The following is a 70,163-nucleotide window of genomic DNA, read 5'->3' as shown; positions in this document are numbered from 1 at the left end:
TCATTATCAACCTTACTTCTTTTGGTACTCACATTATGAATATGTGTAGCATCACGTTCGAGATTCATAAGGAATAAACCATTCACCATAGGAGCATGACCATAAAACATATCTCTCATAAAAATGGAACAACCATTATTCTCAGATTTAAAAGAGTAGCCATCTCGAATTAAACGAGATCCCGATACAATGTTCATGCTCAAAGCTGGCACTAAATAACAATTATTAAGGTTTAAAACTAATCCCGAAGGGAGATGCAGAGGTAGCGTGCCGACGGCGATCACATTGACCTTGGAACCATTCCCGACGCGCATCGTCACCTCGTCCTTTGCCAGTTTCCGCTTATTCCGCAGCCCCTGCTTTGAGTTACAAATGTGAGCGACTGCACCGGTATCAAATACCCAGGAGCTACTACGGGCACTGGTAAGGTACACATCAATTACATGTATATCACATATACCTTTTGTTTTGCCGGCCTTCTTATCCGCTAAGTACTTAGGGCAGTTCCGCTTCCAGTGACCGCTTCCCTTGCAATAAAAGCACTCAGTCTCGGGCTTGGGTCCATTCTTTGGCTTCTTCCCAGCAGCTTGCTTGCCGGGCGCGGCAACCTCCTTGCCGTCCTTCTTGAAGTTCTTTTTACCCTTGCCTTTCTTGAACTTAGTGGTTTTATTGACCATCAACACTTGATGTTCCTTTCTGACTTCTACCTCTGCTGATTTCAGCATAGCAAATACTTCAGGAATGGTCTTTTCCATCCCCTGCATATTGAAGTTCATCACAAAGCTCTTGTAGCTTGGTGGAAGCGACTGGAGGATTCTGTCAATGACCGCATCATCCGGGAGATTAACTCCCAGCTGAGTCAAGTGGTTATGCAACCCAGACATAGTGAGTATGTGCTCACTGACAGAACTATTTTCCTCCATCTTACAGCTAAAGAATTTGTCGGAGACTTCATATCTCTCGACCCGGGCATGAGCTTGGAAAACCATTTTCATCTCTTCGAACATCTCATATGCTCCATGTCTCTCAAAACGCTTTTGGAGCCCCGGCTCTAGGCTGTAAAGCATGCCGCACTGAACGAGGGAGTAGTCATCGAAACGTGCCTGCCAAGCATTCATAACATCTTGTTCTGCAGGGAGAATGGGTGCGTCACCAAGCGGTGCTTGTAGGACATAATCTTTCTTGGCAGCTATGAGGATGATCCTCAGGTTCCGGACCCAGTCCGTATAGTTGCTGCCATCGTCTTTCAGCTTAGTTTTCTCTAGGAACGCGTTGAAGTTGAGGACTACGTTGGCCATTTGATCTACAAGACATATTGCAAAGATTTTAGACTAAGTTCATGATAATTAAGTTCAACTAATCAAATTATTAGTGAACTCCCACTTAGATTAGACATCCCTCTGGTCATCTAAGTATTACATGATCCGAGTTAAACTAGACCGTGTCCGATCATCACGTGAGACGGACTAGTCAACATCGGTGAACATCTTCATGTTGATCGTATCTTCTATACGACACATGCTCGACCTTTCGGTCTTCTGTGTTCCGAGGCCATGTCTGTACATGCTAGGCTCGTCAAGTCAACCTAAGTGTTTGCATGTGTAAATCTGTCTTACACCCGTTGTATGTGAACGTCTGAATAAAACACCCGATCATCACGTGGTGTTTTGAAACAGCGAACTGTCACAACGGTGCACAGTTAGGGGGAACACTTCTTGAAATTATTGTGAGGGATCATCTTATTTACTACCGTCGTTCTAAGTAAACAAGATGCAAAACATGATAAACATCACATGCAATCAAATAATAAACGTGACATGATATGGCCAATATCACATAGCTCCTTTGATCTCCATCTTGGGGCTCCATGATCATCTTGTCACCGGCTTGACACCATGATCTCCATCATCATGATCTCCATCATCGTGTCTCCATGAAGTTGCTCGCCAACTATTACTTCTACTACTATGGCTAACGCGTTTAGCAATAAAGTAAAGTAATTTACATGGCGTTTCTTGATGACACGCAGGTCATATAAAAGAATAAAGACAACTCCTATGGCTCCTGCCGGTTGTCATACTCATCGACATGCAAGTCGTGAATCCTATTACAATAGCATGAACATCTCATACATCACATATAGATCATTCATCATTCATCACAACTTTGGCCATATCATATCACAAACTACTTGCTGCAAAAACAAGTTAGACGTCCTCTAATTGTTGTTGCAAGTTTTACGTGGCTGAATTAGGGTTCTAGCAAGAACGTTTTCTTACCTACGTTAAAGCCACAACGTGATTTGTCAACTTCTATTTACCCTTCATAAGGACCCTGTTCATCGATTCCGCTCCAACTAAAGTAGGAGAGACAGACACCCGCCAGCCACCTTATGCAACTAGTGCATGTTAGTCGGTGGAACCGGTCTCACGTAAGCGTACGTGTAAGGTTGGTCCGGGCCGCTTCATCCCACAATACCGCTGAAGCAAGAAAGGACTAGTAACGGCAAGAAAGTTGACAAATCTACGCCCACAACAAATTGTGTTCTACTCGCGCAAGAAGAACTACGCATAGACCTAGCTCATGATGCCACTGTTGGGGAACGTTGCAGAAAACAAAAAATTTCCTACTCGTTTCACCAAGATCATCTAGGAGTTCATCTAGCAACGAGTGATTAGATGCATCTACATACCTTTGTAGATTGCGAGCGGAAGCGTTCAAAAGAACGGTGATGATGTAGTCGTACTCGACATGATCCAAATCACCGATGACCAGCGCCGAACGGACGGCACCTCCGCGTTCAACACACGTACGGAACAGCCACATCTCCTCCTTCTTGATCCAGCAAGGGAGGGAGGAGAGGTTGAGGGAGATGGCACCAGCAGCAGCACGACGGCGTGGTGTTGATGGAGCTGCAGTACTCCGGCAGAGCTTCGCTAAGCACTATGGAGGTTGAGGAGGTGTTGGGGAGGAAGAAGGAGGCAACCAAAGGCCAAGGCGTTCAGGTATGAAGTCCCTCCTCTCCCCCACTATATATAGGGGTGCCAAGGGGGGGTGGCCGGCCCTAGGAGATCCAATCTCCTAGGGGGTGCGGCGGCCAAGGGGGGTTTCCCTCCCCCCCAAGGCACCTAGGAGGTGCCTTACCCTCCTAGGACTCTTTCCCCCTTAAACCCTAGGCGCATGGGCCTATGTGGGGCTGGTGCCCTTGGCCCATTAGGCCAAGGCGCACCCCCTACAGCCCATGTGGCCCCCCGGGACAGGTGGACCCACCTGGTGGACCCCCGGGACCCTTCCGGTGGTCCCGGTACAATACCGATAACCCCGAAACTTGTCCCGATGCCCGAAACAGGACTTCCCATATATAAATCTTTACCTCCGGACCATTCCGGAACTCCTCGTGACGTCCGGGATCTCATCCGGGACTCCGAACAACATTCGGGTTACTGCATATACATATCCCTACAACCCTAGCGTAACTGAACCTTAAGTGTGTAGACCCTACGGGTTCGAGAGACAAGCAGACATGACCGAGACGACTCTCTGGTCAATAACCAACAGCAGGATCTGGATACCCATGTTGGCTCCCACATGCTCCACGATGATCTCATCGGATGAACCACGATGTCGAGGATTCTATCAACCCCGTACGCTATTCCCTTTGTCTATCGATATGTTACTTGCCCGAGATTCGATCGTCGGTATCCCAATACCTCGTTCAATCTTGTTACCGGCAAGTCACTTTACTCGTACCGTAATGCATGATCCCGTGACCAGACACTTGGTCACTCTGAGCTCATTATGATGATGCATTACCGAGTGGGCCCAGTGATACCTCTCCGTCATACGGAGTGACAAATCCCAGTCTTGATCCATGTCACCCAACAGACACTTTCGGAGGTACCCGTAGTCTACCTTTATAGTCACCCAGTTACGTTGTGACGTTTGGCATACCCAAAGCACTCCTACGGTATCCGGGAGTTACACGATCTCATGGTCTAAGGAAAAGATACTTGACATTGGAAAACTCTAGCAAATGAACTATACGATCTTGTGCTATGTTTAGGATTGGGTCTTGTCCATCACATCATTCTCCCAATGATGTGATCTCGTTATCAATGACATCCAGTGTCCATAGTCAGGAAACCATGACTATCTGTTGATCAACGAGCTAGTCAACTAGAGGCTCACTAGGGACATGTCGGTGTCTGTTATTCACACATGTATTACGATTTCCGGATAACACAATTATAGCATGAATAAAGACAATTATCATGAACAAGGAAATATAATAATAATGCTTTTATTATTGCCTCTAGGGCATATTTCCAACAATTGTTTCACAATTAATACTGCCTGGAACACCATAGTGTGATGGTGTGAACATCATAGTTGCATCCTATTGGATATGGTGCGTACCATGATGTCTCTTATCGAATTACCACTATCGTTCATGGGTTAGGCATTAGAGACAACCGCACTCACTTTAATAGGGCACCACGTAACTCCGTTGAGACGACACTGTTTGAACTATGGTTTGGGGAAATCTAAGTTGGCGTTTCTTAAAAGTTTGGGGCTGCAACGCTTATGTGAAAAAGTTTCAGGTTGATAAGCTTGAACCCAAAGCGGATAAAATGCATCTTCATAGGACACCCAAAACAGTTGGGTATACCTCCTAATTCAGATCCGAAAGCAATAGGGATTGTTTCTGGAAACGGGTCCTTTCTCGAGGAAAAGTTTCTCTTGAAAAATTGAGTGGGAGGATGGTAGAGATTTGATATGGTTATTGAACCGTCACTACAATTAGTGTGTAGCAGGGCACAGGAAGTTGTTCCTGTGGCACCTACACCAATTGAAGTAGAAGTTTATGATAGTGATCATGAAACTTTGGATCAAGTCACTACCATACCTCGTAGGGTGACGAGGATGCGTACTACTTCAGAGTGGTATAGTAATCCTGTCTTGAAAGTCATGTTGCTAGACAACAATGAACCTACGAGCTACGGAGAAGCAATGGTGGGCCCATATTCCAACAAATGGTTAGAAGCCATGAATTCCGAGATAGGATCCATGTATCAGAACAAAGCATGGACTTTGGTGGACTTGCCCATTGATCGGCAAGCCATTGAGATAAATGGATCTTTAAGAAGAAGACGGACATGAACGGTAATGTCACCGTCTGTGAAGCTCGACTTGTGGCGAAGAGTTTTTCACAAGTTCAAGAAGTTGACTACGATGAGATTTTCTCATCCGTAGCGATGCTTAAGTCCGTCGGAATCATGTTAGCATTAGCTGCATTTATGAAATCTACCAATTGGATGTCAAAACGAGTTTCCTTACCAGTTTTCATAAGGAAAGGTTGTATGTGATACAATCAGAAAGGTTTGTCGATCCTAAGGATGCTAAAAGGTATGCTAGCTCCAGCGATCCTTCTAAGGACTGGAGTAAGCATCTCGGAGTTGGAATGTACGCTTTGATGGAATGATCAAAGATTTTGGGTTTGTACAAAGTTTATGAGAGACTTGTATTTCCAAAGAAGTGAGTGGGAGCACTATAGAATTTCTGATGAGTATATGTTGTTGACATATTGTTGATCAGAAATGATGTAGAATTTCCGAAAGCATATAGGGTTATTTGAAAAATGTTTTTCAATAGAAAACCTGGATTAAGCTGCTTGAACATTGAGCATCAAGATCTATGAGGATAGATCAAAAACCGCTCAATGGTACTTTCAAATGAGCACATACCTTGACATGATCTTGAAGGTGTTCAAGATGGATTAGTCAAAGAAGGAGTTCTTGCCTGAGTAGTAAGGTATGAAGTTAAGAGTTAAAGCTCGACCCCGGCGGAAGAGAGAAAAAGGACGAAGGTCGTCCCCTATGCTTCAGACGTAGGCTCTATAGTATGCTATGTTGTGTACCGCACCGGAAGTGTGCCTTGCCATGAGTCAGTCAAGGGGTACAAGAATGATCCAGGAACGATCATTGGACAACGGTCAAAATTATCCTTAGAGGAATAAGGAAAAGTTTCTCGATTATGGAGGTGATAAAGAGTTAGGCGTAAAGGGTTACTTTGATGCAAACTTTAACACCTATCCGAATGACTCTGAGTAGCAAACCGGATACGTATAGTGGAGTAACCATTTGGAATAGCTCCAAGTGGAGCGTCGAAGCACCATTTACAATATGACCTAGAGATTTGCGAAGTACATACGGATCTGAATGTTGCAGACCCGTTGACTAAAACCTCTCTCACAAGCAAAACATGATCAAACCCCAGAACTCATTGAGTCTTAATCACATGGTGATGTGAACTAGTTTAGTGACACTAGTAAACTCTTTGGATGTTGGTCACATGGCAATGTGACCTATCAATGTTAATCACATGGCGATGTGAACTAGATTATTGACTCTAGTGCAAGTGGGAGACTGTAGGAAATATGCCCTAGAGGCAATAATAAATTAGTTATTATTATATTCCCTTGTTCATGATAATCGTTTATTATCCATGCTATAATTGTATTGAAAGGAAACTCAGATACATGTGTGGGTACATAGACAACACCATGTCCCTAGTAAGCCTCTAGTTGACTAGCTCGTTGATCAATAGATGGTTACGGTTTCCTGACCATGGACATTAGATGTCGTTGATAACGGGATCACATCATTAGGAGAATGATGTGATGGACAAGACCCAATCCTAAGCCTAGCACAAAGATCGTAGTTCATATGCTAAAGCTTTTCTAATGTCAAGTATAATTTCCTTAGACCATGAAATTGTGCAACTCTCGGATACCGTAGGAATGCTTTGGGTGCACCAAACGTCACAACGTAACTGGGTGGCTATAAAGGTGCACTATAGGTATCTCCGAAAGTGTCTGTTAGGTTGGCACGAATCGAGACTGGGATTTGTCACTCCGTGTAAACGGAGAGGTATCTCTGGGCCCACTCGGTAGGACATCATCATAATGTGCAAAATGTGACCAAGGGGTTGATCATGGGATGATGTGTTACGGAACGAGTAAAGAGACTTGTTGGTAACGAGATTGAACAAGGTATCGGCATACCGACGATCGAATCTCGGGCAAGTACAATACCGCTAGACAAAGGGAATTGTATATGGGATTGATTGAGTCCTTGACATCGTGGTTCATCCGATGACATCATCGTGGAACATGTGGGAGCCAACATAGGTATCCAGATCCCGCTGTTGGTTATTGACCGGAGAACGTCTCGGTCATGTCTGCATGGTTCCCGAACCCGTAGGGTCTACACACTTAAGGTTCGATGACGCTAGGGTTATAAAGGAAGTTTGTATGTGGTTACCGAATGTTGTTCGGAGTCCCAGATGATATCCCGGACATCACGAGGAGTTCCGGAATGGTCCGAAGGTAAAGATTTATATATGGGAAGTCCTGTTTTGGTCACCGGAAAAGTTCCGGGTTTTATCGGTAACGTATCGGGACCACCGGGAGGGTCCCGGGGGTCCACCAAGTGGGGCCACCATCCCCGGAGGGGTGCATGGGCCAAGTGTAGGAGGGGACCAGCCCCAGGTGGGCTGGTGCGCCCCCCCCCCCCCCCACACACACACATACACACAAGGGCCCAAGGCGCCTAGGGTTTGGGGAGGGGGCGCCCCACCTTGCTTGGGGGGCAAGTTTCCCCCTCTCCCCCACTTGGCCGCCACCCTAGATGGGTTTTTGGGCTGGCCGCCGCCCCTAGGGGTGGAACCCTAGGTGGGGGTGCAGCCCTCCCTCTCCCCCTATATATACTTGAGGGTTTTGGGGCTGCCAACACATGAGTTTCACCTCTCCCTGGCGCAGCCCTACCTCTCTTTCTCCTCCTCTCCCGTGGTGCTTGGTGAAGCCCTGCAGGATTGCCATGCTCCTCCATCACCAACACGCCGTTATGCTGCTGCTGGACGGAGTCTTCCTCAACCTCTCCCTCTCTCCTTGCTGGATCAAGGCATGGGAGACGTCACCGGGCTGTACGTGTGTTGAACGCGGAGGTGCCGTCCGTTCGGCACTAGGATCTCCGGTGATTTGGATCACGACGAGTACGACTCCTTCAACCCCGTTCTCTTGAACACTTCCGCTTAGCGATCTACAAGGGTATGTATATGCACTCTCCTTCCCTTCGTTGCTGGTTTCTCCATAGATAGATCTTGGTGACACGTAGGAAATTTTTTGAATTTCTGCTACGTTCCCCAACAGTTCACATGGTCAGACACCATGTGAACTTCATTTGACGACCAAGCGCAGTGTAGGTGCTAATGCATTTGACTTATTCTGAAACGCACAAAAACATGGTACAATTCATATAGGGGGGTGAACTGTTGTAAATATTCCAGTGAGCTACATTTTTTTCTTCTTAAGCGGTTTTTTGAATAGAATAAGGTCTTAAGGGTGTTTGTAGAATAGACCCACACACTATATGGAAAAGTAGTAACATCCAAAGCATATGTGGAAACTAGAGAGATTTGAAAACAAAATAGATAGCCTGAGTGGACCAATCGAAGAGGGACTAAAAAGTGATTTGAAACACTTACGACGGTGGGATTCCAGCATTTTGTTATACCTTCCTCTTCCTAGATGATCTTCTTTGTAGGTTATTACCGTCCATGTCGATCAACCACCACTGCTGATTACAACCCCACTAATCAGTTGCAACACACCAAAAACTCGAGTAGTGAGTATGTATGGCGGCGATTGGCAACGAAAGAAACGAGAATTCATCCTTACCAGTTAAGAGAAGGTTAGCGGTGGCTCCTGGGCGGTGCAGGCAAACAAGTGGCGGCGCGTGGATGGCCAACGGTAAAGTGGCGGCTAGCATAGAATTTGAGGGGGTGTCTCGCTCCTCTCTCGGGTTTGCCCCAAATGGAAGCTGGTGACTTGCCTTATATATGAAGAATGGGTTATTGGGCTATTTGGGCTAAAATTTAGGGGGGCTTTAGGTGGGGGTGTTGGGCTGAAAGGACAGAGGGAAAATAGCAGCCCACTTTGATAGTTTTATTTCTCACTTTATTATTTATTTGTCTTAATATCGCGCCTCCAAATTAATCCGCTCGAGTATCAAATGAACTCCGGTTGACAAAAAAAATTAAGTAGCCTTCTTGTGCTATAACAAGGCCACACAAAATGTTACATGCATTCTTAGAGATGTATAATGTGTAGATCATGTTGAGTTCTCCTTTACCATATCATTCTTTATTTGCTATCGTTTCATCCACAATATTTCAAAGATAACACCCTATTATGGTAGAGTGGGCCCTTCCTACACCCCAGTTTAATAGGGTGTTACTACCCAAAAGTCTTATATTTAGGAATGGAGGTAGTAGATATCAAGATTAATCTTCTCCCCGCTGTGTCATGACAGATATGTTGCCATATGTGTTAAATCTATGAATAAACTAGAGTGTGTCCTTCTTTATTAATTCTTTTTGGATGAGTCGGGCTATAATAAACAAAATATATTCAGAGACTTGAAAAGGTCTAATGATCAGTCAATGGTGATTATTGTCTTATCCTGAAGGTGCACTCATTAAAATTAGATACTAATATGTCTATTTGTTGAGATTTAGAGAGTTGTGTCGTATATTGTGTACAAGTAGGTTACAGTTGGACTAGAAGTTTTATTGTGTTTACATAGGATGTGGAGTCGTGTCCTAGTAGGACACTTGTATTCTAGGCCTCTCTTATATAGCGGGGATAGACACACGATGTAACCTATGCCAACATAATAGCACATGCGCGCAAGGGGGAGCCGGCGGCATGTGCCGGCACCCGGGTGGCCGGTGTGCGGTATTGTGACGGTGTCACGGGGAGGAGCGCCCATAGTCAGGCCCCGGGGATGTAGCCATATCGGTGAACCTCGTTAACAAATCTCGGTGTCGTGCTCGTGTGATTGCTTGGTACTCGGATGATCGATGGTATGCCTTGAATTTATTCTAACAAGTGGTATCATGAGTTAGGTTGTTCGGGGGTCGCATTGTATTGATCTAGAGGATGAAGAAGCAATCACGTGGTTGGATGTTTGGCGGCGGCGAGTTGCAGGCTTTGAGCAGCAGGTTGTTTTCGGTGGATCAGACAAGTTCTTGGTGAGATCGGTTAATCGATTCAGGCGTGGACTCGGTGTGATGCAATTGGCAGCAGCGGCGTGTCGCGCACGGGCAGGCAGGGCAGCACGTCGATCGGGGGTGCTGGTTGCGGAGGCCCAAAGGCGTGTGCGTGGGCAGCGGCCCAGCTAGCGGAAGCCGCAAGGCTACAGGCGGCGAGTCATGGCGAAATCCCTAATTAAAGAGTACTCCTTACGGAGATCACCCCAACTTCTTTAGGTTGCGACAAGTGGCGCGCTGCATGTGCGCCACTTGTTGCAACCTGGGAGTTTTCTCTTTTTTCGTAGATCCGTTTATTCAAAATGTTTTATCTCTTAAATCGTGCGTCCAAATCTCGAACAGCTTTCGCCATTGAATTTCTCGTGTCGAGATCTTCAAAACTAGATCTCATGTTGATAGATTTTGACGAACTTTTTTTCACGAAAAAACCGGACGAAAAAAACCGACGAAAAAACCGAACCGGGAACACGGTTTTTTTTCCTTAGCGAAAGAGGCACGCCGTGCCTCTGACAAAATCACGACCGTGCCTCTCGCGGAAACAAAACCGTGCCTCTCACAAAAGAAAAAAAACAGAAAACGCGTTTTCTTCCTTTTTCGAAATAGGCACGCCCATGCCTCTCGCGAAAGCACAACGTGCCTCTGTCGGAAGCAAAACCGTGCCTCTCGCGAAAGAAAAAAAACAAAAAACGTGTTTTTCCCTTTCCGAAAGAGGCACGCCCGTGCCTCTCGCGAAAGCACAACCGTGCCTCTGGCGGAAGCAAAACCGTGCCTCTCGCGAAAGAAAAAAAAATAGAAAACACATTTTTTCCCTTTTCGAAAGAGGCACGCCCGTGCCTCTCGTGAAGGCACAACCGTGCCTCTGGCGGAAGCAAAATCGTGCCTCTCGCGAAAGAAAAAAAATTAAAAATGCGTTTTTTTTCCTTTTCGAAAGAGGCACGCCCGTGCCTCTCGCGAAAGCACAACCGTGCCTCTGTCGGAAGCAAAACCGTGCCTCTCGCGAAAGGAAAAAAACAGAAAACGCGTTTTTTTTCGTTTCCAAGAGGCACGGCCGTGCCTCTCGCGAAAGCACAACCGTGCCTCTCGCGAAAACAAAATCGTGATTCTCGCGAAAAAAATGCATTATTTTGCGCAAAAAAAAAATTCGGAATTTTTTTTTGTCGAAAAGCTAAGGAAGACCGGTAAAAAACCAAAACGGAAAAAAAACCTTTTAAAAAACCGAAAACGCATGCGTAAAAATAAAAAAAATTCAAAGAGAGCGTCTAGAACGTGACACGTGGCGAATGGCTGTGAGCGCGCCAAATGACGCTGATCGTTGCGAGCCTCCCGAAGGAGGGCTCGTTAATTAGTTGCTCCGGAGTCATGGACCAAGAGGCATATCGTGCACTGGATCCGGCTGCGTACATCAGGAAAGAGCGGTCAGACACGAGATTTTGTTTTGGACCAAAAGGAGGACCGAGTCCTTGTGCGACGCGGACGGAGGCAGCAGATCAATCGGCGTAGAGGAATATCCATTGATATGCATCCATTGGAAGGCTTTGGCAGTAAGTGCAACGCTAGCATTAGAATATTGCGCAAAGGAGCTACGGTCACGTGAAGTCCAAGATAATTCTTGGTTGGTTTTTGCAATTAGTACATGGAGTGTACCACGTCAGGTCTTGGTTTGTGTATTTGAGCATCATGTGAAGGGAGCTTGGTTTAATTTTTCAAAGTGTCAGCTGTATAAAGAGTCGTGGTGCCAACAGGTATCTGGTTTGAGGTGGAGAAGTTCATGAAAATGAAAATCTTCGGTTATGGCAGTCAAAGGTGAAAGATTTGTTGGTGCAATAGAGATGCTTGAAGGCGTTGCGGGAAGTCATGTCAGCTAAGATGGATTTATCATGTGATGGATTAGAATTCTTGGGAGATGATTTGGAAGTCTCGAGCGTGTCATGCAGTCGGATAAGTTCGACTGGGTTGGACTAGACAGTCTGACGGATCGACACAAGTTGGTTGGTACATAAGACGGTGGTGGGATCGGCGACGACGACATAAGAGCGTGATGCTGATGGTGACCGACTTCTAGGGCGTGAAAACACGTGGCACATGCCTGAGGGCTTGTGTGACTTCGACAAGACTATGGCGCGGGGTTGATTCAAGACGGCGTATGCATGAGAGCTTGAAGTCGACGAGGCGCGAGGGTGGACTGATCATCTACCATGGAGTCATGTTGAAGGTGGAGCTGAATTGAGGGGCTACGGTGTACGGATCCAGAGAATTGAAGCCTATTCAGCGAAAAAAGCGAGCGACACGTAATTTGGACTGGAGCCCAGTGGTCTAATGAAAGCGTGAAACTCGTCATCGGTCGGTGATGATCGGTGATACTCTGCAGTGGGGGTTGAGTGGTGTGGGTTTGCGACCCTTGAGACTCGACCAGGACAGCTGAGGCTCGACGCGGTAATATCGGCGAGGCGTGCGGCACGCACGGGACATGAAGACGGGCCAGGGCTCTGGTGATCATATATGTGGTGAGGCAACTGCGAATTTGACTCGGAATGACTACAAGCAATGATGAAATTCTTTCAAGTTTCAAACATGCGGTCAAGAAAGGAGCGGTGATGTTGAGTTCAGGTAACTTTTATGTGTGACACCAATATGTGAGTTGTTCACTTTCACACTGGTCAGTGATCAGTGTGTGATGGCGTTGGATTAATACTCTGAAAGTTGGGAGCACAAACTAGAGTAACAAGGAACTTAATTTTACTGGAGTGTTGACTGTGGTCAAGAAAAGGAGGGACTACAAGTTGCAGGTGGAGTCATATGGAGTCTTTGGAGTAGCAGCGGTACTCACGGGATAAACTCAAGTCCAATGTACATGGAAGTTTGACGCATGAACGAATTCAAGATGGTGGAGAATATTCGCCAAGGTGGAGTTTGTTGGAGTTGTGTCGTATATTGTGTACAAGGTAGGTTACAGTTGGACTAGGAGTTGTATTGTGTTTACATAGGATGTGGAGTCGTGTCTTAGTAGGACACTTGTATCCTAAGCCTCTCTTATATAGCGGGGGTAGACACACGATGTAACCTATGCCAACATAATAGCACAGGCGCGCAAGGGGGAACCGGCGGCATGTGCCGGCGCTCGGGTGGCCGGTGTGCGGTATTGTGATGGTGTCACGGGGAGGAGTGCCCGTAGTCAGGCCCCGAAGATGTAGCCATATCGGTGAACCTCGTTAACAAATCTCGGTGTCGTGCCTCGTGCGATTGCTTGGTCCTCGAATGATCGACGGTATGCCTCGGATTTATTCTAACAAGTTGGCTTATCTTTTCTTTTGTCAGCTTTATAGCAAGGCAGATCTTACATACGCGAATGATCTTTAGAATAACGTATGCTTTTCTGTTTATCCAAAATGGCTGATGCAATTCTATATTTAATGTCTGAACTTAAAAGCCAGTTAGACATCACAATTTAGATATATTATAACTGAGCACCCTCCCAGCCCTCTCATGCCATTAGCACTTCTAGCCGTTAGATCGCTAATTTTAGTCGTTTTCGGCCGTCGGATTGCTGTTAATGGCACCTAAATCTCGTACCCACGCGCTAACTCGCGCGTCAGGCCGCGCGGTGCTTTTTGGGCCGCTGCTCCGGTGGCTTTTTTCGCTGTCTCACGTTCAATTGGGCCTACTGGCCTATTGGGCCTGGCCTTCTCTGCCGTCCAACACAGCGCGCACAGGTGAAACGGCACGCAGCCACGCACGAGCCCTAGACCACGTTCGCAACTGCTCTGTTCCAACTGCGCCGCCTGACCGGAGTGCATTGGCGGCTGGCGCGCCGGCGCGAGCGGCGCGGCCGTCATCGACCAATTCAGCCTCGGTCCAATCCCTCATGTGCGAGTGCCTCACTGGTCGATGCGGGGCGAGCCGATGTATCCCCTCTCCCTCCGTGATGTCGTCCGTCCCTGCGTGCGCCCTCTCCCTCCAAGATCCCATCTCCATGCTATCTGCTGCATGGTAGGTCGTAGCTCAATGCTCCGTTCGTATGTCCTCACTGGGAATCCCCTTCTCCCTTCTTTCCCCCGATTTGATTTCAACATAGACAGCGGATCATAAAGACTCCAAAAATAGTGCGCCGGCCAGTACGCTGTGTGTCCTGGTGGTCCACTGTGGCGTTGGTCTCAACACCGGCATGTGGTATTTTCTTCCTTCCTGATGTTCAATTCATAAGCATGACGTGGTGTTTCACAGCATGTTCACTTGCTCTGAAGAAATAGTTGCCTGCTCATTCTCTCTTTAGATGTTCTTCTTTGTTTTGTTACTTCTAAATATCGGTGCATGTGCTACTAAGAGATTATATGGCTGCTGCTCATTTAGTTAGTTCACATGGACTACCATTATCCATGCATTAAGGATGTACGATTGCTTAGTTTGTGTTTCTGTATCATTCATGCAACGGTACTGTTTTTTGTTGTATGCAGCAGTTTACTTTCATGAAGGCGCGAGGCGACTGTGACAAAGCCCTCCTATCATGATGGTTTGAGGTGAACGGCTCAATGATGCCAAAGAGATTAATATTGGATTAAACTTTCCCCCATAATCTCTGCTAGGAAAAAAATGTGCAGGGAACTTAGGTACTGCTATCTGCCTGATCTTCCATCTTTCACACCCGATCTTCTCTGGCTTTATCTCACAAATTCACAAGGGATGTCGTGCAGGTATCAGTTTCCATATTTTTGAGTGGCCAGGGAGCAAAATTTTCACCACAGATGACTATGCATTGGCTCCTCTGTGCTTTGCACTCTTCTTCAATGAAAAATATTTACTTCATTACCAGAATTAATAGACTTTAATGACCATTGATATTAATATGTGACTGTGTTTATTCTAGGTATTGATGAAGATGGTACCTCGGAAGGATGAAGGTTAGCCTTGATGGCCAGGTGGTACCTCGGAAGGACACCTTTCGGTATTTGGGGTCAATGTTGCAGGAGGATGGGGGTATTGATGAAGATGTGAACCATCGAATCAAAGCCGGATGGATGAAGTGGCGCCAAGCTTCTGGCATTCTCTGTGACAAGAGAGTGTCACAAAAGCTAAAAGGCAAGTTCTACAGGACGGCGGTTCGACCCGCAATGTTGTATGGCGCGTAGTGTTGGCGGACTAAAAGGCGACATGTTCAACAGTTAGGTGTGGCGGAGATGCGTATGTTGAGATGGATGTGTGGCCACACGAGGAAGGATCGAGTCTGAATGATGACATACGAGATAGAGTTGGGGTAGCACCAATTGAGGAGAAGCTTGTCCAACATCGTTTGAGATGGTTTGGACATATTCAGCGCAGGCCTCCAGAAGCTCCAGTGCATAGCGGACGGGTAAAGCGTGCGGAGAATGTCAAGAGAGGGCGGGGTCGACCGAATTTGACATGGGAGGAGTCCGTTAAAAGAGACCTGAAGGATTGGAGTATCGACAAAGAGCTAGCTATGGACAGGGGTGCATGGAAGCTTGCTATCCATGTGCCAGAGCCATGAGTTGGTTGCGATATCTTATGGGTTTCACCTCTAGCCTACGCCAACTTGTTTGGGACTAAAGGCTTTGTTGCTATTTGTTGTTGTTTATTCTAGGTATGCTTTTTTCCGCCTCTCAACTCTATCTCAGTCCCGATCCATCTTTCCTTAATTTTTCTCTTGATTCTATACAGGTTAGGTCAATGAGGTTTACAGCAAGGTACAAAGCTCTGTGAGGACTCATCTTGTTGGGATGCAAAAGGGTGAAGCTAAGTTGATGTTTCTTAATTAATCAAAAAATATGTCAGGACGATTAGAACATGTGTTCTATCTATAGGTATTACTTGGGAGATGGTCAGTTACTATAAGCTCTAAAGTTTATATATTTCGATGATGGGTCTACCATGCGTAGTTAAAACTTGCCTATCGACAAACCATCAGCTGCTGCAAATGACAGATGGGTATGACGGATGGGTATTGCAGATCATGGATCACGGGTATTTTGATTATATTATGATGATTCAGTAATTCTACTATTGGTCTAATAATCTTCAGCAAGGATACACTGACTCTCATTTCTTTTTGAGTTTTGTAGACATTGCTTCATCCAAATTACGACAAAAGATCAATTGCCGAGGTTGTACTAAACCACATATTTATCACTGGGCAGTAGTAGTATAGTCTCTTAATTATCCTTTTAAAAATAAATTTAATGTCTACCTATTATTAGAGAATTAGAAAGCATAGGCTCTTTGGAAGCTTTCTTGCCAAAAAAGAAGGCCCTTCAAAAGCTAATACATGTATATGCTCACATCATATGCTTGTTTTTCTTCCTTGAATTTTCAAATGCTTATGAATCATCTGCAAAATAGTGTAGCTTGTAACTCTCTGTTGAACTAAATACCAATCCAAGTCGGAGTGTAAGGAAGACAATATAGGTTTTGATCTAGCGAGAGGTCATGCAATGCTTCTCTATTCCCATTTCAGGCCAAATTTACCTCCAAAACACTGCCGCTGCGTTTGGATGTTCGTATTGGACCGTCGAATTGGATTTGGTATTGGTCTAACCCCAATACAGGCGTTTGGATGTACTCTGAAACAACACTCTGAAACGGAAACGAATACGCGGGCGTTTTCGCTTGCACGCGCCCACCCATCGCGCCAATACAGAGGCCTGGACCTCCGATTTCTCCTGAATTGCCTCGCTCCCGCAAAACAAAACGCTTCGGGCTTTCTTTCTTCCTCCACCACGAGACAGAAGGGTTCGAGAGAGCAGAGCGGCGCCCTGGCAGATCAACGGTGGCGCCCTGGCAGATCCACCATGGCGGCGTAGGTATGGTGCCCGCCTTCCATTCCCTCTTTCCTCTGCCGCTGTCCCTTCCCCTCCTCCGGTGCTGACCCTTCCCGTTCTCTCCGCCCCTGCTCGCCGCGGCCAGATCGCATCTGATGCGAACGACGGCAGTCCCCTCCGGCGCCGACCCTTCCTTTCCTTCCCAGCCGTGCGGTGGCCCACTGCCGGTGCACATCTCCTCTCCCTCGGGCCACCTCCTGACCCGCCCCTTCTTCTCTGGCTCCAGCCAGCCCCTTCTTCCTCCACCCTTGTTCCCTAGCTCCAGGCAGCCAACTCTGTTTCTTTTTATTCCTAGTCCTTTTGTCAATGATTTGCTGACCACTGATGTATCCTCTTATTGCAGGTTGGATTTGGAACTATGTGTCGTTGAGAATTTGAGACACCTATTTAAACTAGATGTATTGCACTTTGTTGGTGTAATTTTTGTTTGTTTTTGTGTCAATATTATATGATGTCATCCTCGATTTCTAGAATATTTGATGATAATTTTTACTATATAATCATCCAATTATAGCCATACAACTACTGTTTACTGTTTTAATGCATATACTAATGTTGCTATGCAATTCCAGTGTTTGACATCCAAACACGTTTCTGTATTGAAACCTCAGGACGATTTTGTGAGCCAATTCAATATACATCCAAACAACCGAATTTGTATTCATGTCCATTACAGTTTCCTGGCTGAATTGGAATTGAAACCAATACAATACAGAGGCCTCCAATACAGACATCCAAACACAGCGTGCATGGATTCTTTCACATATTGTCCACTTTATTTCTGTAACTTCTTGCAGTTTAATTACTTGCAATTTTTGTTCTCTATTAAGTAAGTTATTTGTCTTGTGGATTGTATGAATGATTTTCGCTAATACGCTGCACACATCTAAAACCATAGACTGTTTCAAGACACACCAGAAAAATATAGATCGATCTAGACATCAGAAACCAAAGATGAATCATTTATATAGATTTCCTGAAATATAAGAATAACGATGTATGCTTTTCTTTCTATGTGGAAACTATTATGATATCATTTATTGGCGGTGCACACATTCACAATTTTCTTCTTATAAAGAAAATCACATTTAGAACTTAGATTCAGCAATCATTTGACATGGCATGTAGTGTGTACTACGCTACTCACAAAAAGTGTAGCATCCATCGAGCGGCTTTGGCAGACTTTATCCGTACGTGGATGTTTAACTGATTCCTGAAGTATAACTCTTACGATTTCCTGCTTATTATTGTTCAGGTTACTGCAATTAGTCCATTGATTGAAGGCTTAGTTGTTGCTTCTTGATCAACCCTGTTAACCTTTAGATGTGTTTTCAAGTTGTTCATAGTAGTCTGATGTTCTGTAAGTTAAGGTGAGAGCTATTACGATCAAGTTATTTTTGACCTTTTCATTTGAAAGTAGCCAAAGCTACAAATGGGTATGTAGATGGTATACAGAACTTCCATGAAACAACTTTTGTCAGACTATTGTATCCTTTTCAATATATTGTGATTCAATTATGTTCATCTTTTGTCGCCTTGCGTTTATAGAAATTCCTATCATTTTATTGCCTAAATAGACGGGCGCAGCAACGCGCGCCAATCAAGATCTAATATAATTAGAATGAGCAAACTTAACCCAAATCCTGATCAACCATACAACATATTTGGAGTGCTAGCTAGCTGCAACATATTTTAATTGCTGCGTAGGCCCATTGGCATTGCAACCAAGACCCATCATTCCTTACCAACAACGTACTAGTTCTCTTCTCACGTCAAAAAAAAAAAGAGAAACAAACAACGCATTGGTCCAGTTCAAACTGAGCTTAAGAAGGCACCATGGGACACTTGTATGTTACGATCAGGATCACATCCTGTCAATGTGAACGTCGAGAGACACCTCCTTGGACGCCCCAGAACCAACCAGATACGTAGGCGGCACCCCCAAGAAAGACGGCAGCTCCATCAGAGCGACCTCGCCGGGCCTAGTGCTGCTCGTCACCGGCTTCATGTCCAACAGAATGCTGCCTTCTATGCTGCTCGGTGGTGGCGGACAATTTGCCCGAAGCTTCACCGCGTACTGCGGCCATGATGACACTCCAGCTCTGATGCACACCACAGACACGACTGTGGCCATGCCGATGGCGCCAACGGCCAGGAGGAACACGCTGTCGTCCCCTTGCCCATGGAGCAGGCACCCCGGCTCCAACACCCGGAACCGGTGAACTTTGCCGTAGTGGACCTTGTGCACTGGCATTGCATGCAGGGCACCCATGTGGCTGAGGAGCGCCAGCGGTGCACCGAAGAAGCCACAGCCAGGCTCCATGCAGAAGCAGGGCGCGTACTGGCACGCGCTCTGGTGGTCGTCGAGCTCGTTGTAGGGGACGTCGCTCCCGCAGCCATCGTGGCCGCACATGACCGTCAAGGATGAGACGACAGCATCTATCGTGGGGCAGCGGCTAAAGCCACCGCCGTGCTCGCACGTCTGGCATTGTTCGCCGGGGAGCTCGACGAGGCATCTGCCGCAAGCTACATGCCCGGCATTGCACTGCACAAAAATGTATCGGTTACTGACAATGACATCCTCAGACCTCAGGGTGAATGGAACAAGAGATTGATCGATTGTTGTAGAAAGAAAATTCACCTGGAAGACAGGGGGCTTGATGGGGCGGGAGCAGACGCGGCAATTAAGCAAACTCATGTCCATCTTCAATGTGACTTCTCCGGCTCGCTTCACTTGCCCATTGCTGGGAGGCTCCACGTTAAACTTATTGGCACTCCGATCGTCCTTCTTCATCGTCGACGGCGAACCCCCGTTCCTTCCAATGGTGGTGTTTGGAGTAACCTGCATCCCATCCGTAATCTGCAAAGAAATCATGGAGGCAAACACATCACACCATGAACCGGAACCCACAATGACGTAGAGATATTACTTCTGCATAATTCAAAGAATACAGTCACGCAGGAGTGAAGTGAAAAGCCTCGACGAACTTGTGCAGTATACGGTTTAGAAGAAGGCCCAGCAGACTGCAATTGCTCGCCACTTGCTGGAAATATTGTGCGTTCTGTCGAGGAACCGGGCGCTGCAACTGTGAAAATTACATGAATACACGGTAGAATTTTGTCTGAATGTTAGAGATTTGTACAAGAATAACAAAGTCATGAGAATACAATACAGAGTTTATACTTTATAGCATGTTCACATGCAGTGATACAGAAGTCATGTCGATTAAGAGGTGAAAATGTTTATGCAAGTCTTAATAACCTGGCTATAGAAAATGGTTATGTACCTGCTGATTGACCTGACGTATCTAACACAACATGTACAGGCACAATGGCCGAGCTTGCCGTGTTAGGGGTTGTTGTCGCATTGCCATGCTCAGCTGATACGGGACGATGCTTGTTATTATGATCGGTGTCTATGATAGCAAACTGATCGGCGAGACCATCAGTATTTGTATCAGAATCAGCACGGCTTCCACCTTCAACAGTGTTGCCATTTGGCATCCTCTTAAGCACAGGAGCATAAACAGACTCATCTAGACGACGTGCCTATTCGAAATAGAACATGCATAAGTTATTATATAATTGTACTCTTGAAACATATATAATATGCCAGTTCAAAAAATTACTTCTGAAAAAGGTCGCTAAAATAAAATTTGGCATAGGTAATAAACTTGATTGTTCATTATATATATATATTTTTAAACAAATGCTAGGTCAACAATAAAATGGATGAATGTGTGTTACAAGTCGAGCATGACATTATACTAAAACGAGGTGTATGAACCATATAATAACGAATATTGTGTTTCAAACAAATAAGAGTATCACAAGTTGTTTGCAGAATTTAGTGCAAAAGTAATTACCATCAAGCTACCAAAGGGATGTGAAGCTACCCATTTGCTATGTTCCTTAGTGACAATGCTCAAGCATGGAAAATCAATAAACAGTGGTGTCTACATTATTCTGCAAGCACTTCTAAACCTTCAGCACAAAGCAAATGAACCGTAATGCCAACAAAAAAAACTACACACAATTTTGGTATTGTTTTCAATCCATTTTTTGAACCTTTGACAGAACAACGGGTGCGATATACCATTGGAAAGCTATGGATTAGGCTATTTTTTTTCATGTAGAACACTCTTCGAGATTCCTTACGGTTAAGAGCAGTTTCAAAAACGGTGCGACACCACACGAGTGGCAGCGAGCGTATTTTCATGAAAATTTTCAAACCACTCAACAAAACGATGTGAATGATATAATGTTGGAAAGATATCGATGAGGCGGAACTTTTTCATGTATAACACTTTCTCTAATTTATCACGTTTAAGTGGTTTTGAATTTACCGAAACGCGGACACTGTTTTTTGCGGGTCCACAAATCGACGAAGTGAACTGCATCAGACGGGCAACCGCACTAAATGTCAACAGAGAGGGCTGCACACTATTTTTTATCGTCTTCGCTGCAATTTTTGGATGCAATTCACATGGTCGGACACCAAGTGAACTTTATTCAACGACCAAGCGCATTGTAGGTGTTGATGCATTTGACTTATTCTGAAACACACGAAAACATAGAATAAGGGGTTTGAACCGTTGTACAAATTAGAGCGAGCTGCATATTTTTTTCGTCTTAAGGGGTTTTTGAATAGAATAAGTTCTTAAGGATGTTTGTGGAATAGACCCACACACTATATGAAAAAGTAGCAACATGTAAAGCAGATGTGGAAACTAGAGAGATTTGGAAACAAACTAGATATCCAGAGGGATTTAAAAAGTGAATCGAAACACTTGCGACGGTGGGATTCCAGCATTGTATTCTACCTTCCTCTTCCTAGCTGATCTTCTTGGTAGGTTATCACCATCCATGGCGATCCACCGCTTACTGCAGATTACAACCCCACTAATCAGTTGCAACACACCAAAAACTCGAGTAGTGAGGGCGTATGGTAGCGATTGGCAACGAAAGAAGCGGGAATTCATACGTACCAGTTAAGAGAAGGCTAGCGGCGGCTGCTGGGTGCCGCGGGCAAACAAGTGGCGGCGCGTGGATGGGCGACGGCGGCGTAGAATTTGAGGGGGCTGTCTCGCTCCTCTCTAGGGTTTGCCCCAAATGGAAGGGGGTGACCTGCCTATATATAGGAAGAGGGGTTATTGGGCTATTTGGGCTAGAATTTAGGGGAGTTTAGGTGGGGGTGTTGGGCTCAAAGGAGAGAGGGAAAATAGCAGCTCACTTTGATAGTTTCATTGCAAACTTTATTTATTTGTTTGTCTTACTATCGTGCCTCCATATTAATCCTTTCGAGTATCAAGCGAACTCTGGTTGACAAATATTTTTTAACAGGTTTAAAAAAATGAAGTTTAAAAAGGGGAAAACAAATTGATGAAAATAGTGAAGAAAAAATAGATAAGAAAAATGCTTAGGCCTTGGCCCAACTAAGCGGCGGCATTGCTCCTGCCGGGTGCCTGTTGAGCCGGCCCAAGTGCTCGCGGATTTGAGAAAAGTTCATCAATTTTGAAAAAAAAATCACATATTTGAACATTTTCACAGATTTTCAAAACTACAGATTTTACAAACCAACAATGCATACATTTATTATCTATTTTGTAACAATGGTCTGGCTGAAAGTACAACTCCTTTTCGTGTTGTCAATATTTGATGTGGGCGATAAATCAAGAAAACGAATCTCCCGCTGCAACGCACGGCCGTGTTTGCTAGTATATTCAACAAACATACACCACTTCAATTTGTTTCGAATAAGAATCCAATGATATACACTTTGTGGCGTGTAATTTGTATTTTATTAGCAAACTTTGACGTGGCAGTACCTTTTCGACACTTGAATCATGCATGCACGCCACCGCGCACACAACCAAACATGGTCGAGCTCCTCATCGATCGATCACGTGCATACTACGTGGCCAGGGGCAAACAGTGTCTTCCCGGCCGTCTCCTCGGTCGTCGGGTCGGGTGAAGACGAAGACGGGGGTAGTCGGCGCGCGGCGACGTGGCAATTCAACGACCATGGAAGAATTCGGCGCGACCGCTGCTGCTGTAGCGAGCTGGCCTTCTTGGGGTACGTGCCGTGCGTGCAGCTGGTGCATGCGGCCGGTGGAACGTACCTTCGTGTTCCCCGTCCACGTGCATCATCCCGCTGGCCCGCCACTTGCATGTTGCATGCCAGGAAGATCAATCAGCCGCGCGCGCGTATATATATACATTAGCTCGCTGCGATGAACCTCAGATTCAAGGTTCATATCGTTGCCACTTTCAGGAGAGTCTGTCGAGGTTCATGCATGGCGCCCATGGAGAAAATCGATGTCCGGATGAACGGCGAGCCGAGGTGCGCTCCGTCGCCGGAAGGACACGCTTTCTCGGCTGATGTCGGCGGCGGTATGACGATCAAGACACCTTTCTCTGTGTCGTTGAGCGTACCGGCCTCGCCGTCGAGTGACGCGAAGCCCGATGTCCACCACCCCGCCGTGCCGCTGAAGCAGGCTCGTCAACAGTCGCTGCCGTCCCCGACAGTAAGAGGCAGCGCCGCCGAGGTGCCGGCCATTCGGCGGAGCGACACCGCGCGGAAGCGGGACCGGCGATTCGACCGCTTGAGGACCTTCTCCGGCCGCCTCGACCGCCAGCTCTCCACCCTCCGCGGCCTGTCGCAGGAACTGCCGGCTGCTGACCTCGAGCGCGGCAGCGCCAAGATCTCCGAGGAGGACACCGACGAGGATCACGACGTCCCCACCGCCGGCCGCTACTTCGACGCCCTCGAAGGCGCCGAGCTCGACACCCTTCGCGTATGTCGCATTTTACCTTTTCCTGCAAGCAAAAACCAGAGGTAGTTCGCGTTGCTTTGTTTCTAACAGCAGGCTGAATGTGTGCAGTCGACAGAGGTGGCGGTGCTGCCCAAGGACGAGCTGTGGCCTTTCTTGCTTCGGTTCCCCATCAGCGCGTTCGGGATGTGCCTCGGCGTCAGTAGCCAGGCGATGCTATGGAAGACGCTCGAGTCAGAGCCCTCCATGGCGTTCCTCCGCGTGCGCCCCGCCGCCAACCATGCCCTCTGGTGGGTCTCTGTTGCCCTCACCGCCATCGTCTCCATCGTCTACCTCCTCAAGATCGTCTTCTACTTCGAGGCCGTCCGTCGCGAGTTTCACCATCCTGTCCGCGTCAACTTCTTCTTCGCTCCTTGGGTCGCCTGCCTCTTCCTTGTCAAGGGAGTGCCCCTCCCAGAGTGGGAGATCCATCATGTCTTCTGGTACCTTCTCATGACGCCCATCCTATGCCTCGACCTCAAGATCTATGGTCAGTGGATGTTCAGCGGCGAGCGGCGCCTCTCGAAGGTAGCCAACCCATCCAACCACCTCGCCGTTGTTGGCAACTTTGTTGGTGCGCTACTCGGCGCCAGGATGGGCCTCCGGGAGCTGTCCATCTTCTTCTTTGCTGTCGGGTTGGCCCACTATGCGGTGCTCTTTGTCACGCTCTACCAACGGCTCCCCACCAACGTGCAGCTCCCCAAGGAGCTTCACCCGGTCTTCTTTCTCTTCGTTGCCGCACCTAGTGTCGCGTCCATGGCATGGGCGAGGATTTCCGGCGAGTTCAACAATGGCGCCAAGCTCCTATACTTCGTATCGCTCTTCCTCTACGTATCGTTGGTGATGCGGGTCAACCTATTCCGGGTGTTAAGGTTCTCGTTGGCTTGGTGGGCCTACACGTTCCCAATGACAAGTGTTGCCCTAGCAACGGTGTTGTATTCGTCAGAGGTGAACAACATGTTGACACAGATGGTTGCAGTCGGGCTATCAGGAATTGCCGTTGTCACTGTCATCGGTGTGTTGGCCACCACCGTGTACCATGCCTTTGTGTGTGGGGACCTGTTCCCCAACGACATTTCCATCGCCATCACGCAGAAGAGGCCCAAGTTTAGTAACATACTTGCGCACCTCCACTTGCCCAGTCCGGCGTGAAGTAGCTCATCCTCTCCATCCCAATTTCATTTCCAAGCACAACATCTACTTTGATGAGTCTATCTCCAGTGGTGCATGGGCATGGAAGAGCAGAGTGTTAGATGGTCGGTGAACAACAGGTTGCATGCTGTGAATGCACACAAGAGCTTATATTGATTAGTACCAACTTATTTGTACAAAGTTCCTTTTCTTTGGGTTTTTTGTATTCTTTTCCCATCATTTGTCAACTGGCTACACGGTGTGGCAGGCTGGCAGAGATATCCTTGAGCAATTTGCATTGCCATGGTACGACATATAATTTGCGTCGCTCTTGTACGGGCGACTCGGGCGGAAGGAACCTAGCACCGCCGTCCGCCAAAAGACCATCCCGCCTCTCCGCCGCCTCGGGAGGAAGCTGCAGGGCGAAGCCCCTGTAGTCGATGGTGGCGGCGGGGACCTTGCTCACGTCATGGCGGCGGCGGGGACCTTGCTCGCGTCATGGTGGTGTCCTCGGGCACGGCGGAGTCTCCTTGGTGATGGTGGCGGCGATGTTTTGGGTGGTAGGTCGGGGCGGTGGCCCGCCTCCTTGTCTACGCGTCGTACTGCTGCCGCTCGAGCGCGGCGCTATTGTGCGGAGCGGGCCGGCGCGGCGTGACGGCGGGCTGGCTGATGCCGTTTTCGTCCAATCTGGCGCCTGGAGCCGCGGGATCGATGTGAGCAGCGCGGGACGGTGTCCTACGCTGTGGTGGTGATGGAGTAGGCTTGGTGGAGGCAACGGTGTGGTGGTGGTGCTTGTGCTCTTATCACATCACGGCAACATTCTGCTTGATCGGTTTTCTTGATCTGGCCGTCAACATGTTCCGGAACTACTGTTGGAGATCTTGCCGAAGGATGTCTAGATCGGATAGAATCCGGTCGTGCGTGTTCATATCATCCTACGTGGCTCCAGGAGGGCGTGGCGCGAAGCTCTGTCATTTGTTAACACTATGGGACATGTCGCCGTCTCGATTTCCATGGCACAGACAGCGGCGGAGAAAGTCTTGATGGCTGAGCACGGAGATTGGCAAGGCGGAGGGGGCCTTGAAGGCGGTGGAGTCAGTCAGATGTATGATAAATTTCAATACCAACAGCGTCAAGTGGGGGCGACAACACTGAAGGATTTCATTTTCGATGGTGCTCCTCGGATGGCGAGTCATGACTTTGAAGATGAAGACCTAAGATCTAGCCTTTATTGGTTGTGCCTGGCAATTACCTTGTTGAAGGTATTTTTTTTAGAGCTCCGTCTTTCTCCGGGGTGAGAACCTATGATCTTGGATCGGGCGACGACGGCGCTTGTGCACCGTTTCTTTCTAAAAGGCGTCACTTTTGGTGACCTTTTATGTTTTCCGGGTATTGTCTTTGGTGGTGGTTTGAGCGTTGTTGTTGAAAGGAGTTGATCACTGTTGCGAGGTCTTTGCCTTTTTCATTCCTTTTTTGTTTTTTTTTTGGGTTGTGTGCATCCCGGATGTCTTTGTGACTTCTTGTTGATGCAGAGGCTATGTGTAATACGTATCTTTGTGATATTAATGTATTCCCCTTTTCAAAAAAATATAATTGCAATAATTAACATTTGTGTTTGCAAATTGAGTGATTTCTTGTGAAGTTTAAGTAAGTACTGGTCACCTTTCTATGACTCTATTATCATCTCCAGTAATTCCATATATAACCTAGGAACTGAAATGGCACGAGGCATTTTTATTTAACTATTTTTTAAAACCATGCAAGAGGGTGTTCCCAAAATTTCATGTCGATAGGAAAAAGAAAGAAATACAAAGTGCGTGGCCTGATTTTTTTTAATATGGAAACAAGGCCAAAGACCTAAAGAGAACAAACAATGAGAAAATAAGTAAAGACAACTAAGCGGGCCCTGCACCAGGTGAAAGAGAGCATCACCACCAGCATATCCACCCACTGAAGAGAAGTGAGTGGTTTCGTCGAAGATGCCTTCAAAAAGGAAAATATTGTGCTCATGGGTCAGGATCCTCTGCAGTACTATACAATGTTGTAGGGTCACTGTCGTGTGGATCCGGCCCCACATGTCATTCGCACTACAGCACCGTACATTACAGCAGAGGATCTCAACCCTGTGCCCATAGGCAGCGTTGCCACCCCTTGTTCAAGACTAAGCTTTCGCCCAGAGTCACGGACGTCCACGTAGCTGAAACAAAGTAAAAGGGTCTGGCCACGCCATCTTCAAATTCAAGAGCCTCCATAAATTGATGTGTCACCTTCAAATTCAAGAGCCTCGTGTGAAACTTATCAACCAAACAAACTTATGAGAACTTTTCAACCAACCTGAACCTGTCCATGGGGCAAGAGGCCGACTTATTTTGGCTCTATGCGCCATGTTAATTATTGCCAGGCGCCAAAACTGATGGACCCAAACATACGGAGATATTTACGGGACAATGGTAGCGCACAGATTCAGATTCCATCTCGAATTTTATGGGGGAGCAATCCGAAAATGGAGAAGCAGCCAATTACCGTGCAGTAGGCACGATGGCTTGGTCGGCAGGGCGCCAGGTGGCACCAGGATAGGATACTGCTCTCGCTGGCCACGTCGGCCAAGGCGCACAGCAAAACCCTCGAAGGAGAGAGGGAGAGGCCAGAGAGAGAAGCAGAGCAGAGCAATGGAGGGCGGCATGGACGCGAGCTTGGACTTCCTGGAGCTGGAGGCCCATCTGGTGTTCGATCTCGGCGACGCCGATAGGTACGTACGTGATGAGATGAGATGAACACGGTGGTTCATGAAATCACGACCGCTCTGCTCCTCAATCTTGCATTGCTGACGACGCTGTTTCTCTCTCTGCCCCTGCCTAGCAAACGTTGGATGAGCCTGGCTGACTGCTGCAGCTCGTACCTGCCGGCCGAGGACTCGCTCTCCGGCCTCGACTCCTCCTGCTACAACGACCCCACCAGCTCGCCGGACGGGGCCACCAGCTCGCGGTCCACGGCGTCGACCAGGGCGAGCAAGAACATCGTCGAGGAGAGGGACCGGCGCAGGCGGCTCAACGAGAAGCTCTACGCCATCCGCGGCGTCGTCCCAAACATCACCAAGGTTTGCTTCTTCATACTAGTAGGTGAAGAGGACTTGCGTCTACTTCATACTCCCTCTGTTTCTAAATATAAGCTTTTTTTTAGAGATTCTAGTATGAACTACATACGGACATACTTTAAAGTATAAATTCACTCATTTTGCTTCGTATGTAGTTTATATTGAAATCCCTAAAAGGGCTATATTTAGGAACGGAGGAAGTACTAGCTAGTACAGTTTGATTTGATTGAGTTTTCTGTTAACTTGTGCCACGATTAGATGGACAAGGCGTCCATCATCCAGGACGCCGTCGCATACATCGAGGAGCTGCAGGAGCAGGAGCGCCGGATCCTCGCCGAGGTGTCCGACCTCGAGGCAGGCAGCTGCACCGCCGTGGTGGTCAAGTCGGAGGCCTCCACCGGGAGCGAGGGGGTGGAGGACGCCGGCGTTGGCTTCTCGACGCGGAAGAAGATGAGGAGGACTGCTTCCTCCTCCATCAACGACACCGTCACTTCCCCTGCCACGCATCCGATCCTCCTTGAGGTAAATTTTGCTTAGTCTGCAAAAACATACTGATCGAGAAGTCCAAATGTAAATAAAATGATCGAGAGGTCCAAATGTAAATCTAGTGAGAATATTTCTGACGAAAAGAATAAAAAACCTTGTGTAACAACTAAAATGTTAGCAAAGAGAAATATGTTGTTAATTATATCCAAACATTTTGTAGACAACGAAAAGCTTCCAAGATAACATGGCAAATGTGAAACATTTTGGGGCAACTCTATGAAACAAGACTGAGGATGTCAAAACAAACCATTATTGAATAACCGCGTGGTTTATCATTTCTGCAGCTGGAGGTGAGGCCTATAGCGGAGAAGCTGGCGGTGATGAGCATGAGGCACGACAATGCGCAGAACGTCATGGCGAAGATGTACAAGGCACTCGATTCACTCTGTCTCAAGGTCATCACCTCAAGTGTGACCGTCGTGGACGGCCGCACAGTCCACACCATGTTCATCGAGGTAATCACATCCGTGTTTTGCTGCATTTGTTCTCCAATTAATTTCTCCTCTAGATCTCCTCCTGATTTCATGTACGAAAAGCTTGCTCCCATCTCTTTCGCTCGGTCGCTCTCGAATTCTTTCAGTAATGTCACATGAATGACATCATAAGGGATGGCACTCTTGGTTATGGGAGTTCGTAAATTTATGAGTTTTGTTTTACTTCACAAGGGAACCAAGTCTTTATTTGGCTTCAAAGGAAAATTACGGCAATTATAGTGGAGAAACACAATTCATACAGAAATTTTCTCTTCAGTCCACTTGAAACGCAGGATAATGAAAGACCCGAAAGAAACAATGGGCACTGATAGAGAATCATTCACCATTTGAATCTTCACAAGTTCCCCACATCACCGACACCTCATCAGTCGGTTAGAGGCATGGGCACCACTTATCAATGCTTGGTGTTCATTTCTTATATGTTCTTTGTTAGGTTTGTGTGGTTGAGATGGTGTCATGCGGAACATAGATATTTTGGCTCCATCACTTCCCTGGCATTGTTATCATGGTCTAGGTCTACCATATAGAGCCAATGGTTCTCATTAGTAGTCGCTTCATACTTTTGATATTCTTCCTCCTCAATGCCGACTAGGCATCAGTTTGACAAGTTTTCCTTGTGAGATGTGCGACCCGTACATGGCTCATTAAAAAGAAATCTATTCTTGAGGTGTGCGGCTCTTAAGTCTCTTTAAACCTCATGAGGTTGGCTCTTTAGACCTTATGAAGTTAGTCCAGCTTGTATGGAATTTGTAACTTCATCAGCAGGTACACGGGGAAACATCAAGATGGGATCTAAAGATGTCGGCTTCGAAGGACCTTGACATGATCTTTGGTCTTGTTGTTGGTGTTCATTTCAGGTCTTTCGATCTAGTGGACTTTGTTTCATGAATTAATAGAGCCGTACCGCTGTTCTGAAAAAGGGATTACCAACAAACTTATCGCATAACATATTTTTCCCAGTTACGTTGATCAATGATCGTGTTGCCAGTTCATATGACTATGTATTTTTTTAGTCACACTTCTTTCATACGACTCATTAGATATACGTTGGCTTGACTTAAGCTTGTGAACACATGGATTACACATATGCATTTGGTAGCATGCACATATTTTCATTATATTTTCTGTCAATATCAGCAGCCATTTATATTCTTTGAAAATCTAGTTATTATATTTTTCAGACGGAAGAAATGGATAGTGTTGAGACGATCAAGGAGATGGTACAGGCTGCACTCAGCCATCTCGATTTCTCGATGTGAGAAGACCCACCGAAGTCCATGAGTCACTGATGAAGATTAAGTGTCTCAAAGAATGTGTAATGGGCACCCCAACTACCGATGCTCCATCATTCTCACTACATCATGGAGGAGAGCCGTGGTTTGGTCCATTCCGGTAATACAGCATTCTAATAAAAGTGACTACAATTGCAATAACTTATATGGCCCAAAAAATAGTAATTGTGCCTAGAATTTATGTAAGCTCGTAGTATTAGTACTCCCTCCCTTTGGATTTGTAAGTGCATCTCCATACATAATTATAGAACTTCAGTTCAGCTTACATCTTTGTGCACCGCAACTACTGGTATGAAATCCGCACTTTAACTTTACCATGTTCGGCACTGCAGATTCTTTTTACATATTGATCAGGGTAAAAGGTAATATAATCTCGAAAGGCGATGGTGTGACCCTCGTTATCACGATCACAGTGAGTTGCAACTTGCAGGTCCAGGTAGAGTATCAAGAGCGGCTCCATGTATATTGGAACAGCCACACACTTCCGCGATAGCGGGAGCTCGCCATCGATGACCTCCGCCTTGTTCTCTTCTCCACAAGAAAAGAGCACGACACTCTCGCCGTCGTAGAGTTCGTGGTGCGCGGTGATCGAGGTTGACGTACACGTTGGCCTGTATAGCCTTGTGCAGCGCCATGAAGGTCATGTCTATCTTGCGGCCGTGTCTTGTGGAGATGGTGCGGGTGATGACTTTGTTGCACGCGTACGGGTTCACCGTGAACGAGAAGTTTCCATTGTAGTGATCATCGGCTTCGCCGTTGTCCCCCGGGATCTTGATTTTGATCCAGAAGGTGTCCGTCAGGGCGCTGCTCGACTCGAGTATCAGATTATTCTGTGGATCGACGGTGTGTCCTCTCTGCGATGACCAGAAGTGGCCACCAAAGCCGTCGGTGGCGGCGAAGGAACCCGTGAAGCGGAAGCGAGGGCGCACGATGAAGAGCTCCACCCGGTACTTAGAAAAGGAGTAGGCTAAGTTCAGGTTTTTGCTGTCTCCGTTGTAGCAGATCATGTGACTCGGTGGTGGATAGTCCCTCTCGTCGTAGCCGTCGTCCTCGCTGATGTAGTCGGCCATGTCCTGCGGTCTGTAGAACCCCCCATTGTCGTCATCATCATACTCGCTCCTCCTGCGGTCGTCGCCGTCATCATCATCGCCGCTGCCGCTCACGATGATGCCATCATTGCCGATGCCATGGAGCCCGCTGCCAACGTTGTCTCCCCCGACGCCGTCACCGCCGATGCCATGGGAGCCATCGCCGGCATTGTCATCAACCTCTTTCTGGTTGTACTCGGCAGCAGATTCTTTCTCTGCCGTTCCTGTTCCTATAGCGGGCTCAGTGGTGCATGCCTGCAGGTCGCACGAGACGGCCCTCGAGGATGGCCTTTCCGGCGGCCCTCCGGCGGCAGCCATACCGCTCACGCCCTTGCCAAGATTGCCGGCGGTAATGAAAACCTAGAGCGATCGATCTGGTTGATTAACTTCGGTCTCCTGAGAGGCTCAGACAGACCTAATTTATCCATGCCATCCATCAAACCTGGGCCGGGCCTGGTTCTGTGCACAGTTCCTGGCCCAGTCTAGGAGGAGACAGGAACCTGGACCGAAACTGGTTCGGCGCACACTATTAACTTCCGTGGGCCAAGACCACCAATCCGAAGGGAAAAAACAAAGAGGGTACAGCGAGAACGGCGGCGGCGGCGCCACACTTGCCGGCGATGTACGCGGAAACGGAGCCCGGGGCCGCCGCGGAGCGCACGGCGTTCCGGCGGGCCGAGAAGCAGTACAAGCTCTACAAGCCGCCCAGTCGCAAGGGCAGGTCCAACTCCAGGTCTCTCTCTCTCCCTTGGCCCTCCGCCATCTCCACGCGGGAACAGCAGAGCAGAGCCCTGACTTTTCGAGCGCTGCAGGGGCAAGCCAGCCGGCGGTGGCGGCGGCGGGGACCTGTCCGCGGTGGTCGACTTCCACGCGCTGCTTGCTGCCGGAGGAGGCGAGCTGCCCGCCGGGATCCGGAGGTGCGACCGCGCCGGCTTCCACCTGCCCGTCTTCTGCTTCCTCGACCGGCCAGGTAACTCCACAATTCTCCCAATATTGCTCTGCTTTCGATACTTATTAGGATTATTCATGATCCAGTTTGGATTTTTGTTCTTACAATTTACCAAGTCAGGACATTGCATTTAAACAGCAGCAACTTGCAAAATTACTTGCTGCTTCTAGTTTTGGGTCATCAAATTATTTCTTAACTGTTTATTCCAGTGCTTGTGCAATTTTCACATCAGTGCTAACTTTGTTTCACATCATTTAACTGTTTCTCTAGACGCATGTGCTTCAAGGATCTTAGGTTCCATAACACCTGCAAATACCAGCGCCGAGGCCCGTAGGAATTTCCCTTGACCGAACGCCCATTCCACCTTTGTTTCACGACTTTGCCACAACGCCACCTGTATTAAGCTTGGGGAAACCCTATGGTGGTGAAAAACCCAGTACCACATGAATGCCTAGTAGTGACGGGCGTAAAAAGCCCATCAGTGACGGACAAGACTCTCGGGGGCGCCCGGAATTGCTAACATGGCATCCGTGGCGGGCGCTCGCCCGTCACTGGTAGTGCACCAGCAGTGGCGGGTGCCTATCAGTGCCCGCCACAGAAATTTGATGTAGCTTGAACAAAATGGAAGATATCATCGGTAAATAAAAGCACATCCTGCTTATTAACATCTCGGAAATATTCTACCTAATAAAGCAGTGCTAACTTTGTCCCAAACATGAGCGGCAGACGGCAGAGAATGTCAAATTTTCATATGGAACTCGTGATTTCCCTTAACCCCTCCTATGTGGTATATGCTATGCCTGAACTATTATGTCAGCAAGTTCCTCGCCATGAGTATATCTGTATATGTCTATCCAAAAAGGAGTACGAATGGCATCATAACTTTCGAGTAATTCGGGTTTTGCTTGCCTATTTATGTCAATATTTCAGCCTCCAACACTTGATCGTCATACCTAATACCCATCAATCATTCTAATCTCATTATACTACTGTTCATTTGTGAAATAGTACTCATACCCTTCGCATAACTCTGTAGGATTCTATTTCATCCCTGGTGCTCTATCTACCGAGGAACAGTGCTATTGGATCAGGGAAAGCTTGAAAACATTCCCACAGCCTCCTAATAGAACCAACTTGACTGCTACATACGGTCCAATTTTTGACTTGCTCATTGCTGCTAAAAACCAAAAGATTTTGGTTGAAGTGGAAAGTTCCAGTGGCAAACCAAGAGATGAGCAGAATAATGTTGGGGAAAATGCACATCCGGGTAAATTCAATTTTGTGGATGGCTCAGAGATCCAAAAGGGGGAAAGACCTAAGTCGACCACGGCAGCTGCTCTTGTGCGCAAGCTCCGGCGGTGGAGCACCCTTGGTTTGCAATTTGATTGGTCAAAAGTATGTATGTATCCTTTTTATTAAATGTTGGATGTGTCTTTATTTTCATTTTTCTTGAATTTAATTCTTTTAACTTGTGGTGGTATTAAAATTTGGTGGTACTTTACATATGAATATGAACAAACCAGCAGGCATATTTTTCTTCAATTTTTTCTGCAATTGTGACAAACAAGCCCAATTCATTATAATTATAGTGTTATTATGACGAATTCATAATTCCATATTACTCCCTCCGTCCCATAATATAATAACGTTTTTGAAACAACACTAGTGTCAAAAACGTTCTTATATTATGGGAGAGGGAGTAGTACTTAAGGAGCTTTGTTTGATTATGATAGTCCTTGCAAAGCTATTTTTAAGCATGATGATCTCTGGAAACATTATATGCAACTAATCCCTGTGTGCATACATCACGCGCTAATATCATAATGTAATTTATTATCATACTCGTCCATGAAACTTGATAGCTGCAATCTTTTGTGCAGTGCTTGCACTTAATTAAAATCATATACTTATTGCACTGTAAGATACGCTTTTGGTTGCAACTGCATATTAACCATTTCCTGTTTCTGTCAGCGTAACTATGATGTATCGCTTCCACATAACAAGATTCCAGACGACCTTGCTGCTCTAGCAAAAAAGATGGCTGTTCCAGCAATGCCTTTTGGAGAAGAATTTGCTGCAGAAGCCGCCATAGTGAACTATTATGGTCCAAGTATGTAGCTTGTCGCACACTGAATGGCCTAGTAGATAGATGCACCTTGGCAAATTGCCTCAAAGTTTCATGCTAGTCTCTCTGTCTGTACTGAAAAAATATGCTTTGACTTATGTAGGTGACATGCTTGGTGGGCATGTTGATGACATGGAAGCAGATTGGACAAAACCTATTGTAAGCATAAGGTACTACGTCTCAGTTGCTTTCTTGTACGATTATCTTAATCTGAATGCAGTGTCTTTAACATTTATTGGTTTGCTTAGTTTGGGTTGCAAGTGCATTTTTCTTCTTGGAGGGAAGACGAGGGATGAAGCTCCAACACCAATGTTCCTGCGAAGTGGTGATATTGTATTGATGGCTGGGGAAGCCCGAGAAAGATTCCATGGTAGTTTATTTATTTTAAATGAAAAAAAAATTGGCTTAATAAGAAAGTTAACTGAAAAATACCATGTATCACTAGCTTTCTAGAATAACTTATGGTCTCTATTCTACAGGTGTTCCACGGATCTTCACAGAGGGTGACCAGCAAGATATCTCTGGGCTGGTATCAGAACTATCTGATGATGATGACCGCTTTATCTTGGATTACATTCATAATTCAAGGATAAATATTAACATAAGACAAGTGTACTGAAGCTACTTTAGTTATTACTGAAAGTTTGCACACCTGCCGCCTCCCAGGGGACCACAGTAGATGTGCAATTTGTTTTTATTAACTGCATCTGGAGTTTGTTCTGAAATGTTGCTGGAAGATGAGGTAACTTATTGACCAGGAGAAGCAATCATGTTCCTTCAAAGGGTAGGCCTCCAATAGACAGGGCATTTTTGATAATTTCATACCCTCAGCGAGACCTCAGTTATCATAAAAAGAATCCTGCTAATGCGACAGATTGTAAATCACTTAATGGCTTAATGCCTGATGTATGAGAAGTTGTTCATCTTGTGTACTCTTTTCCAGAAAATTTACTTGCCAAGATCTCCGTCTGTTGATTCTTTGAACAAAAACGTACCTTCTGCTGTGCAGATGGACAAGCTAAAATGGTCAGATGTGTTCATATTTTTCAGCCTGTAATACATTGAATACAGTGTCCTATCAAAGATAGAAATGTCTGTATCATGTTTGGGCACAATTCAAAGTCATGGAGAACAGGAGAAGTCAGCACTTTGAAAATGTAATCTTCTTGTGTTGGCCCTTAGTATTACCATAGATCATTCTGTCAATATTCAGTCGTCTCCTTAACTGCCTTCCTTTTCGTCCCTTTGTCGATCGATAATGGCAACTCATTGTCTCCATGGAAAATAAGAAAGAAAATGTATTTGCTCAAACTGGATGTTTTGACACGGTTGTCGGTCCAAATCACACTAGTAAAGATGTTTCATCAAGGCTAATTATATGTATTTGGGGTGAAGTGAATATATAGCAAGAAGCTGTGTACACCATTTCTAGCCTTTCTGGTGGCAAAATGCAGATAATATTAAGTAGAACACCTGTAGTCTTTTCACTTAGCAAAGTGCAGATTACATGAAGTAAAGCTGTATGGCTATAGTAGAGGAAGAAGACTGGATGGGATGTAAATCTCTCATCTCGTCAAACATGTGAACTATTTCTCAACAATCTCTTGGATCTGCTCCGGAGTCAAGATTGACGCACTGGTATCAAAATCAGCGCTCTCCAACTGCTTGCGCAACTGCATTGACAATAAGGTCAAGGTAAGTGTTATGCATTGCTTCTTCTGCTCATAAGCAGTTACTAAAACAAAAGTCTGGTTGTGTATGTTTTACTGGAAGGGGACAAGCATAGAGAACGTACAGTCTCAAGTATGACAGATTGGCTCTCGGGGCTGTATTTTCTAATTTGAACCAACATCTCCAGTTGCTGCAACAGCAATTAAAAGGATCTAATTACCATCTTCAATACAGTTAAGATGGATGTTTCGAAAAAGGCACTATAAAAACATCTTTGCCTCACCTGTTGTTGCAATTCCTGTTGAGTGTGCATTTTCTCGGCAAACTCTAGAGGCTCAAGCTCGGCCTCATCAATAGCCATCTCTTCTCTATCAAATTAAATGGGGAAATAATCAGAACATGGCTTCTAGACAATAGTTCAGGTCAAGTTTGTAAACCACGAAATATTCTTGCCAGAGAGCAGGTTGTGGCTGTATATTCATTTTACTTGTTCTGTTTTATGGCTGGCGCATTAATAACTGATACAGCTCTTTTCCTTGAAAATAAATAAATAAAAGAACACACCACTACACAGATCAGCGTGGACTATATTCAAACTTGCACTACCATATAAGTTGTTTACTTTAGAAAAATTAATATGTCACTAAATTATGTAAAGGCCATGCAACATCGGAACTAATACATGAAGCTATGGGGTGTAACATACACAAATGCAATTGGAAAACTGCTAAATCCAAAATAATGAATAAATAAATTAAGCATTACTAGCAGGTCTCTTAACTACTACTCCCTCCGGGTTTATTAGGCCCCCTCTTATTTTGGCCTAAAGTTTGACAATAAGTTTAACTAATAAAATGTAAAATATATGCCACAAAAACTTATACTATGAGAAAGCTCTTTCAGATACAAAACCAAGAATATGTTTTTTGTATCATATAACTTATACTTTATTAGTTTGATAGATGGTCAAAGTTTGACCCAAAATACAGGGGGGGGGGGGGGGGGGGGGAGGGGCAATAAACCCAGACGGAGGCAGTAGACAGTTTTACATAGTTTAGACGGAATAGTGGAAAATATACAAGAAAAAAAATAAGAGGGTCTCACTTGGCAACAAATTGGTAGAATTTAATCATCAAATCCATGTCATTCTCATACATGACGTTCACCTTTCCTAGGCAACTAATACCAAAACCTGGATCTGATGTTCAGAAATTACTTGTCAGCATAAGTCATGTCAAGTCAAAGAAAAGCACGATTCATTCAGAACCCTTCTACAAGAAAAATAAATCAGCAATCTCACTTAGCATACAAGTGAAAGTAGAGGTTCGATTTTTTTTTAACATTTACAAAGCATTTTACAGACTTGACGCATCAAGGGCTCCATGGCAGATGGTGAATTGATTCCCAAAAACTGCAGATTACAATATGATGCACCTGGACACAACTGAAGTAGAAACTAAAAACATATGGTGATGTCTTCGCGTTGGTCAGCTATGAGCAATTGGTTGTTCAGATTTTTGACTTGCATCCAAGATCACTACACTGTTGCTGCTGTCGACTCATAGTTTTCTACCAGACCAAACTCACTATCGATTTATCATATAATAAAAGATTGGTTTCCTTTATTATTCAGCAAAAATAGTTTTCGATCGGCATCATGTATTCTAAGTACCTGAAGCTGCATTGTGTTGCAACCCATCATATGAAGTAATTTGAGAAATAAATTCCTAGTAAATGAATACACTTATCATGGCTGTAAGGCAGTGCCAGCTACAGTGGGCTATTGGCTAAACAGTAACTCCAAGTATGGCACATGTACTCACTGTCAATACCGAGCATTTGACAGGAAGTATGGACCTCTTCTTTTTCTTTTTTTTTTCCTTTTTTGCGAAAAAAGTATGGACCTCTTCAATAAACTAAATTTCCATACATCAGGATATGTTACATAGCTTTACAAATATGCTACTCCCTCTGCTCCATATTAATATGGACCGGAGGGAGTACCAATCGTCGAAATCTTTCTACATGACTACATTCTGCATTTGGGCATCACTACTAAACATAGACATGGTAGGCCATTGTCAATTCGAACCTCGCATCTGCACAAGAATCGCTGAAGCAAAGCAAACCAGAAAAGGCATGGAGCCAAGAATGCGGTTAGCAACATATACCGATGCCCATCTCGCGAAGGATCTCTTCCTGCACCTCCGTGGTCACCGCCACAGCCTCCTGCGGAACAAGAAGAACACACGGATACCGTAAGAGAGAGGCTCCACATGAAGAACACACGGAACCATCTATCTAAGTACTATCCAAGTCCATTATATTTCACTGTCCAAACTGAATGAAACTGCAGAGGACCGAGTTAATTCACCTCAACTGCATCTGCACAAATTACAGATGCTACTAGTGCTGCTAGCAAAGGAATACGGGGGAGAGAACCGAGAAAGATGTCCAACCTGCTTGTCACTGACGGCGTCGGCGATTCGGTCCTTGAACTCTGGAACTCGGCGGCAAAGACCAGGATTAGCAAGGGGAGGAGAGTGACGGGGGATCAGTGATGAAGGAAATTAAGTCGGCGGGATGGGATGGGATGGGAGACCTCACCTGGGAGCGAGGTGAGGAAGGAGAAGCGAGAGAAGAGGTGGAGCAGCTGCTCCCTCGTCATCATGCTCCCGCCGCCGGCCGCCGTCGCCATGGCTGCTCCCCACTCTCTCTCCTCGACTCCTACGGTCCTACTACCAACCTTTGTGCGGCTCCTGGGAAGTGAGAGCGAATCCGGATCTCTTATGGGCCTGGGCCATGCCGGGCCGTACAGGGCTCGTCTAGTTCCGCTCTGAGTCCCACCTTATGTGGAGCTTTGTCCTCGTTCAAATCGTGAACCGTTTTCACTAATCTCTTTCTCGTATTAAGATTTTAATAATTAAATCCCATGTTAATAAGTTTCGATGCGTCTTTTTCATGAAAAATCAAAAAACCCATAAATTGGAAAAAGGTAAACCAAAAGAACAAAAAAAGTTTGAAACTAAAAATGAAAACCGGAAAAAAGATCCAAAACTGGCCAAAAACGAAAACATGGTTGTGCTTTTCATAGCACACATGCTTTTTTTCAGGAAGCATAGTTGTGCCTCTCGCGAAAGCACAAGTTATGATTTTTTCCTTTTTCTAAAAGCGCATATTTGCTTTCTTCGGGGAGCACGGCTGTGTTTCTCATGAAAGACACATGTTGTACGTCTCATGAAAGCACAGGTTGTACTTCTCGCGGAAGCACATGTTGGGCTTTTCTCTTTTTTGAAAAGCACAACTGTGTCTTTCCCTTTTCAGTAAGCACAATTGTGCTTCTCGTAGAAATGTACTGCTTCCCGAAAAGAAAAGAAATTCTACCAAAACCTAGGGAAAGACAAGCAAAGCCGGAAAAAACGAGTGTAGAAAAAAAATCCTGAGGGTGCGCCCAACACGCGACGCATGGCAGCGGCTGGGCGCCCCAAGTGGCGCGCTCCCAGTCCACTGAAAATTACCACTGGGTTCCAAAGCTTGTTTCTGGGACCAACTAATTAGAGGGAGGACCAGCCTTACGACAAGACAACTATTGTGGAAGACAAGAGAGAGGGAGGAGGCAACCTTTAGGTAGAAGTTGTGTGCAAAAGAGGGGTTGCCACCTCCACTATATATAGGCGCGGGGGAGGGGCAACCACCTTGGAGGAGGGGTTCCCTCCCCTAGGGGTGGCGTACAAGAGTGGGCCCCGCCTAGAACCCTAGTTGCATCAAGTCCTAACTTGGCCGCCAAGGCTAAGGAGCGGCGCCGCCTCTTGGGCCTCAAAAGCTCATTTGGCCACCATCTATAGGCCTTGTCTATACTGACTAGCCCAAGGCACCTCCTACACCTCTGGGAGGTTCTAGAAATTTCCAAAACCCTCCCATATACCTTTATATACCCTTTGGAACTTTTCTTGTCTCCCAGTTTGAACCGGTCTTTCTCTGAAATACTTCTAGTCTCTTTGAAACCCTTTCGGTTCCTCCTGTAAATACTTTTAACATTTTTGAAACATTTTCCATGATATTCTCTTAAGCACCTAACTCATCTAGCACTCAACAAATTGATCACTCTTAAGTGTGTGACCTTGCAGATTCGGTAGGTGATAGACATGACTGGATCATTGATGATCCACAATCATAGGGAATCGCAACAGTCTTTTAGGGTAGTGTTTCACCCAAAGAACAAGTTTTGGGAAACGTAGTAGAAACAAAAAATATGTACCTACGATCACCGAAGATCGATATGAAGATGCATAACGGATTGGGATCACAATCGTTACCGTCACCGAGTTGCAGCGAAAGAAGAACATGTCGGTGTAGATTATACTTGGAGTCCCTCGAACCGTCAATGAGTGCCCACGAACAGTCCATCGAACCGAAGACCGAAAGCATGGCCTCTATACTTGGTTGCAAGTGTGCAACCTTCACGATCCAGCGGCGCTTCACCGTCCAGAGCTAATCGTCGCCTGAGAATTAGAGGGAGGAGATTAGAACCACACAGGACTTCTAATTATGAGGACAAGAGGATTAGCCTAGCTCTGATTAGTCAACTAGGACCAACTAGAACTAGAATTAGAAGAACTAGAGGAGGCTCCGAAACTTGTATGTCTCAAAGGACAAAATCCTCTAGTATATATAGGATAGAGGGGAGAGAAGGGGTTGCCACCAAGGGGGAAAGAGCCCCCCTTGGGGCGCCGACCTAGGAGGGGGAGGAGGAATCCTTCCCCTTGTCCAATTCGGCCTCCTTCCTTAGGGAAGGAGGCAAGGAAGGAGGCAACTTCCCCACTTGGGCCTTTGTGGCCCAAGTTGCATTCCACCTCTTGGCCTTTTTAGGCCCGTTGATATTTAAATTAAATATAAAATGTTCTGCATACTTTCAAACCATTTTATATATTTTTAACATCTCCGGAAACATTTTCACCTATATATAATTTATTGATAATACCCGGTATTACCCGATATTCACCGAAACCCTTCCGGTGACCTCGAAACACTTTCGGATCCTCTCGAAACTATTTCGAATATTAATGAAACAATTCCACAAATATATTCTCATCACTCCCGTCCTACTAACACTCAAAAAATCGAGATTTCTTTAATATTGTGACCCCGTAGGTTTGGTAACTCATAGACATGAACGAAATCGTTCGTTCAATGACCGACAACGGAACCATGCACGTCCATATCGATCCCTATGAGCACACGAATGCTATTCAAGTGAACCTTTGGTTATTATGTGTTGTTCTATTTGCTTCGCGATACTTCACGATACTTGGGATGCATCGTATCCTCCTGGGTCATCACCATGCTCACTATACCGAAATCCTCGTTGCCGGTTTTGTTCTTCTTTCTCGATATCATGTTCTGGCATCCCCGTGACATAGTCACCTGTGTCTGGCCAGATGATGATGGATGCCGTCACACCGAGAGAGCCCTAATAACATCCCTCCATCGTCGGAGGAGCAAATCCCACTCTCGAGCTATACAACCATTTGTTAAACTTTCCGATGAGTCTGTAAGTTGTCGTTATGATCACCGTGTTATAGGTGATGTTTGAGCAACCCCAAAGACCACCGTGGTAAGAAGTGACTACGATACTCTCATGGTCTAAGGAGCAAAGTCACACGTTAACACTTTGTGTTATTATAACTGAATATACACAATATTAACTCAATTCATAACAAACAATATTGGGTGGATTCAATATGATCGTTCTTCCAACGTCATAATCTCAATGTTGTTTTAGGATCACCGTTACACTTAACGATGTCCTAAGATAGAGAAAACATGATCACCAACAACACTTGAGCTAGTCCCAGGGGCAAGACTAGGAACCTTTTATTTACCGTTTATCATTCCATGAGTGCATATGAGTTTTCCACTGAATCGCATATTCCAGGATCATAGCAGTTATAGCATATAATATAAACTATATAGTTATGAATAAGGAAATATAATAATACAAATATTATTGCCACTAGGGCCTATTTCCAACAATCTCTCACTTGCACTAGAGTCAATAATCTGGTTGCATGTTTTCATGGCTGTCTGGTGTCTCTCATGCTTTGCCAGTGGTAGAACCTTCGTTACTCAGTTTGATACTTTTCAAACCCTAATGTTATTTGTGTTTATAATATGGGACATTTACATTTGTGCCCCTAACTAAAACCCACTACTCAGATTTGCCCCTAATTTCAAAGCATGCTCAAATTTGCCTTTCTGTCATTAGTTTCCCTTATACAAATGCCCTTCTGCGTCGTTACCGTCCGGTCAAAGGGCTTTGACCGTCTCGAAAAAAATAGCAAAAAAATCAAAAAAATCTGAATTTTTGTGGGATCGAAAGTACTCAAGTGCGCAAGATGCGTGCAAATTTTCATGTTGTTTGGAGACTCTATGAGCTCATGGAAAGGAAAAATAGTAAATTTGTACGCATGTGAATAGTAAATTCAAAAAAAACTAGCAAGAAAATTCAAAAAAATATGATTTTTTTGGCATCCAAGCTGCTTGGATGCGGAAGGTGTGTGCAAAATTTTGTTGTGTTTGGACATTGTAGGAGCTCGTGGAGAAAAAAAACAAAATATGGCTCAAAAAACTTTGAGAAAATAGTATTTTGTTTTTTTACTAGATCTCCTCGCATGTCATTTGATAACAAAATTTTGCACACACTTTGCGCACACATTTTTTGAATTTTCTTGCTATTTTTTTTGAATTTACTATTCACATGCAATAGATTTATTATTTTCTTTGCCATGAGCTCCTGGTATGTCTAAACACCACGAAAATTTGCATGCACCTTGCACACCTAAGTATCTTTGGTCCCACAAAATTTTAGATTTTTATTTTATTTTTTGCTAGTTTTTTTGAGATGGTCAAAGCCCTTTGACCGGACTATAACGGCGCAAAAGGGCATTTCTATAAGGGCAACTAACGGCAGAGGGGCAAATTTGAGCATGCTTCGAAATTAGGGTCAAAAGTAGTGGGTTCTAGTTAGGGCACAAATGTAAATGTCCCTTGTAATATCTGGTTTTGTGTAATTCTTTTGTTACATTAATGGTTGCACTATATCGCCATATAGTTCATCATGTAGTAACACTATATCTCTATGTAGTTCAATTGTATATCTCCATATAGTCAATATGCATTTTGGAACTACCTCATAATTTATCAATGAACTCTTATTGATAAAGATAATATATTGTTTAGAAAAAAACTTCTCAAGTTTCAATCTATATCATTTATAGATTCACAATTTATGTCCCTTTTTGAAAATTATTTCAAAAGTATAGCCCTATAATTAATCCATGAAGTTGTCTTTGTGTAACCTTTACAACAAATACTTTGTGTAACGACTTACAATAATTTCTTCATCTCCTCTAAGGACAAGAAAAGCTTTGTCCAATTGAGGTACTCAATCTTTAAGTAATAACCCTAGTGAATTTCTACTAGAATCACTCTGGTATTCTTAATGATTAGTATTTACAAAACATATGGCTTTGTACATTTCATAGCATATGTGATGAACTCAACCTCTGAAGTAAATTGAACTCTATTCATCCACACATGCTTATCAACTATTGATTTTGCACATTGCTATGATACGTGACTTTTTGAGAAAATAATTTTCTCCTTTTAAACTTCTTTAATTGTCACAATACATGTCTTAGTATAATTAGATGTTTTCAACCTATCTCTACAGTTCATCCAATAATTCTAAGTCATTTTAGAAACATGATTTTAATCTTTTGTGCTAATATACTTTATATTATTTCTGATCAAGTGATATGTCATACATACGTAAAATTAAAAATGTCATAGAGCTCCCACTAAACTTCTTGTATGCACAAGCTTCTTGATAAACTCCAAATTCTCCAATTACTTTATCAAATTCCAGCTACTTGATACGTTATTTCAAATCATGCTCATGACTTGAAATATTTGTATCATTTTGACATTCCTGACAAAACCTTTTAATTGTATCATATATACATTCTTTTTGAAACCTCTTTCAAATCAGTCTTGTTTGTTATATAAACAACACTCACAACCGTAATCCATTTATACTTTTAGTATTGCCACTAAGATGAAGATTTGACAAGATCAACTCTTCCTTTTTTCTATAAAACTCTTTGTAGGACTTCTCTTTCAGGACCACTATCCATGATCATTCGAGGATCCATTTATACACCTTCCGAAGGTTTCATCAAGTTCAAGACTTGTTCCTTGTATATGGACTTATTTTTGGATTTCAAATTATTTAAGTAATACCTCTTTAGCTGGGTGACATCACAGCTTCCTTGTAATTCACAGGCTTCATCTTCTTCCAACATGAAATGTTCAGTAGATTCAATGATCTTTCCTAACCTTTGCATTTGTTAAAGTATTAACTAAAAATTCTACATCTTATGTAATAGTTTCGTTTGCTTAGTTTTGTAGAAAACGTACTCCAGAACACTTCTAGTTTAGTCTTGTTTAACTTAGGCCGGAGATTCAGTAATCTCAATAAGCTGTATTATCCTCCCCCTTATCCATTTAATGAGTAAAACTTTTCTTGATAATATTCATTCTCTTGACAAACACTTTCGTCTTTAGAATTTTGTGTGAGAAATACAAAACCTACAATCATGCAAATGGTCTGAAATATTCTATAACTCTTCGTAGTTTTACCAGACTCGTTAGATTGTGCGTCTGTTTAGTGAATATAATGTTGTATCATTTATAAATGAGGTAATATCACCGAAAGCCACAGAAGTTGCACTCAATGTTCAGTTTGGTGCTAAAACTATAAAAAAAATACAGATTTGTGCTCATTCAACTTGCGTTCTCGTGCAAATACGGTCACTTCACTCGTATTCAGACGTATCCGTGCTTATGTGGCATGCCAGCGTGGTATGGCCCACTGTCAGTGACCAGAACTGCTCAGTGCGGGCCACGCATTTTTTTGCATAATCACCCTCACTTTGTATTTAGTTAAGCAGAAGCCCCTCAATAACACGAGTGGATCCCACTTGTCAGCACGAGCGGTGAGAAAAATGAGAATAAAAAGAGGGTGTCGGGGGAACTCCGGACCTCACGTACAACGCACGCACTAACCAACCACTAAACCAACTACATGCTCATTCCTATTTAGAGATACACTTGATTTTATATTGTATGTAGTTGTTTTCTAGATTACTTTTTTCTTGGGTTTCCGAAAAATCTTGGCTTATTTCGCCAAAAAAATTCAAATGTAAAAAATTGCGTCAAAAATATATAATATTTAACCTATAACGTACAAAACTTTTCCGTGAGCAAGAATTTGTTTATTCCCTTTTCTTCCGGAAGGGGCTGAAAAATCCGGGTTTCAAAATATCTCTAAATTCCAGGTTTTTTCGCCATTTTTTAATGAATTTGGAATTCAAGTTTTTTAATGTCTAAGTATATTTACTTTAACAAACAATTTAAATAAATTATCATAAATTCAGCCTGGAGAAAAAAAAACCCAGGAATACGAGTAGTTGTCGTGGCAAAATTATGAAATTCATTGTTTCTTTTGTAGGCACTGTAACATCCCAAATTTTCAATTTGGAATGTTATACATATGACATCATATGCATATCATATTTTATTGCATTTTGGTTGATCCTAAAAATTCTAAGCAACTCAAGGACTCACGGAGAGGGTTGGGGATTTCATTTATTTTCATATTTGAATTTTCTCAAATAATGAAAAGAGGATCATTTTAGTTTTAATTATTTTTCCCCTTCAAAAATATTTCCAACATAAAATGAAAGAGAGGGGATAAAATGACTTCTCTAAAAAAATTGGAGGACAAATGTCATCAAATATTTATTTTTATTGCTATTTTATTTGAATTAGAAAAATATGCATGTTTTCAAAATTGCACTTTTAGGCTAGAAAAATGTTCACTTTGTTCTAAAAAATTTATTTACACGGTGAAAATTGTTTTTGGCATTTTTAGATTTTTAAAAAATATTTTATTAGGATTTTTTTTCCCGCGGAATTATTTAAAAAAAAATCCCGCGGATCGCACTGGGCCGAAGGCCCAGCCGGCCCACCTGCGTCGCTGCCTTCGCTGGGCGTGACCGAGCCGGACTCCCGCCGGAGTCGGGCTGACGCCGCCGCCGTCGCTCGGGGTTGCCCCCTCCCCAAGTCGGACACCCCCCCGACCCCCTATAAGTACCCCACCACCGCCGCCCCTCTCCGCCAGCCACCCCGCCCCGCCACCGCATCCCGCCGCCGCCGCCGTCGCCCCTTGCTCCCCCGCCGCCAAGCTGCGCCACCACCCGGAGCCCCGCCGACACCGCCCGCCCTGCCGGACCCCGCTGGAGGTAGCCGCCGCCTCCACCACCGTTATTCGTCGTTTTTTTTTGGTTGACCGTTCGTTTTTTTAGAAAACCCTAGTCTATTTTTTTAAAAATAGATCGGTTCGATTTTTTTTCCGGTTTAGTTGTTTAGCGTCCGTTCGTTCGTTTTAACGAACGTTGTTCACCGTTTAGGTTCTGTTAATGAACATTCGTTCGTTAGCCTGTTCGTCTCGTTTTATTTTCCAGGGTTTTTTCTGCGATTATTTTCGATCGTGATTTCTGCCCTGATGTTCGACCTAGTATAACTTTTCGCTCGTTTATCCAAATTAGATGAAACAAGCGCCTAGATCTTTGTCTCGAAGCCCTCTTTCTGTTTAACCAACTTGAACAAGATTTAGGTACTGTAAATTTTGACTTTATGTTTCTCCCCCTCTACTCTCTTGTGATGAATTGAGTTTCCCTCCTGAAGTTATCTTATCGGATTGAGTCTCTGATTTGAGAACACTTGATGTATGTCTTGCCGTGTTTATCTGTGGTGACAATGGGATATCACGTGCCACTTGATGTATGTTTTGGTGACCAACTTGCGGGTTCCGCCCATGAACATATGCATAGGGGTTGGCACACGTTTTCTTGACTCTCTGGTAGAAACTTTGGGGCACTCTTTGAAGTACTTTGTGTTGGTTTGATGAATTTGAGATTGTGTGATGCATATCATATAATCATGCCCACAGATACTTGAGGTGACAATGGAGTATCTAGGTGACATTAGGGTTTTGGTTGATTTGTGTCTTAAGGTGTTATTCTAGTATGAACTCTATGATGGATTGAGTGGAAAGAATAGCTCTATGTTATTTTACTACGAACTCTTGAATAGATCGATCAAAAAGGATAACTTTGAGGCGGTTTCGTACCCTACCATAATCTCTTCGTTTGTTCTCCGCTATTAGTGGCTTTGGAGTGACTCTTTGTTGCATGTTGAGGGATAGTTATATGATCCAATTATGTTATTATTGTTGAGAGAACTTCCACTAGTGAAAGTATGAACCCTAGGCCTTGTTTCCTATCATTGCAATACCGTTTACGCTCACTTTTATCATTAGTTACCTTGCTGTTTTTATTATTTCAGATTACAAAAATCTTTATCTACCATCCATATTGCACTTGTATCACTATCTCTTCGCCGAACTAGTGCACCTATACAATTTACCATTGTATTGGGTGTGTTGGGGACACAAGAGACTCTTTGTTATTTGGTTGCAGGGTTGTTTGAGCGAGACCATCTTCATCCTACGCCTCCCACGGATTGATAAACCTTAGGTTATCCACTTGAGGGAAAATTGCTACTGTCCTACAAACATGTGCACTTGCAGGCCCAACAACGTCTACAAGAAGAAGGTTGTGTTGTAGACATCAGGACCCTTCAAAACCGCTCGAGGCGGCATGACGCACTTGCTAGTGGTAGTGGACAAATTCACCAAGTGGATCGAGGCAAGACCGATCAAGAAACTGGACAGGCCAACAGCCGTCCGGTTCATCAAGGACATAGCGGTGCGCTACGGTATGCCGAACAGCATCATCACCGACAACAACACCAACTTCACCAAGGGCGCGCTCGAGCAATACTGCTCCGTCTCCGGCATCCGCCTCGACCTGGCCTCCGTTGCACATCCGCAGTCCAACAGGCGGGTCGAGCGGGCCAACAGACTCATCCTATCCGGCGTCAAGCCGCGACTCATCGAGCCACTCATCCGCTCACCCGGCAGCTGGCTTGATGAGTTGCCAGCCGTTCTCTGGAGTCTACGCACCACGCCGAATTGGTCGACCGGGTTCACCCCGTTCTTCCTCGTCTACGGAGCCGAAGCCATCATCCCGACCGACGTCAAGTTCGACTCGCCACGCATCGCGATGTACAATGAAGCCAAAGCCAGAGAAGCCCGCGAAGATGGCGTCGACCTGCTGGAAGAAGCACGCCTGATGGCGCTCAGTGGTTCGGCCATCTACCAGCAAGGCCTGAGGCACTACCACAACAAGAAGATCAAGCCCCTCGCGTTCCGCGAGGGAGACCTCGTCCTCCGACTCGTCCAAGAGCAGGCAGGCCAGCACAAGTTGTCCCCTCCTTGGGAGGGCCCATTCATCGTGAGCAGGGCCTTGCGCGACCGCAACGCCTACTACCTCATCGATGCATGCAAGTCAAGGAAGCGCAAGAAGGACAACACCGGTGAAGAAATGACCCGGCCGTGGAACGCGGAACTCCTCCGCCCGTTTTACAGTTAGCCGCACGAGTGTATGTATCGTCGCCTTTTGTAAATGCATGAAACTATGGGGTCCCCGAACGAGACTCGGGGGCTGCCTTTTGTCGACCAATTTATTGTGTCCCTATTTTCCTGCATCACTATACCACTGAACCCGGCCACCGGTCTGACTCGCTCGATCTGGGGGCTCGGGGGCTGGCCGGCTCGGTCGCCACCCCGCCACCTTACTTGGTGATTCTTGATAAAGTTAGGATGCCGCGGTCCCCCACTTCACCCTAAAGCCACAAATCCAGCTTTGGCTGGCGGCTGGCAAGCATAACGGGCCAAAGCTCCTTTACGCTTCATACACTAAGTCAAAGGCTGCTGGGTCGACCAACCCGGCCCGCCGCTCATCAAATAAACAGCCGCACGACCGGCTGCTCACCAACCGGCTTCGCCGGATTGCCGCCAGCCAGCCCAGTGGGTGTTTCGCTCGCGCTCAATGTTTCGAAAGACCCAAGTCTTGCGCGCTCCTCTCGAAGAACCGAACTCCTTGTCACGGACCGGAGCCTCGGCCGTCTGACTCGCGGGAGGGGGGTAGGTTTGAGAAAGGGAAAGCGCATGAAATCGGTCCAAAAAACGGAAGGCAAAAGCAAAAGCACTCACGACATTTACACAAATATTTAAGAAAAGGCCCACGGCCCGAGTTCATTACACCCTAAAACCCCCAGTGGGTGGGTGGACCTGCTACTTAACAAATTATACATAAAGTGTATCAGGCATCTCCAGCATCACGTCGCGACGTCAACGGCTCTCCCCTGGCGGCCTCCGGGTCCAGTGAGGCGTCGGTGTCCCCCTTGGCACCCGCGTCATGGTAGACGCACGTCTCCTCCGAGCTCCCCTCCGGATCGTGGAGGAGCAAGCCATAGTCGTCGCCGTCCACTGCCCTGCCATCTTCCGTCCGCTCCAGATGGAACTTGTCGTGGAAGGCGAACTCGGTGATGTAGCTGGCCCGGGAGGCGATCCGGCCGGCTTGCTCCTGCAAGAGCTGCTCCGAACCGGCCCGCTGGCCCATCAACGCGTCCAGCTGCAGGTCTGGATGCCAAGACAGCGTGAACCGGAGCGCCATCTTAGCACCGGCACGAGCGGTGGAGACGCGCCACTCGCCAAGCCGGTCGGGCCCCTTCTCGAACCAACGCGCCAGGCGCGAGAAGCTGCTTAGTTGAACGGAGTCTGGCCATAGGGTCGCCGTCATCATGGTGCCGGCCTGGGACAGCCGCTCCATCTGCGTTCCCAGGACCCGCAGGCGGGCCTCAGCTGTGGTGATGATCTCCGGGAAGGTCCAGGCCACCCGCGGATCCATCCCGGACCCAATGACGTCGGTCGGGTCGCGCTGATAGCGGACGGCTTCCTCCGCCAGCCGCTGCGTCTCCGGGAAGGCCCCTACCACAAAGGAAGAAGCAAATTAGAAGAACAACAACAAGGAAGAAAGGCCGGGTCCCGACCCGACAAAATGCAAGAAAAAGCACTTACTGGAGAAGGACTCTTCCAGGTGCTGCACCTCAAGCAACGTACCACGCCGCTCCCGTTCGATGGCGGGTCGCGCTCCGCGAGTGCCTTCTCTAGATTGGCCGCCTTGGCAAGGGCCGCCTTTAGCTCGGCGTCCTTGTCGTCGGCCGCCTCGCGGCGACGGGCCTCGTCTTGACGGGCCCCCTCAGCCGTGGTGACCTGCCCCCGCAGGTAATCCACCTCGGCCTGGAGCCGGCCCTTGTCGTCGGCCAGCTGGCCGCGCTGCTGGTCCGCCTCCACCAGGGCATGTTGTGCCTCTGCCACCTTGGTGACTTCCGCCTTAAGGAGCTCCACCTCGGCCTCGAGGCGGCTCTTGTGACCCTCCAGCTGCTCTTGCAGCCGGTTGGCCTCGTCGAGAGACCGCCGGGCCGCGGCCGCCTCCGCCCTCGCCTGTGCCGCCTCGACACCAAGACGGCCGGTGTCAGCAAACGAGCCGGTCATAGTGATGACCGGCCCGGAGCAGACGAGTCCGCCAGGACAGCACCTCGATTACGAAAAAGAAGGATTCAGCAGAAGAAAAAAGCAAGACTTAAGATTTGGCCCAACTGTTACACAGTTGGCCCGAATCTCGGGGGCTACACCCAGTGAGTGCACTAGCGTGCCCCACTAGAAAAGAGCACAAGAATACCTACGGCTACGCGGAGCTCCTCCTCCTTGGCGGCGAACTACTCCATGAGATCCCGGTGCTTTCCCAGGAGACGGTTGTAGACGACGACCCGGAAGGCGTCGAGATGCTGAAGAAAGCAGAAGTCAGAACAAGGCCAACGCTCTAAAGATTCGACCCAACTACTACGTAGTTGGCCCAAACCTCGGGGGCTACACCCAGTGGGTGCGCTGGCGCGCCCCCACGAAGAAGAAATTGCAAGAAAAAGAAGGCTTACCAGAACGGCGCGCTCCAGGTCGCGCGTCCGCTCCACCTCGGCCTGGGCGAAGGCCTCGAGCCGTTCCGTCCAGCATCGCAGGCGGCAACTGACGGCGTCCAGCGTCGCCTCCTCCTGGGTCTGAGGCCCAAAGACAAGGGTGCCCCCGCTCCGCACCGGCTGTGGTGCGGCAGCTCGGCGCCCTCCCTGCCGGGGCACCAAGGCGTGCTCCCCGCTGGCCGCTCGCGACGCGGCCAGCACCTCCTCCGACGCCCCTCCCGGCGCCGATGACGACCCGGACGCCGGGACGCCCTGCGTTGCCGCCTCCGGTCCGGATGCTAGGACGCCCTGCTGCGCCACCACCGGCCTAGCTGTCGGGGTGGCCTCGGGCACCGCCGCCCGTGGTGCCTCCTCCGAAACCGGTGGCGCCTCCGGCACCGCCGCCTGCAGCGCCTCTGCCAAGACGCCGCCGCCTCCACCATCATCAGCCCCCACTCGCTCGACCACGTCGGCCCGCGGTGGGGTGTCATCCCCCACTTCCACGACATCCCGGTCGAGGATCACCACCTCAGCCCGGCCTCCATGGCCGTGCTCCCTCACCGACAACGGCTCAAAGACCGTCGCTGCCACCATCGTGCCCTCCGGCATCTCGCGCCAGGCCGGCTCCGTGCCGGCTTGCGCCCATGCAGCCACCACATCAGTCCAAGCACGGACCGACACCGCCTCCAGCTCCGCCTCGTCCCGGTTCCTGTCCCGCCAGGCCAAGGCTTCGGCGTCGTTCGGGTCCAGGCCGAGGTCTGAGTCAGCCCGTCCCTCCACCTCAGCCTGGTCGGCGAGGTTAAACCGGCTACTACAGGACGCGGTCCCTTCGGCGGCCGCGGCTTCCACCGCCGCCTTCGCCAGCGCGATTGGCAACCTAAAGAAGAAGACAGAATGAGAAAAAAGAAACAAGACTAGCTCAAAAATCTGGACGCAAACGAGAGATGAAGCTTACCCTGACAAGACCGGGACCTCTTGGTAATGCACATCACTATAAGCCTTGCAAGCAATGTAGCTAATGAGTTAGTTCCGGAATGATGCATTATGTAACGAGTAAAGAGACTTGCCGGTAACGAGATTGAACTAGGTATTGGGATACCGATGATCGAATCTCGGGCAAGTAACATACCGATGACAAATGGAACAACGTATGTTGTTATGCGGTTTGACCGATAAAGATCTTTGTAGAATATGTAGGAGCCAATATGAGCATCCAGGCTCCGCTATTGGTTATTGACCGGAAACGAGTCTCGGTCATGTCTACATAGTTCTCGAACCCGTAGGGTTCGCACGCTTAAGGTTCCGATGACAGTTATATTATGAGTTTATGAGTTTTGATGTACTGAAGGTTGTTCGGAGTCCCGAATGTGATTACGGACATCACGAGGAGTCTCGAAATGGTCGAGACATGAAGATTGATATATTGGAAGCCTATATTTGGATATCGGAAGTGTTCCGGGTGAAATCGGGATTTTACCGAAGTACCGGGAGGTTACCAGAACCCCCCGGGGGCTTAATGGGCCTACATGGGCCTTAGTGGAAATAGAGGGAAGCAAGGGGAGTGTGGGGCGCCCCCCCAAGGCCCAAACCGAATCGGTTTAGGGCAAGGGGGCCGGCCCCCCTCTTTCCTTCTCCTCCTCTCCCTTTCCTTCCCCCCTTCTCCTAGTCCAACAAGGAAGGAGGGAGTCCTACTCCCGGTGGGAGTAGGACTCCCCATGGCGCGCCCCCTCCTAGGCCGGCCGCCCCCTCCCCCTTGCTCCTTTATATACGGGGGCAGGGGGCACCTCTAGGAACAACAATTGATCTCTTGATCTCTTAGCCGTGTGCGGTGCCCCCCTCCACCATAGTCCTCCTCGATAATATTGTAGTGGTGCTAAGGCGAAGCCCTGCGACGGTAGAACATCAAGATCGTCACCACGCTGTCGTGCTGACGGAACTCTACCTTGACACTCGGCTGGATCAGAGTCCGAGGGACGTCATCGAGCTGAACGTGTGCTAGAACTCGGAGGTTCCGTAGTTTCGGTGCTTCATCGGTCGGGCCGTGAAGACGTACGACTATATCAACCCTGTTGTTCTAACGCTTCCGCTTTCGGTCTACGAGGGTACGTGGACAACCACTACAAAAAAAGACACATCCGTGACATTTTGGGTCGAACAAAAAATTTTTTGTCATACATATGACACTTCTATGACGATAGTTGTGACAAAACCCGGTATTATCATAGATGTGGTGGGCTCCTACTTCTATGACAAAAAATCATGACAGAAAATGGGCTTTTCGTCCTGGGCGGGCCGAAGACGCAGCTGCATGACATTCTTTGGCCCGTCCATGACGGAAAAAACCGTGGTAGAAGCGAGGGGGAGGAAAATTTTGGGGAGTTGCCAGTTACGGTGGGAGGTCGGGGGCCGAGCGATGCGCGTTTCTCTCGTACAGGTACGCGCGTCTATGCGAGGCGTTGGCTCCAACTGAACCCGAGCGAGGCGTTGGGCTCTAACTGAACCCGAGTGATTGCACTGCAGGCTACGCGTTACTGAACCCGAGCGATCGATTGATGGCTGTTAACTGAACCCGATCGAGCGATTCCTTCGCTAATGCTGCTAACTGAAGCCGATCGATTGGATGAACAGTGAGTGTTGCGGTGGGGGGGGGGGGGTGGATGATTAGTGAGCGGTGGCGTTGCCTCTAGATGAACAAGACCCCGTGGTGTGGAGGGCTGGATGAACAGTAGACGGTGGAGGGGTGCCCGTGGAGGGGTGGTTGAACAGGACCCCGTGGTGTGGAGGGCTGGATGAACAGTAGGCGGTGGAGGGGTGGTTGAACAATAGCCGGTGGAGTAGCGCGCGGTGGAGGCTGGATGAACAGGAGCCCGTGGAGGCTGGAGGAGGTCGATGGTAGCCCGTGGAGGCTGGAGGAGGTCGACGGTGGAGATTAACAGTATCCCGTGGAGTCCCGTTTTGCGGTACGCCACACCCCTCCCAATGAATAGGACCCCCGTTTCGACCGTAGCACTCCAACACAAGTCTGTTTCGTCCGTTTTGCGGTACGCCACACCCCTCCCGATCAACAGGACCCCCGTTTCGACCGTAGGAGGTCCGTTTCGTCCGCTTTGCGGTACGCCACATCCCTCCTAATCAACAGGACCCCCGTTTCGATCGTAGGAGGTCCGTTTCCTCCGTTTTGTGGTACGCCACACCCCTCCCGATCAACAGGACCCCGTTCCGAACATAGGAGGTCCGTTTCCTCTGTTGTGCGGTATGCCAGGCCTCATTTCCATCGCCTGTTCCGTCCAAGCCCTCCCGATGAACACGACCATGCATTCTGTTCTGAGCCAGCCGGTTGGCTCCCATGCGTTCCGTTGCCTCCCGATGAACACGACGCATTCCGTTGCCTCCCCATGAACACAACACATTCCGTTGCCTCCCCATGAACACGACGATGACGATGTTTCTCCGTTCGGACCCAGCCAAGTACACGAGCCCTCGCTGTACGTATGCACGAGTAGGCGTTCGAGACCCCGCCCATATGTACACATATGTGGCCATATTTTCTTTCTTGCACCCTGGCCGTTGTACGTACGTGTACATGCTACGTGCGCGCCTCTACTACGACATGTGTGTCGGTGTCAAAACTGGCGGATCTCGGGTAGGGCGTCCCGATCTGTGTGTCTAGGCTGATGGTAACAGGAAGCAAGGGACACAGATGTTTACCCAGGTTCGGGCCCTCTCGATGGAGGTAAAACCCTACTTCCTGCTTGATTAATATTGAAGATATGGGTAGTACAAGAGTAGATCTACCACAAGATCGTAGAGGCTAAACCCTAAGAGCTAGCCTATGACGGTATGATTGTAATTGTGACCGGCCTTCTAAGGACCATCCTCTCCAGTTTATATAGACACCGGACAGGGCTAGGGTTTACATGGAGTCGGTTACAAGGAGGGAACACAATATCCGGATCACCAAGCTTTCCTTCCACGCCAAGGAGAGTCCCATCCGGACACGGGCCGAAGTCTTGAGTCTTGTATCTTCATGCTTCAATAGTCCGGACGATGCATACAGTCCAGCTGTCCGAATACCCCCTTATCCAGGACTCCCTCAGTAGCCCCTGAACTAGGCTTCAATGACGATGAGTCCGGCGCGCAGTCTTGTCTTCGGCATTGCAGGGCGGGTTCCCTCTCCGAATACTCCAAAATAATTGTCGAACAATTATACCGTGTTCGGATCCACAAAATGATCTTTACATACCGTCGTAGAGAGAATGATATTTCACAAATGCAATATGCTGACAACTTTTTTAGACAACGGGACATGTCATTACGGTCGGATCATTATTCGAACCGTCTTCCCACATCTAGCCTCAGCATACATTGCGAGGCGGTTTCCTGGGCATGTCTTTGTCGAAGCAGAGATCATGTCCCCTTATCACGGGATCCTCATCAATACGGGTATGGGTAATCCAACCGCACCGCTAATCATGGCAAGTGGGAGGCAGACGGGTTCCACCAGGCAAGTGGGGAGGTGCAAAAAGCATTTACCGCCCCTATAAAGAGGTAAGGTCTCTTTCTCTTTACCCACGCCTTCCCCTTCTGTTAGCTCATTCCCCTCTGTTCGAGCCCTAACGCCCAAGCACTCCTCTTCTCCATCGAAGAGGGGTTTTTCGAAGATGTCCAGATCTGGAGCGGGAGGCAGATGGATGGCCTCGACCGTCCAGGAGAAGGACATCAAGAAGCTCCGGGGAGCCGGGTATCTGGCCCAGAAGATCGGCCACCGTCTCCCACCGGCGGGACAAGTCGTCCCCACTCCAAAACCTTTCGAGAGAGTTGTGTTCCTTCCCCATTTTGTCCGCGGGCTCGGGTTTTCCCTTCACCCATTTGTTCGTGGAGTGATGTATTACTACGGGATTGATTTTCATGATCTTTCCCCCAACTCCTTCCTCAATATCTCGACGTTCATCATCGTGTGCGAGGCTTTTCTTCGGATCCCACCTCACTTCAGCCTGTGGCTGAAGATTTTCAATGTGATGCCCAAGGTGGTGAGTGGCGAACACGCCGAGTGCGGTGGCACCATGGTGAGCAAGATGCCCAAAGTCGTTTGGCTGAAGGGTGCCTTCAACGACTCCGTAAGGAGTGGCAGCAGCAGTGGTTCTATATCACCGAACCACGTGGCAAAAAGTGGGCGGCAGCTCCAGAATTCAGATCCGGAGCCCCACTGCGCTCACTTCCTGGCCCAAGAAGGGCCTGAACTGGTCCTCGTTTGATGAGCTGTCACTGCTCCAGACGCGCGTTCAAAGCAAGGTCGACAGGGACGTCAAGCTCATCGATGTAGTCCAGGTGATATTAGTTCGCCTGGTTCTCCCTTGCCAGCGCAGAGCCTGCCATTTGTGGGAGTACGACCCAACCGAGCACCAAACCCTCCTGGAGCTCTATGATTCGTCCCATGAGGACATTTGGAAGGTGCTCTTCAAGTCCGGCAAATCATGGCCGGACTCCGCCGAGGATCGTGGGTACCAATCATCCCATCCTGCAAGCCCTGTAAGTCATAACTGCACTCCGTCCATCCATGCTTCAATTGGCATGTCCTGAGGGCGGCATCTTCATCGCATTTTATCATGACCCCAGGGATGGATAAAGAAGGTTGGGCGGATACATTGTCTGGCCCCGCTGCCGGAGGAACCGGCCGGACCTCTTCTGACGAAGATGCTAGTCCCCGCGCCTTACGAGGCACCAAAGAAAGAGGCCTCCAAGAAGGTCAAAAAGACCCGAAGTGGCCTCCGTCGTCATGAGGCTTCGGACGCCAAATCCGGAGACTCTAGCGGTGATGCTTCTTCTGAAGACGAAGAGGAGGAAGCAGAGGAAGACGAGCCTCACTCTGGTGGGGGGAAGAAAAGGACGACCTCCACATCCCTGGAGGCCGGATAGCCCAAGAGGGGAAAAGGTTCCCTCCCAGAGGCATCCACCACGGCCGCCGATAGCAGCCCGGAGTGGGATCCCAGGGCTCAGCCCCTGGAGAAGTCATAAGTATACGAAACCTGAACACACATATGCGTCCGGGATCATTTTTGGGTATAGTAGTTTTAACTGTTGCCATATTTTGCACAGTCCGGCAAGGTCTCGCGCCGAACAGTCCTCGTCGGAGGATTCGCTGAGCTCAGATGCCTTGGCGAGCGAGACGCCTCTGGAGGCCCCTTCCCCAAAGTCCAGGCGCGACACTGAGGTGTTGTCTCAACCGGACCCGGCCCTGGGGGGCATATCTCTGGAGCCGGACACACGGGAGCGATGGCCCCTGAGTGTGCCGACAGCGGGGGCGATCTTGGGTTCGGCCCACAGCCGGACAATGTCCACGAGACCTCTAAGGCTCCAGGATTGGGCGAGCAGCCACCTTTGACGGCGGGAGGCTTGCCTACTCCGCCGACAACCTCTGTCCAGGCAGAGTTGCCAGGCGGTCTGTCGACAGTGTTAAAGAACGCGTCTATCATTGATGAACATCAGACCCTAATGGGTGCGGTAGTTGAAAAGATTCAATCCGTCGAGAGCGGGCTGAACGAGTCCTGCCTTGGCCTTATAAAGGCTTTTGAGGTATGTTTCCTAAGAAACCTTTGAGGAATCATCATAATATGAGTAGTAGCCCCTGATACACTGTCCGGCGTAGGAGAGGGAGCCAGGCAGGGGATCAAGTCCTCTGCTTTCGCAGGAGCCTATGTGAATGACGTATACCCCTTTATGTGAAAACAGGCATCGACCGAGAGGACGACTGCTCGCAATGCGTAAGTGTCCGAACTAAAGCAGAGCCTTGCATGGGCCGAAGAGGAACTTGGCCGTGTGAATAAGCAATTGGAAGACAAGCAAGGTATGTTGAAAACATTGTCTTGAAGTTGGCATGAATGAGTAAGTGTGCCTAGTGAAAAATATCTGTATTATGCTCTAGGAGCGAGTGCCGAATACGAGGCACTAAAGAAGGATGTGGCTGATGCCAAAGAGAAGGCGGCCGCCGAGCAGATGCTTCATGAAAAACACGAGGCCAGGGTTATCACAGTCGAGCGGGAGCTCCAGGAGGCTGTGAAGAAAAGCGGGGGCTTGGAGCAGAGTCTAATAGGGAAAGAATCCGAACTCGCCCAAGCTCTGCAAGCCACGGAAGATGCTCGGGAAGAAGCCCGAGGTGCTGTACGGGACATTCAAGAGGCTCGGAAAGTTGCGGTTGGTAAGGCATGTTGAATTCATGGCCATTTTTACATGATAGTGGGGAGAACTCTAAGCGATAAGCTGGATTCTTGTTTTTACAGGGGCGTTTGCGGATTTGCCTCGCAGCATATCAGATGCCACCCAATTTTACCAGACCGAGGAGAAGAAGTCTGTGGAGAGGGATTTCTGGTCGCAGTATTTGGCACCGAACTATCCAGTGTCTTTTATTGATCAGTTGAAATAGCTGGTCGAGCTGCACCAGGCGGCCAAACTAGCCATGAAGGACTTGGTTGTCCGGCTGTGGCCTGCGGAGCCAATTCCAAGCAGTTACTTTGGACTCGTGAAGCGGATTGTGGGCGCCTGTCCTCGGCTTGATGCTATCAAGCGATCAGTCTATATAGAAGGCGCGCGCATGGCGTTTGCCCATGCAAAAGTGCATTGGGGGAAGCTTGACACGGAGAAGCTGATGACTGAGGGGCCGCCGGAGGGTAAGGAGCACCGCAAGCCCGAGATGTACTATGAAGGTGTACTGAAAAGGTCCCGCCTTGCGGCGGATAAGTGTGCCAAAGACATTATATTTCCCTGAGGGCATTCATGCCGCTTTTTGTAATATGGGATGATGGCATTTTTATTGTATATCACTACAAGAAATATGTCAACTTGTGACCACCACTATAGGTCACTAAATGGTCACTGTTTTCAATTTGTGACCTTTTTGTGACCAAAAACATAAGGTTAAAAGCTGGCCGTCATTAACTGACTATAGCGACCTTTCTTCTGGAATGGTCGTAGACGTTTATGACCAAAATATGTCTACTGTGGCGTTTTGGTCACTAGCAACCTCCCCAGGCCATGTAGGCATCCAGCGTGGCAAGCTGATGTGGCACAAGATTCAGCTCGGTCCAATTCGGTTTTCTACATGGGCCTAGCCCAACAATTCAGCCTTTTTACTGTATATTTTCTCTATTAATTTTCTCTAGCTACATGGGCCTGGCCCAACAATATGGACTTTTTATTTCATGGATCATGACCTTTTTGTGATCTATTTCGTTTTTGGGCCTAAGCCTTTTTATTTACTTGGCCATCGCCTTTTCACAATTGATTCTTTTAGTAATTTTGTTCATTTTTCCTGAATTGTTTGATTTGTGGCCTTTTTAGGGCCCAAATAGTATATGTTTCATTTCCGACATATCAACAATAAAGTATCAACAATAAGGTAACCAGTATTTTGGTCCAGAGAGCCCCAATCACCCAAATTTTCATAAATGGCGACCACAATGAGTATATTATATATATTACAATCATGCCATAGTTCACATCATCCAGGAATTTAGAACAACAACAAAAGTGCTGCTATGAAATACTATAACAGCCATTCACATCATCCAGGAACATATAATTAGCTACAAAGATGAAGCGTTCCCTTTTTCCAACTTCTTGAGCCTGGAGCTCCTGTAAAAGACAGGAAACGATCATTATCATGGCTGTGAATTCAGAATGAAAGCAATATCCTCAAACATGCAACAGCTAGGAAAAGAATATTGAACTAAATAATAAACAAATACACAAGGAGCTAGGGGTCGATCCTAATGCCAGCAAGCTCTAAGAAGACTCCAAGAAATTGATGGCTCACAATACAATCATGCTTTTGACAAGTGCGAGTCGTGCAAAAAACTTCACTACACCAAATTGCACCTAAACAATAATACCATTCTACTACCACAGCCATCCATTCAGCTAATAGCATGCAAAGTATCAATGTTCTGTTCTTATCAGCTTATTCTTATGCATAAAGCAACTAAGGAAACCAAAAGAGGAGCACTAACTAGTCTGGAGCTGGCCAAATATGCGAACGAACAGATCGATATAGCATCATTCATGCAAATGGAAGAAAAAGAGGGACTTTGCGGCAACTTACAGCATATCGATCAGCATGTCCGTCATCTCCTGCTCTGTGACATGAAATGTGACTGCACTATACATGGGAGAAGATCATGTTTCCGTAAACACTCCAGCAATAGCAATCCAGGGCCTTCTTCTCCTGCTCGTTGTTTTTCTCCTAGGCTTGCTCCTTCTTCTCCTGGGTGTGCTCCTTCTTCTCGTGCAACAATAACAACAACAGGTTAATGACAACAGTAGATTGACAACAGCAGCAGGTCAATAACAACAAAACAGACCAGAATAAGATGCATCCAAACGATTCTCAACAGGAATAAGATTCATCTACAGACCAGAATACCTTGTCAAGTAGCCAAGCATGATCTAATCTGGAAGGGCAAGATTAGCAGGCAAGGCAAATACTTAACAAGGTAATTCAGGGTCAGAGCAAATTGGAGATGCAAGTGGTCGTCTGCAGAAGCACCCAACAGTTTAATTGAAGCAAATTGGAGATGACCGGGTCGTCAAATGATCATACCATGACAGTATATAGAAACCATTTAAGCACATCATGCATGCTGAAAGATAGTAACATGGTTGAATTTTAATTGAATCACATCATGGAAATTTTAATTGAATTCAGTTAAATTTGTGCTACTGCTGCTGTTTTATGCTTTTTTATTTGAGATAATAGTAGATAAACCATCAGACCAGATATTGATTATATGCTTTCAATGAATGTAAATACATATATGAAGTTTCATAGAAGAAATCGCTAACAACCGAAATGCATCATTATTCTTAATCCCATATCATCAGTTTGCGCAAGTTGCAGCACCATGCAGCAATTTCCACTCCAATCCAGGAAGAGCACTACTACTTGCAAATAACCAGAGTTCAACAAAGATACACGTATCATCGGTTTGCCAAACATGGCAGTGTTCGGTTCAGAAAGATGCAGTACAAATGGCCAAACATAGATGCGTTCAGTTTCAGAAGAATCTGAAAGCCAGATCTCATCTAGAAGCCAAACTTGCATTGTTACAAACACATGGCAGAGATTAGTACAAGCACTTACTAATCAGGTCGGACTGAAGAAATCACTAGCAGTGGAAATGCATCATTCTAAATCTTCTCAGTTTGCAAAACAAGATTCAGCAAGCAATCAGCCATTATGAACAAGCAGTAGCACTACTTCTTGCAGACGCAACGCAAGGGCTCGGTTTACAAGAGTAAAAAAGACAACATTAGTAAGATCATGTAGTACCACAACTGCAACATTTTCTAGATAGATAATCAGTTTGCAAAAGCAACGCGTTTAGTTCTTACATCCAACCAGCCAATGAAGCGTTGGCAATCACTCAGCATACGCACTACGGCTACCACTAATTTCAGATAGGGACAAGCAGAGTCAACAGCGACCATATATGCAGATCAACCAGAATTTTACCTGCCCCTGGTGGCGCCGGAGATGGATGCTTCTACTGCTGGCCCTCACCGCCCCTGATGCTGCTGCTCATGGACGGAAACCGCATCACGTCAGGGAAGAGGATGGAAGGGAATGCAATGGAAGAAGAAATCTAAAAGGAGAGGAGAGGAGAGGGGGCTGACCGTCGGGGTTCTCCATGGCATCAGCGTCGGGGCAGCCTTCCCGTCCATGCCATGGTGGGCCGGAGCACGAGCGATGATGACGTGCTGGATGGATCTAGTAGCGAGAGGAGACAAGGTGAGGAAGAGAGGATCTGGTAGGGATAGGAGACGAGGTGAGGAAGAGAGGGGACCAACCTTAGTCGCCGGAGACACGCCGACGACGCGGTGGACCAAACCCTATCCACGGGAGACGGTCGTGCGTGGCCGCTGGAGCACGCGAGCACCGGATCTGGGTGGAGCGCGAGGCCGCCGCAGCCCCTCCCCCACCGCGAGGCCGGGTGCGGGTCACCTCCCACGAAAGGAGACAGAGACGGAGCCGACACAGACATGGATGGGACTCAGACGCGCTCGCGGTTGGTGGTGGCGACCATGTCCACGACGGCCAGTGAAGGGGTGGGTGGCGGCGAGGGGAGGGATCTGAGGTGTGGAGGGGAGAGGTGGGTGGCGGCGACGAGGATTTGAGGTGGGGAGGAAGGAATGGGTGGCGGCGAGGGGAGGGATCTGGATCGGGAGCGATGATTCTGGCCGGAGGCGAGGGAGGAGTGGAGGGGGGCGGAAGGGGAGGGTGCAGACGAGAGGAGAGGTGGGTGGCGGAAGGGAGGGGAGGACGGGGCGGCGGCGGAGCGATGGTCGACGGGGAGAGGAGTGGGGCGGGTGGTCGACGGGGAGCGAGGCGATGAGGAGCAGGCACGCGGGCGCGAATGGCGGGAGCAGGTGATCGTCCACGAAGGCGAGGAGGAGTGGCGGGATCAGCCGCCGTAGGTGGCGGCGGCGGTCCAATGGAGGGAAAGGGGAGAGGGGTTAGGGTTTGGGCTGCGGGGAGAGGAGTGGTGTGCGGGGGAGAGGAGGAGAGGGGGGAGGAGTGGTGTGCCCGCGAGGGGGGAGGAGTGGGTGAGTGGTGGCATTTTGCCAATGACAGGTGGGCCCGCGAGGAATTAGGCCCACATGTCAGTGTCCTCAATGACATGTGGTGTAGGTGAGTGGAGCTGCTTTCGGGTGGGTGTGGGTGGGGAAATGGTGAGGGATGTGGGCCGTTGGATCTGGCAGGATCCGACGGTCTCTAATGCTTGATCCGCGTGACATGCCCATTGACCAATCAGAATGAAGTGTAGGCTTTGATGATGTTATGACCATCTAAAATGGTCGTAATCAATTTTCCATTTTTCGAGTGCCCAAAATGAGTTTTTTTGTGAAGGATCTACCATATATTTGTTGCAAACTTGGACCTAATCAATTTTATAAAATACTAGGACATATTTAATGCACAATTGACAAAATGGTTGGGTGTCAAAAGTTTTAATCCACCTCTGGTGAAAAAGACAAATTCCTGCCGATTGAGCTGGAAGCGGGTCAAATTTGAACTGTAGATGCCTTATAGTTTGCTTTTTATTTTTTCCAAAAATCATTTCTAGGTACATAAGTATCTATTTAATCAGAGAAACACCAAAGAAATTCCAAGATTCAACCACTAGCTAGGAACGGTCAAGCCCGCCGTTTTGACCGCATTTTGAAACACGCATAAAAAGTTCAAAAAAATCAAAAAATTGGAAAACCTTCGCATTGTGTCATTATATGTGACCAAGTTTCCAAGAAAAATAATAAACTTGTAATACGGTAATTATTTTAAAAAAGTGTTCTCAGAAGTGAGCTATCATGCGTGAAGATTCATGGCTTTCTAGCCAAATGATCAATCTTTTGGCCACGTTAATGGCATAGTTTGTTCAAACAATCTCATATCGTGCACAAGGGGGCATATTGGAATTCCAAATAATGTTGCCTAAGGGAGTTTTCATTTTCTTTTCATGAAAAATTCATTTTCTATTTTCCGAGTGCCGGAAATGAGTTTTTGTTTTGTGAAGGACCTACCATATATTTGTTGCAAAATTGGACCTAATCAATTTTATAAAATACTAGGCCATATTTAATGCACAATTGACAAAATGGTTGGGTGTCAAAAGTTTTGATCCACCCCTCGTGAAAAAGACAAATTCCCACCGATTCAGCTAGAAGCGGGTAAAATTTGAACTGCAATTGCCTCATAGTTTGTTTTTTATTTTTTCCAAAAATCATTTCTAGGTACATAAGTATCTATTTAATCAGAGAAACACCAAAAAATTCCAAGATTCAACCACTAGCTAGGAACGGTCAAGCCCGCCATTTTGACCGCATTGTGAAACAGGCATAAAAATTTCAAAAAAATCAAAAAATTGGATAACCTTCGCATTGTGTCATTATATGTGACCAAGTTTCCAGGAAAAATAATAAACTTGTAATACGGTAATTATTTTAAAAAAGTGTTCTCAGAAATGACCTATCATGCGTGAAGATTCATGGCTTTCAAGCCAAATGATCAATCTTATAGCCACGTTCATGGCATAGTTTGTTCAAACGATCTCATATCATGCACAAGGGGGCATATTGGAATTCCAAACAATGTTACCTAAGGGAGTTTTCATTTTCTTTTCATGGAAAATTAATTTTCCATTTTCCGAGTGCCTGAAATGAGTTTTTTTTGTGCAGGACCTACCATATATTTGTTGCAAAATTGGACCTAATCAATTTTATAAAATACTAGGCCATATTTAATGCACAATTGACAAAATGGTTGGGTGTCAAAATTTTTGATCCACCTCTTGTGAAAAAGACAAATTCCCACCGATTCAGTTGGAAGCGGGTCAAATTTGAACTGCAACTGCCTCATAGTTTGCTTTTTATTTTTTCCAAAAATCATTTCTAGGTACATAAGTATCTATTTAATCAGAGAAACACCAAAAAAAATTCCAAGATTCAACCACTAGCTAGGAACGGTCAAGCCCACCGTTTTGACCGCATTTTGAAACAGGCATAAAAAAAATCAAAAAATCAAAAAATTGGAAAACCTTCGCATTGTGTCATTATATGTGACCAAGTTTCCAGAAAAAAATAATAAACTTGTAATACAGTAATTATTTTAAAAAAGTGTTCTCAGAAATGAGCTATCATGCGTGAAGATTCATGGTTTTCAAGCCAAATGATCAATCTTATGGCCACGTTCATGGCATAGTTTGTTCAAACAATCTCATATCATGCACAAGGGGGCATCTTGGAATTCCAAACAATGTTGCCTAAGGGAGTTTTCATTTTCTTTTCACGGAAAATTCATTTTCCATTTTCTGAGTGCCTGAAATGAGTTTTTTTTGTGAAGGACCTACCATATATTTGTTGCAAAATTGTACCAAACCAATTTTATAAAATACTAGGCCATATTTAATGCACAATTGACAAAATGGTTGGGTGTCAAAAGTTTTGATCCACCTATGGTGAAAAAGACAAATTCCTGCCGATTCAATAGGAAGCGGGTCAAATTTGAACTGCAGCTGCCTCATAGTTTGCCATTTATTTTTTCCAAAAATCATTTCTACTTACATAAGTACCTATTTAATCATAAATACATGGTTTGGTGGCGATATGTCGAGGTTTGGACGGTGGGCGAGGGCCCCAACTCTAGAGCGCGTAAACTCGCATGCCCGCCGCGTGGTCATCGCGTGACCATGGCATTGCCATGTGTTCTGGGCGGCCTAGGCATGTCTAGTGGGTTGGTCACTCCCTAGGTAGGTGCTAGGAAGAAAATCACAACATAACATTCTCATGAGGAGACCGATCGATGCTCAAACATGAATAAGCAGCCAAGTGTTTGATTAGCGGTACAGGAAATGCACATGGATAATGGGCATGAGTTTTGGCTGAGGATGATGAGTTACTAAGAAGACCGTCTTCACAAATTTTTAGCTCAAAAGGAGGAGCCTAGGTGGTACTTGCTCTGCAAAGTACCACACTAGACATAAATACGAATGTTGAAGCTGGGCTCAAAATAATGAATGGATTGAGCTCGCATTTGGTGGAGGATGGTTATTTGGGTAGAGGAAAGCACTGTAGAAAATGGATACAATTTAGACATGCCAAAATGGTACTTCCTTCACAAAGTGCTGCTCTGAACAGAATAGGAAAATGAATATTGTTGAGTTATTTTTGAACTAGGAAAGGAAGGGTTTTTACATATTTGATGAAGATATGATCCAAACAATTTATGAGAATTTTTTGGGAATTTTTGGAATAACAGAAATATAGGTTGCTTCACAACCTAGGGCACATGGACATGACACATAGGCAAAACTGATGAGATGGCGTCTAGTCATCACAACACACCACAATCTACAAGGCTATGACCATCTATATTGGTCGTTAAAAACTAGAAATAAGGCAGCGGACCAGCACTGTTTGCTTTATGACCATTTCGTGTAAGGACATTATGACCTTTCTGACCAAAATGGTCACAATGGTTTAGGGTTTGGAGCCCCCCGAACAGCTTTTGACCAATTGGTCTCAAATGGTCATAGATCTATGACCAATTCTTCCAAGGTCACTGACAGAAGGTCACTAGTTGACGTATTTCTTGTAGTGTATTGCCTGTTTTGCTTGAACATATGTTCTTCCTGCGCGACTGTTTATTGTATGTAAATCCTGAGAGTTGGCCAGTCGTCGGCTTCTGCCCCCACGTAAAAAAAGAATACGGGGGTGTTCGGGGTATATCTGAATGCTCTTTATCCCATAGTTGGGTCCATTTAAGGAGGTGTTTCTCACCACGAACCAGGCAATCGGACTATAAGGCTTTATTACTCTCACTTAGCCATAGGAATCCGAGTATGGTCGGCGCAAGCCCTAGTGTTCGGAAGGCCGAACTAGGGGTTCTATTGGCGCCTGATCAGAAGACCGATCCGTCGCACTCTGCATTTATAATGGCGTTGTGCGGAATAAATCTTTAAGGATTTTAGAACCTCTCGAACAGCTGACCAGCTCTCGTTGCATCATGACAGTCGGTTTTCGGCTTTCTCTACTGAGGTGCTCGTCCGGCTGAACCGGGACATAATCGCAGTAGTTCTCCCAGTGCTACCTTAGCCGATAGAACGGAATGTAAGGTACCAAAACATGGGAGCCGGGCAAACCCAACCAATGACCCAAGACATGATTCGGAGCTAATGCATATAGTGCTATAAGTTCGGGGTGCCAAGCGACCGAAAAGGTGGTCGGACTTTATTGCCGTATTGTGAAGCCCCTGGCATAACCGGGCGTAACATGAAGCGTGGCTGCCATTTTTGGCAAAGAGGCATCGGTGATAAACGACGACCGGTAACTGTTATTTAAGTCTACGCATTGTAGTAGGATGATATGTCTATGCATATGAGTACGATGTATGAAAAGAGGTGTTTTTTGGTGGAACCTGTGATGGCCGGACTGGAGGGGGTTGTGAGTCGGTCAAGGATGAATCCGGACTGCCTTCTACCTGCATGTTCCTTCCATTGTGTGTCCGGGCTGATTCCACGCCGCCAATCCTGTTCTGCGTCAATGTTAGTATGTAAAGGCAAATGCTTGGAGGCAGTTGAGCATTCTCTTGTGGTTGGTCCAAGGGTTCCTGATCGGACCCTGGTGGACCCAGCCGTTATACCGTGAAGTAGCACGGACTCCTCAGTGGGTGTCCGGATAGTTGACTGTCGTATCAAAATTTTGATAGGCATGCACGACTCGCTGTTCCGGTTGCTGTATGATTTCCGCTCTAAGGGCGGGGTTCGGCCTGGCCTATAAGTGCGATTATATCACACGGTGTCGGCCTAATGGTTTATCATGTGGAATCTAGTCAACGTGGTTCATCCCGTTAACATACGGTAAATTACCGCATGAGGGGAAGGTGCCAAAGAGTTACTCTTTGGCGCAACATTTTTTGGTGATCCGAAGACAACTATTAGAGTGGTGGGCCAATAAAACTTGGCCTTTGCGCATGGCATCTTTTAGAAGATGTTATTTGTGGCTTCATACCTGTGGAGGCTTTATATGTTATGGAGCCCCTGGACTACTTAGGTGTAGGGGTACTGCAATTGAATTGCTGTGGTTGGTGTGATCAGGGCAGATCGGTCGTACTTTTATGTTCTGGGGGGTCTCTTGACCAGACGCCTCCCTCATTGTTTTCGACACACGACCGGTCGTTTTATTTTGAGGATTCGGCATTCTCTATTGGTATGATTTGCCGTCCTTCTGGGAGTACCATGAATTTCACATGGTTGATCGAGTGTGTGACTCGGGCCAAATAGGCTTGAGCTGCTCTTTGTCCGTTGACCGGACCGGGAGTTGCTGGAATTGGCACCAACGTCCTTGACTTGACGTTTATGACCATTTCGCCGAGGCTGGAGAATGCCTCTTCGTGTATCCTTCTTACTGCCTTGTACCGTAATGATGCGTGGACATCGGGGTGTGTGTCTGGGGTTCTCCTACTGAGGTAGCCAGTTGTGCCATGTATGCCCTTTGTTGGGGTTGTCGAGTATGTACTTTTCGGTGGTCAGTAACTTGGTCCACCTATCCACTAGTAGGTCTTGGTCGGCTTTAAGCTATTCTTGCTTCCTTTGCAGGCTCCTTGCCATGGCCATGAGCCGTCGCTTGAAGCAAACTTGTTCCACTGGATCTTCAGGCACGCCAAATTCATCATTGCCGAGGCTTACCTCGTCGTCGGAGGGGGGTGTATAGTTGTCCCTCTCCAAGTATCCCATCGTGACCGGACCGGCCTGCTTGAAGGTAGTCTGATCAGGGTTGTATTCCTCGTCGGCATCCTCCAGATTGTTTTCATCTCCGGGCCGGTGTTGATGTGGCGGGGCTTGGAGCGGCGCCGAAGACGCCCGTGCTTTGCTTTTCCTCCTGAAGGGTTATCCTCCGCCGCCTCGTCGCCAGTGGTTTCCTTCGGAGTGTACACCATGTATATATTGTATGAGGAGGTGGCCGTCCACCACACTATGAGTGGTGGCTCCTGTAATTCTCCTGCATCGTCGTCCATACCGTCGATGTCTTCGGAGTCATAGTCTAGCACGTGGTTAAATCATCGACCGTGGCGATGAAGTGGGTGGTGGGTGGGCAACGAATTCCTTCGTCGCCTGCTTCCCACTCAAGCCGGACATAGTTCGGCCCAAAGCCTCCTTACAAAGAGAGAGACTTTAATGAGTTTAGCGTATCGCCAAAGGGCGAATGCTGGAAGATGTCCGCAGCAGTGAACTCCATTATCGGAGCCCGACCTGGCTCGGTTGGCTCGAGAGTGAGAGGACTGGAACCAACAACCGGATACAAATCCAGGGGTCCAAAGTCACAGGCCGCCCCAGAGGTGAGTCCCGTGTTTGGCTCCACCGCCGATGAGTGTGCAGCCTGCGGGACGGAGTCTAGCCCTCCACCTTTAGGCGATGCAGCCTGCTCCGGATTTGAGTCCAGGGCTACCGTCGGGGTAATATCCCGAGTGTTGTCTGACAGCAGGTCAAAGCCATGCCCGTCGTGACTGTCTGGTGCTCCTGGCGCAGGCCCAAATCCGTCAAAGATCAAGTATCCATGAAGGTCAGCCGTGTAGTTCAGGTTTCCGAACCTGATTTGGTGGCCAGGGGTGTAGCTGTCGATCTGCTCCAGATGGCCAAGTGAATTGGCCCGCAGTGCGATGCCACCGAGCACGAAAATCTGTCCGGGAAGGAAAGTCTCACCCTAGACCATGTCGTTGACGATGATTGAAGGTGCCATAGAGCCCCGCAGCGACGACACAGACGAACTCTCAACGAAAGCACCAATGTCGGTGTCAAAACCGGTGGATCTCGGGTAGGGGGTCCCGATCTGTGTGTCCAGGCTGATGGTAACAGGAAGCAAGGGACACAAATGTTTACCCAGGTTTGGGCCCTCTCGATGGAGGTAAAACCCTACTTCCTGCTTGATTAATATTGAAGATATGGGTAGTACAAGAGCAGATCTACCACGAGATCGTAGAGGCTAAGCCCTAAGAGCTAGCCTATGACGGTATGATTGTAATTGTGATCGGCCTTCTAAGGACCATCCTCTCCAGTTTATATAGACATCGGAGAGGGCTAGGGTTTACATGGAGTCAGTTACAAGGAAGGAAACACAATATCCGGATCGCCAAGCTTGCCTTCCACGCCAAGGAGAGTCCCATCCGGACACGGGCCGAAGTCTTGAGTCTTGTATCTTCACGCTTCAATAGTCCGGACGATGCATACAGTCTGGTTGTCCGGATACCCCCTTATCCAGGACTCCCTCAACGTGTGCGCCTCTACATCCACCAGTATATATGTACGTACACGTTCGCGACCAGAATGACAACACTATGTACGCTTCGACCAGGTGGGTCCCGACTGTCAGGCTCTTCGTTGCCTGCGAAGATGTAGCTGGTGGGTCCCAGCAATCAGGGGGGCGAACCGTTTTGTTTTTT

At 46.9% G+C, this 70,163-nt stretch overlaps 5 protein-coding genes across 8 annotated transcripts; 3 read left to right on the top strand and 2 right to left on the bottom strand.

Annotated features, from left to right (window-relative positions):
* Positions 1–18,584: 18,584 nt before the first annotated feature.
* Positions 18,585–22,026, bottom strand: LOC123064320 (E3 ubiquitin-protein ligase siah-1-like). 2 transcript variants are annotated; one of them, XM_044487817.1, is made up of 6 exons: positions 21,926–22,026; positions 21,761–21,821; positions 20,225–20,486; positions 19,926–20,023; positions 19,579–19,797; positions 18,585–19,482 (listed from the first exon to the last, which is right to left on the bottom strand). In XM_044487817.1, the coding sequence occupies exons 2-6, from the start codon at positions 21,803–21,805 to the stop codon at positions 18,802–18,804; spliced, it is 1,305 nt and encodes a 434-aa protein (XP_044343752.1). In that variant the 5' UTR covers positions 21,806–21,821; positions 21,926–22,026; the 3' UTR covers positions 18,585–18,801. The 2 variants fall into 2 exon arrangements, with proteins under 2 accessions (XP_044343752.1, XP_044343753.1); XM_044487818.1 differs by having other exon boundaries at positions 19,926–20,017.
* Positions 22,027–23,195: 1,169 nt separating this feature from the next.
* LOC123064319 (S-type anion channel SLAH2) lies at positions 23,196–25,345 on the top strand. The gene is made up of 2 exons (XM_044487816.1): positions 23,196–23,734; positions 23,822–25,345. Exons 1-2 carry the CDS (start codon positions 23,234–23,236, stop codon positions 24,899–24,901), a joined length of 1,581 nt encoding a protein of 526 aa, XP_044343751.1. The 5' UTR covers positions 23,196–23,233; the 3' UTR covers positions 24,902–25,345.
* A 2,019-nt stretch (positions 25,346–27,364) lies between these two features.
* Positions 27,365–30,571, top strand: LOC123068237 (transcription factor BHLH6). The gene is made up of 5 exons (XM_044490745.1): positions 27,365–27,629; positions 27,740–27,977; positions 28,233–28,496; positions 28,805–28,975; positions 30,196–30,571. Exons 1-5 carry the CDS (start codon positions 27,550–27,552, stop codon positions 30,271–30,273), a joined length of 831 nt encoding a protein of 276 aa, XP_044346680.1. The 5' UTR covers positions 27,365–27,549; the 3' UTR covers positions 30,274–30,571.
* A 341-nt stretch (positions 30,572–30,912) lies between these two features.
* Positions 30,913–35,415, top strand: LOC123068236 (alpha-ketoglutarate-dependent dioxygenase alkB). Of its 3 annotated transcripts, none has more exons than XM_044490744.1 (7): positions 30,913–32,115; positions 32,207–32,364; positions 33,380–33,738; positions 34,315–34,453; positions 34,572–34,638; positions 34,717–34,838; positions 34,948–35,415. In XM_044490744.1, the coding sequence occupies exons 1-7, from the start codon at positions 32,015–32,017 to the stop codon at positions 35,085–35,087; spliced, it is 1,086 nt and encodes a 361-aa protein (XP_044346679.1). In that variant the 5' UTR covers positions 30,913–32,014; the 3' UTR covers positions 35,088–35,415. The 3 variants fall into 3 exon arrangements, with proteins under 3 accessions (XP_044346679.1, XP_044346677.1, XP_044346678.1); XM_044490742.1 differs by having other exon boundaries at positions 30,913–32,130; positions 32,204–32,364; XM_044490743.1 differs by having other exon boundaries at positions 30,917–32,127.
* A 434-nt stretch (positions 35,416–35,849) lies between these two features.
* Positions 35,850–38,911, bottom strand: LOC123068238 (uncharacterized). Its single transcript, XM_044490746.1, has 7 exons — positions 38,747–38,911; positions 38,599–38,639; positions 38,311–38,368; positions 37,244–37,337; positions 36,423–36,507; positions 36,264–36,329; positions 35,850–36,141 (listed from the first exon to the last, which is right to left on the bottom strand). The coding sequence occupies exons 1-7, from the start codon at positions 38,835–38,837 to the stop codon at positions 36,055–36,057; spliced, it is 522 nt and encodes a 173-aa protein (XP_044346681.1). The 5' UTR covers positions 38,838–38,911; the 3' UTR covers positions 35,850–36,054.
* Between the last annotated feature and the right edge of the window lie 31,252 nt (positions 38,912–70,163).

This window comes from Triticum aestivum, chromosome 3B (genome assembly GCF_018294505.1).
Source record: "Triticum aestivum cultivar Chinese Spring chromosome 3B, IWGSC CS RefSeq v2.1, whole genome shotgun sequence".
NCBI lineage: Eukaryota > Viridiplantae > Streptophyta > Magnoliopsida > Poales > Poaceae > Triticum > Triticum aestivum.
Note: the sequence above shows the minus strand (reverse complement) of the source record. Positions and strands in the feature narration are given on the sequence as shown.

Excerpts from the sequence above, each read along its gene's own strand:
- LOC123064320 (XM_044487817.1), bottom strand. The coding sequence starts at position 21,805 with ATGGATGGTGATAACCTACCAAGAAGATCAGCTAGGAAGAGGAAG. Across the intron at positions 19,798-19,925 it reads CTAAACCGTATACTGCACAA|ATTACGGATGGGATGCAGGT; the intron begins GTTCGTCGAGGC and ends ATTTCTTTGCAG. Across the intron at positions 19,483-19,578 it reads TCAAGCCCCCTGTCTTCCAG|TGCAATGCCGGGCATGTAGC; the intron begins GTGAATTTTCTT and ends ATTTTTGTGCAG.
- LOC123068237 (XM_044490745.1), top strand. The coding sequence starts at position 27,550 with ATGGAGGGCGGCATGGACGCGAGCTTGGACTTCCTGGAGCTGGAGGCC. Across the intron at positions 28,497-28,804 it reads CGCATCCGATCCTCCTTGAG|CTGGAGGTGAGGCCTATAGC; the intron begins GTAAATTTTGCT and ends TCATTTCTGCAG. Across the intron at positions 28,976-30,195 it reads TCCACACCATGTTCATCGAG|ACGGAAGAAATGGATAGTGT; the intron begins GTAATCACATCC and ends TATATTTTTCAG.
- LOC123068238 (XM_044490746.1), bottom strand. The coding sequence starts at position 38,837 with ATGGCGACGGCGGCCGGCGGCGGGAGCATGATGACGAGGGAGCAGCTG. Across the intron at positions 37,338-38,310 it reads CCTTCGCGAGATGGGCATCG|ATCCAGGTTTTGGTATTAGT; the intron begins GTATATGTTGCT and ends TCTGAACATCAG. Across the intron at positions 36,330-36,422 it reads AACAGGAATTGCAACAACAG|CAACTGGAGATGTTGGTTCA; the intron begins GTGAGGCAAAGA and ends TTGCTGTTGCAG.
- LOC123064319 (XM_044487816.1), top strand. The coding sequence starts at position 23,234 with ATGGCGCCCATGGAGAAAATCGATGTCCGGATGAACGGCGAGCCGAGG. Across the intron at positions 23,735-23,821 it reads CCGAGCTCGACACCCTTCGC|TCGACAGAGGTGGCGGTGCT; the intron begins GTATGTCGCATT and ends GAATGTGTGCAG.
- LOC123068236 (XM_044490742.1), top strand. The coding sequence starts at position 32,015 with ATGTACGCGGAAACGGAGCCCGGGGCCGCCGCGGAGCGCACGGCGTTC. Across the intron at positions 32,131-32,203 it reads GGCAGGTCCAACTCCAGGTC|CAGGGGCAAGCCAGCCGGCG; the intron begins TCTCTCTCTCCC and ends TTTCGAGCGCTG. Across the intron at positions 34,639-34,716 it reads AAACCTATTGTAAGCATAAG|TTTGGGTTGCAAGTGCATTT; the intron begins GTACTACGTCTC and ends TGGTTTGCTTAG.